Source organism: Lepisosteus oculatus, chromosome 2 (assembly GCF_040954835.1).
Source record: "Lepisosteus oculatus isolate fLepOcu1 chromosome 2, fLepOcu1.hap2, whole genome shotgun sequence".
Classification (NCBI taxonomy): domain Eukaryota; kingdom Metazoa; phylum Chordata; class Actinopteri; order Semionotiformes; family Lepisosteidae; genus Lepisosteus; species Lepisosteus oculatus.
Window position 1 is genome coordinate 34706339 of NC_090697.1, and position 60948 is coordinate 34767286.

A 60948-nucleotide genomic window follows, 5' to 3' on the forward strand; every position below is an offset into this window, starting at 1 on the left:
TTTTGTTGTTTCCTCGAAAAGCAAATTTTGACCAATTTTCACGTTTTTGCTAAGCCGCGCGGCTGTCAAAAATGACGGAAAATCCAAATTCTGAAAACACACTTTCTACGTGCTAAACTTCTTCGTTTCTATCTTTAAAACTAAAGGAAATAACAAGTTTAGCCAAACTTTACTGGTAATTGTCATGCTCACATGAAAACTAGTCAATAATTGCATATGTTATACGTCATTTCAAAAGCAGGTTGAAAAAAAGCATTGCCACAAAATTGAAACCCATTCACACTAGATGCATTGAAAATACCTGTTAACTGGTACATGACATGATTCTGACTGACTGGGAGTGTTTTGTGGACTTGTTTGAACACAGTTCTCTAAAGCAGGGATTTGGAAATTTCTTCCAAAAGTGTCCCGGGTAGGGTTAGGGTTAGTGTTGCAACAACACTCAGACATTTTCTAATGCATCTGCCATGCTTTAGGATGTATTTGCAGTGCAGGAAAGGTGTTGTTTTGTTGTTTCCTCGAAAAGCAAATTTTGACCAATTTTCACGTTTTTGCTAAGCCGCGCGGCTGTCAAAAATGACGGAAAATCCAAATTCTGAAAACACACTTTCTACGTGCTAAACTTCTTCGTTTCTATCTTTAAAACTAAAGGAAATAACAAGTTTAGCCAAACTTTACTGGTAATTGTCATGCTCACATGAAAACGAGTCAATAATTGCATATGTTATACGTCATTTCAAAAGCAGGTTGAAAAAAAGCATTGCCACAAAATTGAAACCCATTCACACTAGATGCATTGAAAATACCTGTTAACTGGTACATGACATGATTCTGACTGACTGGGAGTGTTTTGTGGACTTGTTTGAACACAGTTCTCTAAAACAGGGATTTGGAAATTTCTTCCAAAAGTGTCCCGGGTAGGGTTAGGGTTAGGGTTGCAACAACACTCAGACATTTTCTAATGCATCTGCCATGCTTTAGGATGTATTTGCAGTGCAGGAAAGGTGTTGTTTTGTTGTTTCCTCGAAAAGCAAATTTCGACCAATTTTCACGTTTTTGCTAAGCCGCGCGGCTGTCAAAAATGACGGAAAATCCAAAGTCTGAAAACACACTTTCTACGTGCTAAACTTCTTCGTTTCTATCTTTAAAACTAAAGGAAATAACAAGTTTAGCCAAACTTTACTGGTAATTGTCATGCTCACATGAAAACTAGTCAATAATTGCATATGTTATACGTCATTTTAAAAGCAGGTTGAAAAAAAGCATTGCCACAAAATTGAAACCCATTCACACTAGATGCATTGAAAATACCTTTTAACTGGTACATGACATGATTCTGACTGACTGGGAGTGTTTTGTGGACTTGTTTGAACACAGTTCTCTAAAACAGGGATTTGGAAATTTCTTCCAAAAGTGTCCTGGGTAGGGTTAGGGTTAGGGTTGCAACAACACTCAGACATTTTCTAATGCATCTGCCATGCTTTAGGATGCATTTGCAGTGCAGGAAAGGTGTTGTTTTGTTGTTTCCTCGAAAAGCAAATTTCGACCAATTTTCACGTTTTTGCTAAGCCGCGCGGCTGTCAAAAATGACGGAAAATCCAAAGTCTGAAACCACACTTTCTACGTGCTAATCTTCTTCGTTTCTATCTTTAAAACTAAAGGAAATAACAAGTTTAGCCAAACTTTACTGGTAATTGTCATGCTCACATGAAAACGAGTCAATAATTGCATATGTTATACGTCATTTCAAAAGCAGGTTGAAAAAAAGCATTACCACAAAATTGAAACCCATTCACACTAGATGCATTGAAAATACCTGTTAACTGGTACATGACATGATTCTGACTGACTGGGAGTGTTTTGTGGACTTGTTTGAACACAGTTCTTTAAAGCAGCGATTTGGAAATTTCTTCCAAAAGTGTCCCGGGTAGGGTTAGGGTTAGGGTTGCAACAACACTCAGACATTTTCTAATGCATCTGCCATGCTTTAGGATGTATTTGCAGTGCAGGAAAGGTGTTGTTTTGTTGTTTCCTCGAAAAGCAAATTTCGACCAATTTTCACGTTTTTGCTAAGCCGCGCGGCTGTCAAAAATGACGGAAAATCCAAATTCTGAAACCACACTTTCTATGTGCTAAACTTCTTCGTTTCTATCTTTAAAATGAAAGGAAATAACAAGTTTAACCAAACATTACTGGTAATTGTCATGCTCACATCAAAACTAGTCAATAATTGCATATGTTATACGTCATTTCAAAAGCAGGTTGAAAAAAATCATTGCCACAAAATTGAAACCCATTCACACTAGATGCATTGAAAATACCTTTTAATGGTACATGACATGATTCTGACTGACTGGGAGTGTTTTGTGGACTTGTTTGAACACAGTTCTCTAAAGCAGGGATTTGGAAATTTCTTCCAAAAGTGTCCCGGGTAGGGTTAGGGTTAGTGTTGCAACAACACTCAGACATTTTCTAATGCATCTGCCATGCTTTAGGATGTATTTGCAGTGCAGGAAAGGTGTTGTTTTGTTGTTTCCTCGAAAAGCAAATTTTGACCAATTTTCACGTTTTTGCTAAGCCGCGCGGCTGTCAAAAATGACGGAAAATCCAAATTCTGAAAACACACTTTCTATGCGCTAAACTTCTTCGTTTCTATCTTTAAAATGAAAGGAAATAACAAGTTTAGCCAAACTTTACTGGTAATTGTCATGCTCACATGAAACTAGTCAATAATTGCATATCTTATACGTCATTTCAAAAGCAGGTTGAAAAAAAGCATTGCCACAAAATTGAAACCCATTCACACTAGATGCATTGAAAATACCTTTTAACTGGTACATGACATGATTCTGACTGACTGGGAGTCTTTTGTGGACTTGTTTGAACACAGTTCTCTAAAGCAGGGATTTGGAAATTTCTTCCAAAAGTGTCCGAGGTAGGGTTAGGGTTAGTGTTGCAACAACACTCAGACATTTTCTAATGCATCTGCCATGCTTTAGGATGTATTTGCAGTGCAGGAAAGGTGTTGTTTTGTTGTTTCCTCGAAAAGCAAATTTTGACCAATTTTCACGTTTTTGCTAAGCGCGCGGCTGTCAAAAATGACGGAAAATCCAAATTCTGAAAACACACTTTCTATGTGCTAAACTTCTTCGTTTCTATCTTTAAAATGAAAGAAAATAACAAGTTTAGCCAAACTTTACTGGTAATTGTCATGCTCACATGAAAACTAGTCAATAATTGCATATGTTATACGTCATGTCAAAAGCAGGTTGAAAAAAAGCATTGCCACAAAATTGAAACCCATTCACACTAGATGCATTGAAAATACCTGTTAACTGGTACATGACATGATTCTGACTGACTGGGAGTGTTTTGTGGACTTGTTTGAACACAGTTCTCTGAGGCAGGGATTTGGAAATTTCTTCCAAAAGTGTCCCGGGTAGGTTTAGGGTTAGGGTTGCAACAACACTCAGACATTTTCTAATGCATCTGCCATGCTTTAGGATGCATTTGCAGTGCAGGAAAGGTGTTGTTTTGTTGTTTCCTAGAAAAGCAAATTTCGACCAATTTTCACGTTTTTGCTAAGCCGCGCGGCTGTCAAAAATGACGGAAAATCCAAATTCTGAAAACACACTTTCTACGTGCTAAACTTCTTCGTTTCTATCTTTAAAACTAAAGGAAATAACAAGTTTAGCCAAACTTTACTGGTAATTGTCATGCTCACATGAAAACTTGTCAATAATTGCATATCTTATACGTCATTTCAAAAGCAGGTTGAAAAAAAGCCTGCCACAAAATTGAAACCCATTCACACTAGATGCATTGAAAATACCTGTTAACTGGTACATGACATCATTCTGACTGACTGGGAGTGTTTTGTGGACTTGTTTGAACACAGTTCTCTAAAGCAGGGATTTGGAAATTTCTTCCAAAAGTGTCCGAGGTAGGGTTAAGGATAGTGTTGCAACAACACTCAGACATTTTCTAATGCATCTGCCATGCTTTAGGATGTATTTGCAGTGCAGGAAAGGTGTTGTTTTGTTGTTTCCTCGAAAAGCAAATTTCGACCAATTTTCACATTTTTGCTAAGCCGCGCGGCTGTCAAAAATGACGGAAAATCCAAATTCTGAAACCACACTTTCTACGTGCTAAACTTCTTCGTTTCTATCTTTAAAATGAAAGGAAATAACAAGTTTAGCCAAACTTTACTGGTAATTGTCATGCTCACATGAAAACTAGTCAATAATTGCATATGTTATACGTCATTTCAAAAGCAGGTTGAAAAAAAGCATTGCCACAAAATTGAAACCCATTCACACTAGATGCATTGAAAATACCTTTTAACTGGTACATGACATGATTCTGACTGACTGGGAGTGTTTTGTGGACTTGTTTGAACACAGTTCTCTAAAGCAGGGATTTGGAAATTTCTTCCAAAAGTGTCCCGGGTAGGGTTAGGGTTAGGGTTGCAACAACACTCAGACATTTTCTAATGCATCTGCCATGCTTTAGGATGTATTTGCAGTGCAGGAAAGGTGTTGTTTTGTTGTTTCCCCGAAAAGCAAATTTTGACCAATTTTCACGTTTTTGCTAAGCCGCGCGGCTGTCAAAAATGACGGAAAATCCAAATTCTGAAACCACACTTTCTACGTGCTAAACTTCTTCGTTTCTATCTTTAAAACTAAAGGAAATAACAAGTTAAGCCAAACTTTACTGGTAATTGTCATGCTCACATGAAAACTAGTCAATAATTGCATATGTTATACGTCATTTCAAAAGCAGGTTGAAAAAAAGCAATGCCACAAAATTGAAACCCATTCACACTAGATGCATTGAAAATACCTTTTAACTGGTACATGACATGATTCTGACTGACTGGGAGTGTTTTGTGGACTTGTTTGAACACAGTTCTCTAAAGCAGGTATTTGGAAATTTCTTCCAAAAGTGTCCCGGGTAGGGTTAGGGTTAGGGTTGCAACAACACTCAGACATTTTCTAATGCATCTGCCATGCTTTAGGATGTATTTGCAGTGCAGGAAAGGTGTTGTTTTGTTGTTTCCTCTAAAAGCAAATTTCGACCAATTTTCACGTTTTTGCTAAGCCGCGCGGCTGTCAAAAATGACGGAAAACCCAAATTCTGAAACCACACTTTCTATGTGCTAAACTTCTTCGTTTCTATCTTTAAAATGAAAGGAAATAACAAGTTTAGCCAAACTTTACTGGTAATTGTCATGCTCACATGAAAACTAGTCAATAATTGCATATGTTATACGTCATTTCAAAAGCAGGTTGAAAAAAAGCATTGCCACAAAATTGAAACCCATTCACACCAGATGCATTGAAAATACCTTTTAATGGTACATGACATGATTCTGACTGACTGGGAGTGTTTTGTGGACTTGTTTGAACACAGTTCTCTAAAGCAGGGATTTGGAAATTTCTTCCAAAAGTGTCCCGGGTAGGGTTAGGGTTAGTGTTGCAACAACACTCAGACATTTTCTAATGCATCTGCCATGCTTTAGGATGTATTTGCAGTGCAGGAAAGGTGTTGTTTTGTTGTTTCCTCGAAAAGCAAATTTTGACCAATTTTCACGTTTTTGCTAAGCCGCGCGGCTGTCAAAAATGACGGAAAATCCAAATTCTGAAAACACACTTTCTATGCGCTAAACTTCTTCGTTTCTATCTTTAAAATGAAAGGAAATAACAAGTTTAGCCAAACTTTACTGGTAATTGTCATGCTCACATGAAACTAGTCAATAATTGCATATCTTATACGTCATTTCAAAAGCAGGTTGAAAAAAAGCATTGCCACAAAATTGAAACCCATTCACACTAGATGCATTGAAAATACCTTTTAACTGGTACATGACATGATTCTGACTGACTGGGAGTCTTTTGTGGACTTGTTTGAACACAGTTCTCTAAAGCAGGGATTTGGAAATTTCTTCCAAAAGTGTCCGAGGTAGGGTTAGGGTTAGTGTTGCAACAACACTCAGACATTTTCTAATGCATCTGCCATGCTTTAGGATGTATTTGCAGTGCAGGAAAGGTGTTGTTTTGTTGTTTCCTCGAAAAGCAAATTTTGACCAATTTTCACGTTTTTGCTAAGCGCGCGGCTGTCAAAAATGACGGAAAATCCAAATTCTGAAAACACACTTTCTATGTGCTAAACTTCTTCGTTTCTATCTTTAAAATGAAAGAAAATAACAAGTTTAGCCAAACTTTACTGGTAATTGTCATGCTCACATGAAAACTAGTCAATAATTGCATATGTTATACGTCATGTCAAAAGCAGGTTGAAAAAAAGCATTGCAACAAAATTGAAACCCATTCACACTAGATGCATTGAAAATACCTGTTAACTGGTACATGACATGATTCTGACTGACTGGGAGTGTTTTGTGGACTTGTTTGAACACAGTTCTCTGAGGCAGGGATTTGGAAATTTCTTCCAAAAGTGTCCCGGGTAGGTTTAGGGTTAGGGTTGCAACAACACTCAGACATTTTCTAATGCATCTGCCATGCTTTAGGATGCATTTGCAGTGCAGGAAAGGTGTTGTTTTGTTGTTTCCTAGAAAAGCAAATTTCGACCAATTTTCACGTTTTTGCTAAGCCGCGCGGCTGTCAAAAATGACGGAAAATCCAAATTCTGAAAACACACTTTCTACGTGCTAAACTTCTTCGTTTCTATCTTTAAAACTAAAGGAAATAACAAGTTTAGCCAAACTTTACTGGTAATTGTCATGCTCACATGAAAACTTGTCAATAATTGCATATCTTATACGTCATTTCAAAAGCAGGTTGAAAAAAAGCCTGCCACAAAATTGAAACCCATTCACACTAGATGCATTGAAAATACCTGTTAACTGGTACATGACATCATTCTGACTGACTGGGAGTGTTTTGTGGACTTGTTTGAACACAGTTCTCTAAAGCAGGGATTTGGAAATTTCTTCCAAAAGTGTCCGAGGTAGGGTTAAGGATAGTGTTGCAACAACACTCAGACATTTTCTAATGCATCTGCCATGCTTTAGGATGTATTTGCAGTGCAGGAAAGGTGTTGTTTTGTTGTTTCCTCGAAAAGCAAATTTCGACCAATTTTCACATTTTTGCTAAGCCGCGCGGCTGTCAAAAATGACGGAAAATCCAAATTCTGAAACCACACTTTCTACGTGCTAAACTTCTTCGTTTCTATCTTTAAAATGAAAGGAAATAACAAGTTTAGCCAAACTTTACTGGTAATTGTCATGCTCACATGAAAACTAGTCAATAATTGCATATGTTATACGTCATTTCAAAAGCAGGTTGAAAAAAAGCATTGCCACAAAATTGAAACCCATTCACACTAGATGCATTGAAAATACCTTTTAACTGGTACATGACATGATTCTGACTGACTGGGAGTGTTTTGTGGACTTGTTTGAACACAGTTCTCTAAAGCAGGGATTTGGAAATTTCTTCCAAAAGTGTCCCGGGTAGGGTTAGGGTTAGGGTTGCAACAACACTCAGACATTTTCTAATGCATCTGCCATGCTTTAGGATGTATTTGCAGTGCAGGAAAGGTGTTGTTTTGTTGTTTCCCCGAAAAGCAAATTTTGACCAATTTTCACGTTTTTGCTAAGCCGCGCGGCTGTCAAAAATGACGGAAAATCCAAATTCTGAAACCACACTTTCTACGTGCTAAACTTCTTCGTTTCTATCTTTAAAACTAAAGGAAATAACAAGTTAAGCCAAACTTTACTGGTAATTGTCATGCTCACATGAAAACTAGTCAATAATTGCATATGTTATACGTCATTTCAAAAGCAGGTTGAAAAAAAGCAATGCCACAAAATTGAAACCCATTCACACTAGATGCATTGAAAATACCTTTTAACTGGTACATGACATGATTCTGACTGACTGGGAGTGTTTTGTGGACTTGTTTGAACACAGTTCTCTAAAGCAGGTATTTGGAAATTTCTTCCAAAAGTGTCCCGGGTAGGGTTAGGGTTAGGGTTGCAACAACACTCAGACATTTTCTAATGCATCTGCCATGCTTTAGGATGTATTTGCAGTGCAGGAAAGGTGTTGTTTTGTTGTTTCCTCTAAAAGCAAATTTCGACCAATTTTCACGTTTTTGCTAAGCCGCGCGGCTGTCAAAAATGACGGAAAACCCAAATTCTGAAACCACACTTTCTATGTGCTAAACTTCTTCGTTTCTATCTTTAAAATGAAAGGAAATAACAAGTTTAGCCAAACTTTACTGGTAATTGTCATGCTCACATGAAAACTAGTCAATAATTGCATATGTTATACGTCATTTCAAAAGCAGGTTGAAAAAAAGCATTGCCACAAAATTGAAACCCATTCACACCAGATGCATTGAAAATACCTTTTAATGGTACATGACATGATTCTGACTGACTGGGAGTGTTTTGTGGACTTGTTTGAACACAGTTCTCTAAAGCAGGGATTTGGAAATTTCTTCCAAAAGTGTCCCGGGTAGGGTTAGGGTTAGTGTTGCAACAACACTCAGACATTTTCTAATGCATCTGCCATGCTTTAGGATGTATTTGCAGTGCAGGAAAGGTGTTGTTTTGTTGTTTCCTCGAAAAGCAAATTTTGACCAAATTTCACGTTTTTGCTAAGCCGCGCGGCTGTCAAAAATGACGGAAAATCCAAAGTCTGAAACCACACTTTCTACGTGCTAAACTTCTTCGTTTCTATCTTTAAAACTAAAGGAAATAACAAGTTTAGCCAAACTTTACTGGTTATTGTCATGCTCACATGAAAACTAGTCAATAATTGCATATGTTATACGTCATTTCAAAAGCAGGTTGAAAAAAAGCATTGCCACAAAATTGAAACCCATTCACACTAGATGCATTGAAAATACCTGTTAACTGGTACATGACATGATTCTGACTGACTGGGAGTGTTTTGTGGACTTGTTTGAACACAGTTCTTTAAAGCAGGTATTTGGAAATTTCTTCCAAAAGTGTCCCGGGTAGGGTTAGGGTTAGGGTTGCAACAACACTCAGACCTTTTCTAATGCATCTGCCATGCTTTAGGATGTATTTGCAGTGCAGGAAAGGTGTTGTTTTGTTGTTTCCTCGAAAAGCAAATTTCGACCAATTTTCACGTTTTTGCTAAGCCGCGCGGCTGTCAAAAATGACGGAAAATCCAAAGTCTGAAACCACACTTTCTACGTGCTAAACTTCTTCGTTTCTATCTTTAAAACTAAAGGAAATAAAAAGTTTAGCCAAACTTTACTGGTAATTGTCATGCTCACATGAAAACTAGTCAATAATTGCATATGTTATACGTCATTTCAAAAGCAGGTTGAAAAAAAGCATTGCCACAAAATTGAAACCCATTCACACTAGATGCATTGAAAATACCTGTTAACTGGTACATGACATGATTCTGACTGACTGGGAGTGTTTTGTGGACTTGTTTGAACACAGTTCTCTAAAGCAGGGATTTGGAAATTTCTTCCAAAAGTGTCCCGGGTAGGGTTAGGGTTAGTGTTGCAACAACACTCAGACATTTTCTAATGCATCTGCCATGCTTTAGGATGTATTTGCAGTGCAGGAAAGGTGTTGTTTTGTTGTTTCCTCGAAAAGCAAATTTTGACCAATTTTCACGTTTTTGCTAAGCCGCGCGGCTGTCAAAAATGACGGAAAATCCAAATTCTGAAACCACACTTTCTACGTGCTAAACTTCTTCGTTTCTATCTTTAAAACTAAAGGAAATAACAAGTTTAGCCAAACTTTACTGGTAATTGTCATGCTCACATGAAAACTAGTCAATAATTGCACATATTATACGTCAATTCAAAAGCAGGTTGAAAAAAAGCATTGCCACAAAATTGAAACCCATTCACACTAGATGCATTGAAAATACCTGTTAACTGGTACATGACATGATTCTGACTGACTGGGAGTGTTTTGTGGACTTGTTTGAACACAGTTCTCTAAAGCAGGGATTTGGAAATTTCTTCCAAAAGTGTCCCGGGTAGGGTTAGGGTTAGGGTTGCAACAACACTCAGACATTTTCTAATGCATCTGCCATGCTTTAGGATGTATTTGCAGTGCAGGAAAGGTGTTGTTTTGTTGTTTCCTCGAAAAACAAATTTTGACCAATTTTCACGTTTTTGCTAAGCCCCGCGGCTGTCAAAAATGACGGAAAATCCAAAGTCTGAAACCACACTTTCTACGTGCTTAACTTCTTCGTTTCTATCTTTAAAACTAAAGGAAATAACAAGTTTAGCCAAACTTTACTGGTAATTGTCATGCTCACATGAAAACTAGTCAATCATTGCATATGTTATACGTCATTTCAAAAGCAGGTTGAAAAAAAGCATTGCCACAAAATTGAAACCCATTCACACTAGATGCATTGAAAATACCTGTTAACTGGTACATGACATGATTCTGACTGACTGGGAGTGTTTTGTGGACTTGTTTGAACACAGTTCTCTAAAACAGGGATTTGGAAATTTCTTCCAAAAGTGTCCCGGGTAGGGTTAGGGTTAGGGTTGCAACAACACTCAGACATTTTCTAATGCATCTGCCATGCTTTAGGATGTATTTGCAGTGCAGGAAAGGTGTTGTTTTGTTGTTTCCTCGAAAAACAAATTTTGACCAATTTTCACGTTTTTGCTAAGCCGCGCGGCTGTCAAAAATGACGGAAAATCCAAAGTCTGAAACCACACTTTCTACGTGCTTAACTTCTTCGTTTCTATCTTTAAAACTAAAGGAAATAACAAGTTTAGCCAAACTTTACTGGTAATTGTCATGCTCACATGAAAACTAGTCAATAATTGCATATGTTATACGTCATTTCAAAAGCAGGTTGAAAAAAAGCATTGCCACAAAATTGAAACCCATTCACACTAGATGCATTGAAAATACCTGTTAACTGGTACATGACATGATTCTGACTGACTGGGAGTGTTTTGTGGACTTGTTTGAACACAGTTCTCTAAAACAGGGATTTGGAAATTTCTTCCAAAAGTGTCCTGGGTAGGGTTAGGGTTAGGGTTGCAACAACACTCAGACATTTTCTAATGCATCTGCCATGCTTTAGGATGTATTTGCAGTGCAGGAAAGGTGTTGTTTTGTTGTTTCCTCGAAAAGCAAATTTTGACCAATTTTCACGTTTTTGCTAAGCCGCGCGGCTGTCAAAAATGACAGAAAATCCAAATTCTGAAAACACACTTTCTACGTGCTAAACTTCTTCGTTTCTATCTTTAAAATGAAAGGAAATAACAAGTTTAGCCAAACTTTACTGGTAATTGTCATGCTCACATGAAAACTAGTCAATAATTGCATATGTTATACGTCATTTCAAAAGCAGGTTGAAAAAAAGCATTGCCACAAAATTGAAACCCATTCACACTAGATGCATTGAAAATACCTGTTAACTGGTACATGACATGATTCTGACTGACTGGGAGTGTTTTGTGGACTTGTTTGAACACAGTTCTCTAAAGCAGGGATTTGGAAATTTCTTCCAAAAGTGTCCCGGGTAGGGTTAGGGTTAGTGTTGCAACAACACTCAGACATTTTCTAATGCATCTGCCATGCTTTAGGATGTATTTGCAGTGCAGGAAAGGTGTTGTTTTGTTGTTTCCTCGAAAAGCAAATTTCGACCAATTTTCACGTTTTTGCTAAGCCGCGCGGCTGTCAAAAATGACGGAAAATCCAAAGTCTGAAACCACACTTTCTACGTGCTAAACTTCTTCGTTTTTATCTTTAAAACTAAAGGAAATAACAAGTTTAGCCAAACTTTACTGGTAATTGTCATGCTCACATGAAAACTAGTCAATAATTGCATATGTTATACGTCATTTCAAAAGCAGGTTGAAAAAAAGCATTGCCACAAAATTGAAACCCATTCACACTAGATGCATTGAAAATACCTGTTAACTGGTACATGACATGATTCTGACTGACTGGGAGTGTTTTGTGGACTTGTTTGAACACAGTTCTCTAAAGCAGGGATTTGGAAATTTCTTCCAAAAGTGTCCCGGGTAGGGTTAGGGTTAGTGTTGCAACAACACTCAGACATTTTCTAATGCATCTGCCATGCTTTAGGATGTATTTGCAGTGCAGGAAAGGTGTTGTTTTGTTGTTTCCTCGAAAAGCAAATTTCGACCAATTTTCACGTTTTTGCTAAGCCGCGCGGCTGTCAAAAATGACGGAAAATCCAAAGTCTGAAACCACACTTTCTACGTGCTAAACTTCTTCGTTTTTATCTTTAAAATGAAAGGAAATAACAAGTTTAGCCAAACTTTACTGGTAATTGTCATGCTCACATGAAAACTAGTCAATAATTGCATATCTTATACGTCATTTCAAAAGCAGGTTGAAAAAAAGCATTGCCACAAAATTGAAACCCATTCACACTAGATGCATTGAAAATACCTGTTAACTGGTACATGACATGATTCTGACTGACTGGGAGTGTTTTGTGGACTTGTTTGAACACAGTTCTCTAAAGCAGGGATTTGGAAATTTCTTCCAAAAGTGTCCCGGGTAGGGTTAGGGTTAGGGTTGCAACAACACTCAGACATTTTCTAATGCATCTGCCATGCTTTAGGATGTATTTGCAGTGCAGGAAAGGTGTTGTTTTGTTGTTTCCTCGAAAAACAAATTTTGACCAATTTTCACGTTTTTGCTAAGCCCCGCGGCTGTCAAAAATGACGGAAAATCCAAAGTCTGAAACCACACTTTCTACGTGCTTAACTTCTTCGTTTCTATCTTTAAAACTAAAGGAAATAACAAGTTTAGCCAAACTTTACTGGTAATTGTCATGCTCACATGAAAACTAGTCAATAATTGCATATGTTATACGTCATTTCAAAAGCAGGTTGAAAAAAAGCATTGCCACAAAATTGAAACCCATTCACACTAGATGCATTGAAAATACCTGTTAACTGGTACATGACATGATTCTGACTGACTGGGAGTGTTTTGTGGACTTGTTTGAACACAGTTCTCTAAAGCAGGGATTTGGAAATTTCTTCCAAAAGTGTCCCGGGTAGGGTTAGGGTTAGTGTTGCAACAACACTCAGACATTTTCTAATGCATCTGCCATGCTTTAGGATGTATTTGCAGTGCAGGAAAGGTGTTGTTTTGTTGTTTCCTCGAAAAGCAAATTTCGACCAATTTTCACGTTTTTGCTAAGCCGCGCGGCTGTCAAAAATGACGGAAAATCCAAAGTCTGAAACCACACTTTCTACGTGCTAAACTTCTTCGTTTTTATCTTTAAAATGAAAGGAAATAACAAGTTTAGCCAAACTTTACTGGTAATTGTCATGCTCACATGAAAACTAGTCAATAATTGCATATCTTATACGTCATTTCAAAAGCAGGTTGAAAAAAAGCATTGCCACAAAATTGAAACCCATTCACACTAGATGCATTGAAAATACCTGTTAACTGGTACATGACATGATTCTGACTGACTGGGAGTGTTTTGTGGACTTGTTTGAACACAGTTCTCTAAAGCAGGGATTTGGAAATTTCTTCCAAAAGTGTCCCGGGTAGGGTTAGGGTTAGGGTTGCAACAACACTCAGACATTTTCTAATGCATCTGCCATGCTTTAGGATGTATTTGCAGTGCAGGAAAGGTGTTGTTTTGTTGTTTCCTCGAAAAACAAATTTTGACCAATTTTCACGTTTTTGCTAAGCCCCGCGGCTGTCAAAAATGACGGAAAATCCAAAGTCTGAAACCACACTTTCTACGTGCTTAACTTCTTCGTTTCTATCTTTAAAACTAAAGGAAATAACAAGTTTAGCCAAACTTTACTGGTAATTGTCATGCTCACATGAAAACTAGTCAATCATTGCATATGTTATACGTCATTTCAAAAGCAGGTTGAAAAAAAGCATTGCCACAAAATTGAAACCCATTCACACTAGATGCATTGAAAATACCTGTTAACTGGTACATGACATGATTCTGACTGACTGGGAGTGTTTTGTGGACTTGTTTGAACACAGTTCTCTAAAACAGGGATTTGGAAATTTCTTCCAAAAGTGTCCTGGGTAGGGTTAGGGTTAGGGTTGCAACAACACTCAGACATTTTCTAATGCATCTGCCATGCTTTAGGATGTATTTGCAGTGCAGGAAAGGTGTTGTTTTGTTGTTTCCTCGAAAGACAAATTTTGACCAATTTTCACGTTTTTGCTAAGCCGCGCGGCTGTCAAAAATGACGGAAAATCCAAAGTCTGAAACCACACTTTCTACGTGCTTAACTTCTTCGTTTCTATCTTTAAAATGAAAGGAAATAACAAGTTTAGCCAAACTTTACTGGTAATTGTCATGCTCACATGAAAACTAGTCAATAATTGCATATCTTATACGTCATTTCAAAAGCAGGTTGAAAAAAAGCAATGCCACAAAATTGAAACCCATTCACACTAGATGCATTGAAAATACCTGTTAACTGGTACATGACATGATTCTGACTGACTGGGAGTGTTTTGTGGACTTGTTTGAACACAGTTCTCTAAAACAGGGATTTGGAAATTTCTTCCAAAAGTGTCCTGGGTAGGGTTAGGGTTAGGGTTGCAACAACACTCAGACATTTTCTAATGCATCTGCCATGCTTTAGGATGTATTTGCAGTGCAGGAAAGGTGTTGTTTTGTTGTTTCCTCGAAAAGCAAATTTTGACCAATTTTCACGTTTTTGCTAAGCCGCGCGGCTGTCAAAAATGACAGAAAATCCAAATTCTGAAAACACACTTTCTACGTGCTAAACTTCTTCGTTTCTATCTTTAAAATGAAAGGAAATAACAAGTTTAGCCAAACTTTACTGGTAATTGTCATGCTCACATGAAAACTAGTCAATAATTGCATATCTTATACGTCATTTCAAAAGCAGGTTGAAAAAAAGCAATGCCACAAAATTGAAACCCATTCACACTAGATGCATTGAAAATACCTGTTAACTGGTACATGACATGATTCTGACTGACTGGGAGTGTTTTGTGGACTTGTTTGAACACAGTTCTCTAAAGCAGGGATTTGGAAATTTCTTCCAAAAGTGTCCCGGGTAGGGTTAGGGTTAGGGTTGCAACAACACTCAGACATTTTCTAATGCATCTGCCATGCTTTAGGATGTATTTGCAGTGCAGGAAAGGTGTTGTTTTGTTGTTTCCTCGAAAAGCAAATTTTGACCAATTTTCACGTTTTTGCTAAGCCGCGCGGCTGTCAAAAATGACGGAAAATCCAAATTCTGAAACCACACTTTCTAAGTGCTAAACTTCTTCGTTTCTATCTTTAAAACTAAAGGAAATAACAAGTTTAGCCAAACTTTACTGGTAATTGTCATGCTCACATGAAAACTAGTCAATAATTGCATATGTTATTCGTCATTTCAAAAGCAGGTTGAAAAAAAGCAATGCCACAAAATTGAAACCCATTCACACTAGATGCATTGAAAATACCTGTTAACTGGTACATGACATGATTCTGACTGACTGGGAGTGTTTTGTGGACTTGTTTGAACACAGTTCTCTAAAGCAGGGATTTGGAAAGTTCTTCCAAAAGTGTCCCGGGTAGGGTTAGGGTTAGTGTTGCAACAACACTCAGACATTTTCTAATGCATCTGCCATGCTTTAGGATGTATTTGCAGTGCAGGAAAGGTGTTGTTTTGTTGTTTCCTCGAAAAGCAAATTTTGACCAATTTTCACGTTTTTGCTAAGCCGCGCGGCTGTCAAAAATGACGGAAAATCCAAATTCTGAAAACACACTTTCTATGTGCTAAACTTCTTCGTTTCTATCTTTAAAATGAAAGGAAATAACAAGTTTAGCCAAACTTTACTGGTAATTGTCATGCTCACATGAAAACTAGTCAATAATTGCATATGTTATACGTCATGTCAAAAGCAGGTTGAAAAAAAGCATTGCCACAAAATTGAAACCCATTCACACTAGATGCATTGAAAATACCTTTTAACTGGTACATGACATGATTCTGACTGACTGGGAGTGTTTTGTGGACTTGTTTGAACACAGTTCTCTAAAGCAGGGATTTGGAAATTTCTTCCAAAAGTGTCCGAGGTAGGGTTAGGGTTAGTGTTGCAACAACACTCAGACATTTTCTAATGCATCTGCCATGCTTTAGGATGTATTTGCAGTGCAGGAAAGGTGTTGTTTTGTTGTTTCCTCGAAAAGCAAATTTCGACCAATTTTCACGTTTTTGCTAAGCCACGCGGCTGTCAAAAATGACGGAAAATCCAAATTCTGAAAACACACTTTCTATGTGCTAAACTTCTTCGTTTCTATCTTTAAAATGAAAGGAAATAACAAGTTTAGACAAACTTTACTGGTAATTGTCATGCTCACATGAAAACTAGTCAATAATTGTATATCTTATACGTCATTTCAAAAGCAGGTTGAAAAAAAGCATTGCCACAAAATTGAAACCCATTCACACTAGATGCATTGAAAATACCTTTTAACTGGTACATGACATGATTCAGCCAAAAGAATGTGAATTTAATAGTGACAGTACGGCAGTGTATTACTTGTTTCCAGCAGAAGGTTATTAAGGACAACAGTCTCATTTGTTACCAGAACTGCATGCAGACTTGAATGAGCTCTATAAAGGAAAATCAATTACTTCACTAATCAATCATTCACTGGGTTATGTGGAAAGGTTCAAAATATAGAAAACAAACATGGGCACACTGTGTATGATGCAGAGAGCTGTCTGTTTTCTTCAATTCCTTAATTACTTTTGCGGGGCATGAAGCCCTTTAAAAGCCTTGTTCTCACCAGCCACCGTCACTAAGTTACCATAGTTACAAGATGGGGAGAAGATATAGCAATGTCCCTCAAACTGCACACCTCAGATTGTATTACCAGCGATAAGCTTCAAATCCAATATGTGCATCCAGAAATGTCAAAAAAATAGAGAAGCATAAACCTGAAATCTATGCCCCCACTCACCACATCAAAAGTTCTACCAAAAGTACAGTAGCATTTTATTCCTCACAAAGGCTCAGTGTTTAGATGCGATGATTCTTTCCCTTCTTGTCTTTAAACTTTCCCAAAACTCACGTCTGACTCTGAATTTGCTCAATGTGCCATACTGAATTAATGTTCCTATGAACTACCTGTGAATCCTATGGTTCCAATGATTTGCCAGTCTGAAGAATATGTAAGGTATAACTAAAAAGGGAATAAGAGCAAAGGATGCAACAAACTGCTGAATGAGGAGAAAAACAGACAATTACACTTCACTGATTTATTAAATGAAAGTACTAAATCAAATTCAATCAATCAATATCTATCATATGCTAATCCTTCTCTTTTTGTCATTTTAATTCATGGATCTTTCTTCCACCCCATCTCCAACTTTGCTTTTACTCCTTGATTGCTCCTTACTCTGCATGGTGGTCCAAGCTTTCTAGTCCTACGGGCAGGTGGGTGGCCATCAGCCCAGAGTGTTAAGACGAATTTCAATACACCTGAATATTCAATGAACATCTTTAAGCACTGATATTGAATGTTATTCCTTATGGAAACAGATTGTTGTACAACAAAATACTTGAAATCAGTAGTAATTTGGTGCTAGACCTGTTGCTGCCTCCTCATTTCATTTATTTTTGTAAATTAAATTAATAAATCATTTTGCCAAACATGCCTGCTCTTTATGTTTAAGAAGGCAAGAAATGGATGTTGCTATAATACAGTTTCATTTGTCTGTACATTTGCTAACAAGTATTGCTACTGTATGTGATAGGCTTTCTCTTCTGAAGAGAACAAGACAGAGGTGTTTTAATTGTTAAAAACAGAATTTTTATATTGGGCATAAGGGTTGAAGATCTAGGGAGGCAGGTATATTGGCAAACTGATATTGCAGGTAAAAATGCCCCTATACTGACGTTTTCACTTTTTTCTTGGACAAATCACTGCTGAAGCGTCTGGTGTGATACTGTGTGCAGATAGAAATACTGTCATGAAACAATGTTTGATAGATTAATATCAAAGTAAATAAAAACCTCAGCACTACATGACTCCCATCTTCATAAAGTGTCTTAATTTGAAACCAAACTGTCTTTTCTACAACATGATAAACATCTCATTGTATGCTATTGCATTAGAAATCATTGTAAATCCCATTTGTTGCTTAGACATTGTACAGAAGTTCTTACACATACAGTAGGTCCAGGTAGTAGCATTAGTTAAAAAATGTTAATCATCCCAGCTCTTACTGGCTTTGAGGCTCTAAAACACTGATTTCCCTGCCATGAGATTGGCATAGGGATACTTCTGTCAGATTTAACTCAAGATGATCAAAAAAGGTTAAGTTTTTTCAAATCTCTTGATTTACAGAGACTTCTTTCCTAAATGTACTGTGGTACCTATATCCCTTAGCTAGGAGGTGGTCCAGGAAGTGACAATGGGGAAATTCTCTGCCATTAATACCCTGATTCATTGCTCTTCCTCCTGAAGTGATATTGAAATGATAAATAGTGCCATTGGTGAAGGGCTCATTTTGGAACTCTAATTTTGGAGCCCACACTTTCCTGTTCAACATTTATCTGTTATGGTTACAAAAAATAAACTCTAATCTTCCCATCCGCATCATTGCTTATTACTAAGAAGTGAGTTTCCCTTACAGTTCAAAGTACAGATGCAGCCATTCAAAGTGCGCGGTACAGACACGTACCGCAGGTAATTGGCTGCGGTGTCGCGTATCATGACGCAAGATGACGCGGTACGTGATTGGTTGACCGACAGGGGCACTCGTGGTCCGTTGGTCTGTCGTAGAAAGACTTACTGTGCCCGTTGTCGATATTGAATTTTACCACTGAAGGGAAATCTTAGTAGCTGAGCATAAAAAGAATAGGAGCATACTGTAACGTGTGTGAAGGCCATAAACGATATTAATTTTGGAACATAAACATACAGTATATAGCTGGTCTTGGTACTTTAAAGAAAAAAATACACAGCAGTATTCCATTTCTCCCTAAACATTTTAAGCTTCGAAGTCTTTAACTAACGTGATACCGGAGTCAACAAGCATACTTTTAGAATTTGATTAATAGGGAATATAATATGGAATCGCGTATCTATGAGGGAAAATCGATGAGCAAACTCAGAGAATACAGCGTCAGATCCAGCGCTTCTTTCTCTTAAAGAAAGGTTTCTCAGTTTTATTTTGTTGGTTCTGCACTGCAAAATAAATACATCTATTTATTTGATGTGGATTTAAACTTTGCATTGCAGAAAACTGGCTTACTTCTGATTGTGCCACTGATGGAACACTCCACTTGCCTTGATATTTGCTCTTTGTTTCATGCCTTCAGCATCAACCAAGATAATATTTTCACAAGCTTGCACTGCTGCAACTGATGCGGTCCAATCCCTATTGCTCAGCGCTCCTGTCTCCCTAGTCAGATTTTTGCGTGTCGGTCCATCAGTTGGAAACTTGGAGAGGAGGATATAACCCATGGGTGGTGTGGCATTGAGGAATGTTGCTGTGTTATTCTGTTTTACGTCTATTTTTCAACATTTAAAAAAGTAAAAACGAGTTCACAATGTATTAAATGAGATCATATATGTTGTTTTCTTTTTTGTGCCATTCCTTGAAGATGAAGCCTCTTGGTTTCAACACTGCAGCACTGTTGCCGTATTTTTGTTATAGGCAAATATAATACCCATTTTATTTGGCTGACACTTTTAACAAAGGCAACATATAATTAATTCTGTAAAATATGAACAGTGCAAAATACCTAATGCATAAAGTGGTAGAAAGAAAAAGTTGAATGCAATATTACATAATACAATAACCTAACAAATACAATAATTAATAGTAGCATCTAAAAATAGACTACAGAAACTTGACCAAAAGCAATAAAATGCAAAGTGCTAGAATTACAACAGTAAGTAATAAAACTGACATAGTCCAAAATGGTTGGTGCAGAGGTCTTAATTGGATGCAAGCAGAGAGAGGTACCCAGTGAAGGGAGCACAGAAACCAGCCACAGAGCTTTGAATGAATAAGAAAAGGGAGGTGTTGATGCAGAGGTCAACTAGTTGAGAGAGCTGCAGTATGCCGGCCTAGAGCGGAGAAGGACCTGGGTAAGGAGCTAGGGGAATGTGTTTTTTAAAGGTGGATATCAGGAGTATTTTAGTCAAGAAGTATGATGTGACCAAGAAGAGGAGGGATTGAGGGGAAAAAATAATTTCAGGAGGAGGAGAGGTTTAGTAGGGCAGTGGGGATGAGACAGCAAGGAGCCTGGACAAGGTGGGAGAAGCTATTGGAGAAGAGAGTCACGTGGGCTGATCTCTGGCAGGCAGATCCTCAGCGGATTAAGTTCCTGGTCCAGTCTGTGTGTGACGTCCTTCCTAGCCCTGCAAATCTGCACAGCTGGAGGAAAGTGGAGTCAACAGATTGTTGGCTTTGCTCCGAGAGAGGACCTCCGAGCATATCCGGAGCAGCTGTAAGAAGGCAGTTAGGGAGGGCAGGTACCGTTTGGTGTCACGATCAGGTGAAGATAATTGCGGAAGTGATCAGCATAGAAATCAGCAGCAGGAAAAAGGTACGGCCCATGTCTCAGAAGATTCTGGAGCCTGCATGGGACTGGCAACTCATGACCGACCTGGAAAAACAACTGGGGTTCCCACAGTACATTGTCAAGACCACTTTGAGGCCAGATATTGTTCTAGTCTCCAAGTCAACCAAAAATATCATACTTTTGGAATTGACAGTGCCATCGGAGGATTATCCGGAGGAGGCCTGCGAGAGGAAAATGGCCAAGTACGAGGGGCTGGTAAATGACTGCCGGACACAGGGTTGGAGAGCTAGGTGTATGCCTATTGAAGTTGGCTGTAGGGAGTTTGCTGGTCAATCCCTCTACAAAGCCTTCAGTGTATTGGGCATCACTGGAGAGAGAAGGAGGAGAGCCATTTGTAATATCACTGAGGCAGCAGAGAAAGCTTCAGGATGGCTCTGGTTAAGAAGAGAAGGTCCATGGGGTTCTGCGGCTTAATGCCACTTGAACACAGGTCGTGGCCCAATTTAACCACGGCTGGGTCACCTGGGCGAGCGTGTCTGATGTTGAAAGACCTGAAACATGCAATGAGCCTGGAAACATCACTGAGTGTGTTCATCGGAGAATGCATCTTGTAAATGAGTCACAGAAAAAAAACTACTCAGTTACTTGCACAATCCTGGTAGAAATTATGAAAACTTACTGCTATTTTATAAAATTCACAAACTTTAAATTTGATTAAATTGAAATGTGAAAATTTTACTCATTAAACAATAAGTAAAGCATTGTTCTGTATTTTACCTTATTTTAAAAATAAATTAAATCTCAAAAAACGCCATTTCATGGTTTATTTCTGAGGGTAATAGTTTTACAAGTGGCAGATAATTATTGAAATAAATTGTTGATCTAATTAAGGGTACCACTATCCACACACTAGGAGGGGACAACTATTCCATCACTTTAAACCAGCACACCTGGGCCTGACCTGTGAATCAGGCTGAAAGACCATTCTTTTTTGTAGAAGAGGGAGAGGTGTATATAGAATTAGTGTGAAACTAAGGAAAGAAAGAAGAAAGGATGGATGATAATGCTAAATCTCAAAAGGATATTTCTTTTCATATAGAAGTTTCACAATTTAGACCAAGCTATTTTAAATGTTTTGACTTAAATAGGAGATACAGGTCCAGAGGACTGAAAGGTGTCTGTCAGCAAAGAACCAGATCTGCTATAGGGCCATGTCAGTATCAAAGAATTAAGACTGTATTAATTACAAAGCTGGGCATAAGTTAATAGCAATCAATCTATTATCTGAATGAGTAAGTGATAAGTCAGCTGTACAAAGGTTATCTAAAGGTGGGTTCTGCCCAATGAAAGTGTTTTCTGGCACTACAGCATACTTTGTCATGCATGCATGCAGGTGGATAGATACATTCCTGTCTATCAAATATGATAGTGATTCATTCTTTGTAGTAGCCTGCTTTTTCGCTTCCAGAATGAGAACCCTTTCATATATTGGAAAGAAAGTGAATGGGGGACAGCACAATATTATAGATGAGACCAGTACCTCGTGATAACAGGATTGGTGGGTAATTAGGCACAGCATCCAGTAACAGAAGTTCTTACGATTAAAAGAACTGGCTGCCAGACTCTGACTAATGCCTGATGTTATGAGTGGATTCATTCAAAGTAGGATGGATTGAAGAAAAATTCCTATTCTTATCCTCTTTCAGACATACTGTAGGTATTCTTACATAACAAAGTATGAAGTGCAGTTGTGTTACAATACTAAAAGTATAATTTACTTTAGTGAAATTTTCTTTAACTCTATATTATTGAACATTTTCTTCAAAAGAAGGTGCTCAATTTCAGGTATTTTTTATGTATAGATTTATACTTGTGCAAATCCTATGGGAGTATTGGTAACCAAATCACCCTCTGACTACTGGTGCTCTGTTAAGCAGAAGGAAATGTAGAGAATCAAAGAATCAGAACTCTAAAAGATTAATGTTCAAGACAGATTTTCATCTCCTGTTTTATAATTGGATTTGTTAGATTTATATTACAACTAAGAAAGCTATACAAGAGCAATATGTTTGATCCACTTTTCTGTCAAGTCTAGGTCTGGAAGGAGTATAGTTTCCCATTCATAGTAATTCCCTGAGGACACTATTCCTTTTCTTGGAGATGAAAAATGAGGTAATGAATCTTTTAGATTCGGCTTTACAAAGTAATACATTTCTCATATCAATATTCACAAAGTGTGCACTAAAACAATGTAAAAACCACTCATAACCTATCCTAAATAGTAATTCTCCAGTTTTAACAATTAACCATTTTGAATTTGACATTATAAGAGGTTGTGATAAGCTTGCAAAAAACCATTGACCTCAAATTTCATTTAGAAATGTTCCTTATCTTCCATGTGTGGTACAAAAAGCATATTTGCCAGTTTTTAGGTGCAAAGATGACTTGAAAATACCCCCCTGGTGTGCCACTTATGAACACCGTTCAACGAGGCCAGTAAAATTGAGAGAACAAGCTCTGGAAATGTTGGAACATTACATCACTGAGGCAATTAGGGGCTCATCTGTGTACCAGCAGTCAACACAAGCAAGGCTACCAGTGTGGGAAACACACATCTGTCCATTATCTAGTCACCCCATTAATTAAACCCAAAACAGGATCATTAGAGTAAAGGGACCTTACGCAAAATTCCTTACAGAGAAGATGTTTAAATTGTAATACAATTGGAAGGACCACTATAATTCTAATGGTAAAATTAGAGCTCAATTACACATGGTGGTACAACATGTCTAGAAACTGAAACCAATGAAAGTTCAAATTAATCCTATTAATGGTTATTAATGGTTCAATTCTATAACTGATTTCGAAGATGGAGCATGAGTCCACAAGCTTACCATAAACACCAAAGTATTTTTCAGGGGCATTTTCAAGCTCAGTATTTTCAATTTAACATTTGGGTTATGTCCTCTCAGATTTTAATACAATAATTCACAATGGTATTAAATATGGAGTTAAAAAAATAGTATTTCATTTAAAAAAAGAACACCTTTGGTTTGACAAAGTAAAAATAAAAGCTGCCTGAAGAAATTAACCTGGCCGGTTACTAAACTTGTAAGGCTTGTATTCAAATGTAATTGAGCTTTCACCGCTTCTTCTTTCTGCTAACAGTGACCAGACCATTTTAGTTATTTTCACATTCTTTCCGTCTAACTTAGACAACCAGGCCAAGATTTAGAGCCAAGATGATGACTCTCTCACACAGTCAACTCTTATTACCTCAAAGTGTGCTAACACTAGTCATTGCTTATACCTGAATGGTTCTAAACATACTGTATATGTGAAAAGTGTGGAATGTGTTTTCAAACTTACAGGCAGTCAAAAAACATTCAAATTTGAATCTTAACTTTTATTATCACGAGATAATAAAAATACTTTTTTATGAGAGAAATTTCAAGAAATGTCAAAGTGCTTCAAGGTAGCACAAGCAATGTAATACACAATAGAATCAAAAATAAAAGAAAGTGATAGCAAATTGAAAACAAGACTACAATTTAAAAGCTTAACAAAAGAAGATCAGTCTTTAAGTGAGGTTCTGAAAACTTTTACAGTTGCAAAGTCCTTCTTCAAAAGATTTAGTGATGAATACAAAAAAACGTTGTATGGAGTTTTGTCTTTTGAAGAACAAGAAGGCCAAGACCAGCAGTTCTACTGTAAAGAGCTGGACTGTACTCATATAATAAGTATTTAACATTAAGTGGAGCTGGGAGCTGTAATTTACAGAGGATGAGATTTATATGCTGATGCAGTGTAATTTGGGCTAGTACACTTGTTGTTGAAGTCTGGGTATACAGAAGCCTACTTAGTACCTTAGAAGACTTCCCGACAGGTAAGGAGCTTCATTAGCCTAATCTTGATGAAATAAGGAATGTACAATATTTCACCATCAGACAGACTGGGCAAGTGTTTTAACCTAGCTATGTTATGCAGTTAGAAGAAAGTTGCCCTTGTGACATTTCTAACATGTGCTCCAAATGGCAACACAGGGTCAAAAGTAACACTAAGGTTTCTAACTTAATAATAATAATAATAATAATAATTGCTTACACTTATATAGCGCTTTTTCTGGACACTCCACTCAAAGCGCTTTACAGGTAATGGGGGTCTCCCCTCCACCACCACCAATGTGCAGCATCCACCTGGATGATGCGACGGCAGCCATAGTGCGCCAGAACGCTCACCACACATCAGCTATTAGTGGGGAGGAGAGCAGAGAGTAATGAAGCCAATTCATAGAGGGGGATTATTAGGAGGCCATGATTGGTAAGGGCCAATGGGAAATTTGGCCAGGACGCCGGGGTTACACCCCTACTCTTTTCGAGAAACGCCCTGGGATTTTTAATGACCACAGAGAGTCAGGACCTCGGTTTTACGTCTCATCCGAAGGACGGCACCTGTTTACAGTATAGTGTCCCCATCACTATACTGGGGCATTAGGACCCACGTGGACCACAGGGTGAGCGCCCCCTGCTGGCCCCACTAACACCTCTTCCAGCAGCAACCTTAGTTTTTCCCAGGAGGTCTCCCATCCAGGTACTGACCAGGCTCACACCTGCTTAGCTTCAGTGGGTTGCCAGTTGTGAGTTGCAGGGTGACTAACTTCCTACTGTCAACACCATCAACAAACAACACTGATGTCAGCAACTTTGCAAACCTGTTGTTCAGAGCCTATAAGCATAACCTCAATCTTGTCACATTTTAGCTAATGAAGGCTCTGTTGCTTTCATGTAAATATCACAGATAGAATACACGTGCAAATTGCGTAAACTGCAACAATATGATCTGATTTGGTCTGCAAAAAGACCTGCGGTGTCATCAGGATAGCGATGAAACCTCCAAGTCAGTCCATGATGAAAAATAATCTGACCAAGAGGCAACATGTCACTACTAAATAGTAAAGGTCCCAGCAAAATCAAAATCAGAGCAATTGAAAAAAAAAATAGATTTAAAACAACTAAGAGTACACAATATTACAGTATTTGGCTTCTGGCAGTGAATAGGAATCAGCTCATGAAAGGAAAAGATCCCCGGATAATTTTTCCTCCAATTCAGAAGGATGCCATGATTGACAGGATCAAAGTCTGCAGAGATTTAACAAAGTAAGCAAGATCAAGTTTTTCTAAGTTCATGTTCACTGGTCCCTTGACTCTTAGGGCATTACAGATGCTTCTCTGTTTTGGTTTTATTTGTTTCCAAAATCTTGCAATAAAAGAATTTATAATATTACTTTGTCAATATCAGTCCTTTTACAGATGGGTGCTATAGTTTTCCAGTCAATGGCTGTTGGAAACCAGTGTTGACTGATGGACAAGTTTTGTTACAAATCCATAACATTTTATACAGTAGCCAGCAGCCTTATTACCCTGCAACTCACAACTGGCAGCCCACTGAAGCTACGCAGGTGTGAGCCTGGTCAGTACCTGGATGGGAGACCTCCTGGGAAAAACTAAGGTTGCTGCTGGAAGAGGTGTTAGTGGGGTCAGCAGGGGGCGCTCACCCTATGGTCCACGTGGGTCCTAATGCCCCAGTATTGTGACAGGGACACTATACTGTAAAACAGACGCCGTCCTTCGGATGAGATGTAAAACCGAGGTCCTGACTCTCTGTGGTCATTAAAAATCCCAGGGCGTTTCTCAAAAAGAGTAGGGGTGTAACCAAATTTCCCATTGGCCCTTACCAGTCATGCCCTCCTGATAATCCCATTTAGCTACATTTAGCTACATTACTCTGCTCCTTACCACTGATAGCTGATGTGTGGTGAGCGTTCTGGCGCACTATGGCTGCCGTCACATCATCCAGGTGGATGCTGCACATTGGTGGTGGTGGTGGAGGGGAGTCCCCATTACCTGTAAAGCGATTTGAGTGGAGTGCTCAGAAAAGCGCTATATAAGTGTAAGCTATTATTATTATTATTATTATTACTATTATCACCCACAGATTTACGTATCTGAAGAGTTAACAGTTAAAAGGGTAATGCTTCTCTTTTTTCTATGCTGCTCGATGTTAAATAATACTGTTGAATATCAAACTTTCCTAAGCCTGCTTCTTCTTTGGCAAACACATAAGAGATTTCATCAATCTAAATTAATTTCTCTGACACTCCATCCTTTAGTGTTTTGTTGTAATATTAAAAATATTATTTTAGCCTGAATTGCAAATTAATTTCTTTCTATCTCTCTGTTAGCCTTTCTAATAATCATTTATACCGGTGCTTAAAATTTATTGTGCGGTACTCAGTTTCTTTATCCTTATCTTTTTCTTTTTGCTGTTTCTTTAAAAAAATCTGAAGTGATTTTGCTTCTTGTGTTTTTAATTGCTTTATTAAACCATTTGGGCACTCTTTTCTTGACTTTGACAGAATGTGACAGTATGGCAAGCTCAGACAAAATGACAGCCCATACCTGACATGCATATGATCCCCAGAAAGCTGTGGGGGTTGACCTGCCACTCTTGGTCTCCTGACTAATTCATCAAAGTCGAACAGTCAAGTGGCATTTTAAAAGAGAGCTGCTCCTAGCCCGGGTGTGGAAGCTCTGGAGTTTAATTACCAACCACATATTCCTGTTTTTCTTCACTAATCAGGTCACCCAAGGCTGAACATTCACCCCTGGCCCACACCTTTTTCTTTTCCATTCATCAGCTCTCAGGCCAAAAACACATTACCTTGCCTACCACCAGCAGATTGAGAATTCTTTAATGAGGAACTTCATCAAAATCCAAATGTATATAGTATATTCTCTGTGTAGTACGGATGCAGCCATTCAAAGTTCACGGTACAAACCCGTACAGCACACTACGCACGAGCCATCGCGCTGTACCACGGTACATGATTAGCTGGCCAAAATGACCGACAAGGGCACTCATGGTGCATTGGTTGGTAGTGAAAAGATTTAATCATTTAATCTCTTTACTATGCACATTTTATTCTGCTTAGTATTGACTATTTATATGGAATTTTTATTCTGCTTAGTATTGAATATTTATATGGAATTCTAAAGGGAAATTTTAGTAGCTGAGCATAAAAAGAATAGGTGCGTAACGCATCTGAAGGTCGAAAACGATATTAATTTAGGAACATAAACATATTATGTAAACTGTACTGTATATGGCTGGTATTGGTAGTTTAAAGAAAAAATACACACCAGTATTCCATTTCTCCCTAAACATTTTAAGCATCAAAGGCTTACATGTGGTTATTTCGGAAACGTTTTTACGTGCTCCTTCTGACCATATTACTGTATGTTCATATAATTTGTGAAAATTTATAATTTTAACCTTTTCTGCGAATACGCTCGTTATTGGAGTAAACAAAAGCATACTTTTAGAATTTGATTAATAGGAAATATAATATGGAATCGCATTATCTAAAGAGCATGCTTGCCAGTGCGGTGATGTCACCGCATTCCCCTCTGAATAGCTACTAAATAGGCAGTGAAAACATTTGTCTGTCTGTCCGTGGGGGGAAGATACGCCTATTCTACTCTGGGAATGTAGTGGGGAGGAAAAGTGCCCGTGCCCGTTTCTTTTCACTGAAACTTGTGTTAACAGAAACTACAGTATGCTTAAAAGTTGTTAAACCGTTTTTATTTATTTAGAGCTAGAGCACCACAATTCACACTCAACAACATCACAGATCACAGATCAGTCCCATTGTGAGATATTGCTGTTTGATCTGTGCTTGATCTTTGATCTGAGCTTTAATACAGAGCTGATCCCTATTAAGATAACTATCGAGCGGTATTAAATGCAACTTTTTTGTATAGATGACACTTTTCTAAAATTTATTTTAAAATAAAAATGATTACAATTGGCACGCCTGTAGCTTTTTCACGAAACCTCCTACAGTTACGAAAACAATTGCTATGTGTACAAAGTACATTGTGACTGTTTTCACAGCCTTCACTATGTCGTTTTTAAGCCATTTTTTTACCACGCTCTAATATTCTTCTATCCATATCTTTGGAAGGGAAACACATAGTACAGTATCTTATCTTTCTAGTTTAGAGTTTTGCGTGCATAATTTAATTTTGAAAGACACTGAGACATCTGGTACTACTGTTGTATTTTTAAAAAACATACAAAAAGCATACTAACAACTTTGCCATCCTATTCCTTAGTTAGTACATTTTTTTATAAACAGTTAACATTGTTAGCAAAATATTTTGAATGATATTTTTCCCTATTTTTTCTTTAGTTGTGTGTTTAACTTATTTTCTGATAGTCAGATTTAATGTATATTTGAACAATGAAAATACATTTTTACAAGATGCGGGGAAAAGTGCCACAATTTAATATTATTGATTACTAATAGTTTATGCTAACACCTAACTTTCTTAATTAGATGTATTTAAAACAATGAACTAAGTGTAACATAGCATTCAGAAATACAATCGAGAATAGTTTTGTGGTGTATGTATAGATTAAATTTTTCTTAAATCTATAACAAAATTAAAGACGATTAAAATCTGTAAATTTCCATCTGTAATGTCATTAGAAAGTACAATAAGTTCCTGCTTTGTCTAACTATGGTATCAAAAAGTAGTCTAAGTGGTGAGAAACCTGTGGTTAATGATAATGAAGGGACTTAGAAGTCAAAGAAAATGATTTACGTTGTTTAATTTTAAACACTAAGTTAAGAATGTAGACGCAATTGGCGCTTTATGGCCATTGTGCAATACTGAGCTCAGCGCTTCCTCCCTCTCTCGGTGCCACCTCCCCCTCTGACGCACACAGTGGGCAGCACGCTGTTTTCAGAGCTGTTTTTCTGATTGGGGAAAAAAGACCTGCTGGTTCTACATACCAGGAAGACAACAGAAGATGATTTTTTCTATCCGAAACGTGTGTTGTTTTTATGAAATTTGTGTATTTTAAACGTTTAATTAAGAAGTAAAAACCTTACAGCGTACACACAGATTCTAAGCTGATCACGAGGAAGAAAAATCGCCCGTTTTTCACGCATAAAAAGTGGTTATTAACTAAACATTTTTTATAGCTTTTTAAGTCGTGCAATGTCTAAGCAGGAACACATCATTATATCTCGTTTTTTATTTATTTTTTAAGAATTAAAAAAATCGTTTGCCCAGCCTAATTTTAAAGACCCCTACTTGTGAAACTTTTCGTGGCCTGTACTTACAATTATATACTGTAACGCTTTCGGCCGACAGGTACTGTGTAAGAGCCGGCGTACCAGAGCAGGTGACGTCACCGCCCTTCCCTGTGATACCAGGACCACAACTACTGGGCTGTGGAGAGATCTCTCTTTAGCTCACCGGGCTGGGTCCCTGCAGAGTGACGCGGGAGTCCCGGGTTCGGGCCCCCGACAGTGGGGGACCGACCTAATGCGACAAGGGCGCCCGCCTGAGCCCCCATTGCGTTACAATACACAATAATACTCAAAGCAGGAAAATTCTTATTCTTTAATCAGCAGCTTATTAAAAACAGCACCCATGTTGTTCAAACCGGTTCTTATTTACAAAGAAGAATGACACACTTTTGTGTTGTGAATCTGTTTTTCTAAGAAAATATTTGTCAGTCTGTCCCTGGGGGGAAGGTGGACTGTCTTTAATTGGAAGACTTGCCCTGTTCTACTTTGAAAATGAAGAAACTGAGAAAATACCTGTGAAACTGATTTGTTTACAATGTAGACAAATTTGGCACAGCCAGCACTCCAGGCGAGAGAGAGAGAGAGACCGCTGTGTACATACAGTATGAACATGTTGTGATATTTAGAAATCTCAAAAATGTCAATATAACGACAATAGTATTTGCTATTTTAGTTTTTCAAAGAAATGTTTATTTGTTAAAAGGACACTCATGGCAACAGCTGGATTTGAACACCCACCCTTAGCTTTATAAGTCAGTCACTTGAGCATCACACCACAGAAACAGTCACATATCAAGCACTGAAACAGCAATACACATATCAATGGAAAGTCGTATACTACTGTTGTGCAACAGTACGTTAATATAATCATATATATGATCAATTTTCACAAATTATTGTAACGCAACGGGGGCTCAGGCGGGCGCCCTTGCCGCATCTGGTCGGCCCCATCCCGACTGGAGGCTCGAACCCGGGACTTCCGCGTCTCTCTGCAGCGACCTAGTGAGCTAAAGAGAGATCTCTCTACAGCCCAGTAGCTGTGGTCCTGCTATCACAGGGAAGGGCGGTGACGTCACCCGCTCTGGTACGCCGGCTCTTACACACAGTGCTTGTCGGCCGTAAGCGTTACAGTATATAAACGTACAGTAATATGGTCAGAAGGAGCACGTAAAAACATTTCTGAAATAACCACATGTAAAACTTTGATGCTTAAAATGTTTAGGGAGAAATGGAATACTGGTGTGTATTTTTTCTTTAAACTACCAAGACCAGCCATATACAGTACAGTTTACATAATGTTTATGTTCCTAAATTAATATAGTTTATGAGCATGTGAAAGGCATGGTGAATAGAAGATTCTCAAGACTTACTTTGTATGATTGGAAACGAATATGTGATCAGATCAACGAAATGCTGTGGTGTTACTTTTTGTCAATGAAAAATAAATACGATGTATTTTTGTTTACAAAGACGATTACAAAGAATGTGGACCAGGGTAATACATAATCAAAAAGTCATATTGATTATCCCCTAGAACCCTCTGATCTACAACGCCTCCTCTAGCGTGTGGACTTTCTTATATTCTAGATGATCCTCTTGTGTAGATCTGATTATTTTCTGTTGTCTTACATGTAACAGAACTATGGCTTACTGCTGTACAATAACATGGTTCATTTTTGTCAAGCTTTTTTTGTACGGGGGTCGTCCATTGGTAATTTTCAGCAGACATTACCCCTGACTTGAAAAAACGCTGGAAAGTTTTATTTAAGGTTTATAATAAGTAACAATCTGATATGATTAATATATAATGACTCAGGCCATGCGGCACACTGCTGGCTGCTAGCTCCTTGGTCCTGGGGTTCAGTTATGAACTGGAGTGTCTTCTGTGTGAGTCTGCACATTCTCACCATACCATTTTTGCAGAGTGCCGTAGTTTCCTCCCACTATCCTTAGGCGAATCGGCTAGGTCTCCAAGTAGTCAATGTGTTTGTGCCTTGCTATGGATTCCCTGACAAGGCATATCGACCTTATCTCGACCTGCAGTTCTAGGATAGAAGGTGGGTTGTAATGAGCCAAGTCATGACTCAACATGTTTCTGGTAATGGCTGGAACCTGATCATCTCTTTGTGCCTGTAAAATTGTTACTATAGTCAACAGTATGAAGATTAGCCATATTATGAGCACAGTATTTTATGACTAGTCTAAAATCTGAAGGTAAATTTCTTTAATCAATGTAATTCTCCGTCAATTGAAGCATCCGATTGCAGCAAAACTGTAAAGTAACTTTAATCTTTGTCCTAAAAATACAGTCTGCAAAGAATACTTTGCCAGAGACAGGATGTCTGAGTTAATTCAAATTAGAATCACTTCCGTTTTCTTGTCTTGGCAGCACAAAGATGGATAATCTTTTTAACCAACCTATTGACTGAAATGTAATGTACAAATGAAATGTACAAAGCCAGGATTAGAAGAATGGTTTTCAATATGGAGCAGACTAAAGATTCTGCATCAACACAATGTTTCCTCATCCGCAGAGATGAGGAAGGAGAACATTTTCAAATGAACTCTAATTCTCAAGGGCTCAGGATCACACTCTGTCTGGATAAGTTTCCCTACTGGGAAGCTAACACTTCCTTCTCTGTACTGTTTTATATTGGCTTTACAAAATGGGTCAATAGGTTCCTTCCTCTTCATGCCATGATTTTACTGAGTTGGCATCTCCCCATTTTCTGACTGTTTCTTCCAATTTAGGGTCAGGACGCAGTCTATCTCAACAAGCAACAAGCACGAGGCCGGGTACACCCTGGACTGAAAGCAAAAAACACATTTTGTGGGTCATTCTTTTGTCTGTGTGCCTCTTTCAATCATCAGTGTAGTATGTTACTGCAAGAAACAAAAAACATCTCAACCACCAAGAACACTGTACATAGTCCCTCCTTGTATTTGAATATTCATGTTCAACTCTGTAATCTTTCTTACTTTAACAGAAACTCAGATAATTAAAAATTATTGATTGTAGAAGAATCCAATTCTTACTGAATACACTCCAAGGAAACTACAATTCTCTTCACGAATGCTAGAAGGATCTGCATGTTTGTAGCAAACACAAAGAAATATTCAAGCATATTCTGTTGAATAATTCACTTTTATTCTTGCACTGCATATAAAACTAGGTAAAGTGCATTTTTGTGGTAGAATAAAGAGGCTGAATAGCTGAATATCTCTTTTCTGTAATATATAGTTCTTAATATTCACTCAGACAAGTTTAAAAATAAACTTCAACAACTACTGTTTAAACACTCTTACTTTATGGCAAATGAATGTTGCAGGATGTGGGCCATTGAGGCAGTAGCACATTGTGATTGATTAGGTTATGTTGATTTCCAGGATGTTTTTAATGTTGCCTCTCACTCAAGGGTGGCAACTGCATTTGTTCTAATGAATACAGTCTAGCAGGAACAGTCAGTAACAACGGTCACACCCAAATCATTCAGGAATTAGGTATCAATACTTGGTGCTGTGAGGAGTCGCTGAGCCAGTTTTAGCCAGACCAAGGGAGGAAGATGGAGAGCTGGAAAGTGAACAAAGAAGTGATAAGGGCCCATAACACCTAGCTTGGCACTCCCACACCCCTCAAACAACACAAGCGTCCTCCTGGAAACATACTGGGCAAACCCGATTCTGAAGGAACAGTGGAAACCCCCCTGAGAGGGACTGGCTATGGAGAGGGATAAAAACACCTGAGACAGAACAGAGGGGGCTCCCAATTTCCCACTGGACCCTGGAGACGACACAGGCAGCAGGCTACGGAGGTGCTGTGCAGAGACTTCTAATACAGTACCTGGAGGCAAGGAACTACTGGTTCAGTAACTGACGGCCACGGGAGACATTGGAATTTTAACACCTGAAGGCAAGGAACAAAGAAACTGGCCCAGCTAGCCAATTAAAACTGAGGGGAATGTAATACAGCCCGTAGAGGATTTCTATTGTTACCTGAACAGAGACTGGGGAAATAGGACTGGATGGTACCCCTCTCCTTCAAGTGGGCCATCAGAGACTACAGGTACTAAGAAGAAACGTTCGAGTGGCCTCTCTTTAGTACTTTACAGGAAAGACTGCTGTCCCTCTGGATTCATTATGTCCCTGGGTGTAACGAACAGTTCTTTCAGACCCTATGCGGACCACACAATCCGGAAAAGTGAGGAAACACTGGGGAAAAGTCATGCAGGAATACGGGGATGATAACCGGGGGGCGTGTCCAAAGTGCGCTGGTGCACGGGGGAGGTGTGGCCAAGGCAAACAATCCAAAGGTAATCAGTCCATAGGCAAATTCAAAAACACGAGCATAGGTCCATGGCCAGGCGATCCATCCAGGAGATTAAAACCAGGAACCGGGTCGGAATCGGCAGGGGGAACAGGAACAGAGACCTAAAAACATGATGGAGCCAGACTCATCAGCACCCGGGCTCGCACGATATGGAAATCAGATGCAGAGCCCGGAACTGACTGAGTGTCTGGCTTTTAAGGGGAACGGGAAGGAGGCTGGAACAAGGGGCAGGTGCACAGAATTAAGTCCACAGTGAAAAGAGCCAGAGCGTCCTTAAGGAGGGTGGACTACAATCCTGACACTGGGAAGGACCTTTTGTTGCTGCAAATGCTGTTTTTGTTGCATCTTTGGGTGATAGTGAATGTGAATGTAGTTAGAAAATAAAAGGGCACTTATACAATACAAATGCTTGTCGCTGGTCTGTGTGCGCATTGGTGATTCTGGGAGATAAACAGAACCTGTGGCAATTTAGTGGGGCCCTAGCACCCCGTTTGTATTGCTAGGTGGCGTAGTCATACACGAGGCAGGAACATTCCTCGCCCAAAGGGTTCACCTTACTGTGACATGAAGATGTTACAAATATCTCATAAATGAGGTAAATGGGTTTTACCTGTATTCAGATCTGTGGTAGGAGGATGAAATAGTTTATGTGTGCTGAGGAGTAGATAAATGTGGTGCTGAATATATTCCATGCACAGTAGCTTAAGATTTAGAGGTGCATAGGATTCTAAGTTGGTAGAAAGTCTTCTGCAGTGGTTATTTAATGCAGACTAAAAATCATTATAGAGATGTGTTGATTTACTTTTTGCCATGATTCTGGTGATGGGTGCCTAATGAAGATAAACTGCATCCAACTGAAGAGGAGTTTCCAAATGTGGTCCTGTGGACCTACTGTACTCGCCTGCTGATTCTCTTCTTAGCTGAGCTCCTCCTGCCATAATTATACCCTTAATTGACCAAATAAAAGGACTGATTATTAAAAATGATCAATTAATTGCTTTTAGTTCCTAAACATCTTGGTCATTTGCCTTTTTATAATTGCTTTTTCAGAAATAATGCAAAACCTCCAAGTTTTGAGTAAAAGGATAACTTCCAAAAGCTTCAGGCAAGAAACCTATTAGGTCAGGTAATGATTCAATTTAGTAAAGCGCTCAGCTGGAATGAAGACCAGCAGGTGTGTTGACCCCCCAGGAGCATCAATGGGAATATACTGTAACTGAAATTGGATAAGGTGTGATCTGTAAAAGCAGATTAAACTCGGGTTTTATAGTAAAAACAGAGCAATGCCATCTACCATAACAGAGGGATGGGCTCACTTTTATAAAACCATCAAAGACGGTATTGAGGAGTACAATCCTGTGGGACTGTTAGGTCAACAGGAAATTCACCTTCTATTTTTGCTTACTAGGTATCTTTGATCTCAGTTTCATTTGCTGTGGAGCTCATTGTCAGATAAGTTCTTCATCCCCATTTACATGTGATATTTTACAGCCTGGTGCAGATAAAACACTTTCCTCTCTGCCTGGTTCACTGGAGGACATCAGGTCCTTTTTCCTTAATAGAACAGAGTCTTAGAGGTGTATTATTATGCAGTGATTACTCATTATGCTGAGTGATTATATCCAAAAGGCCACAGAAATACTGTCAAGCTAGTGTAAGATCCTTTTTACAAGCAAAATGGGAGTTATATGTTCTCCCTTTTAGAAAATTACAACCGTGTATTCCTCCAGCTTGATTTTCATTTACAAGAAAGTCTGTAAATGAGAGAAGGCTATCTGGCCAATCTATTCTATTTGGAAGTAAGCTCATCAATCTAAAGATAACATTGTTTTTTAACCTTTAGGGTACTGGCAGAGCTCTGATTGAGCAATGTTGTTGAAGGTGTTTTGTATCATGGTATTGTTGTATTTTATTATGGTCAGAAGTGTTATATGTTTAAGAGATTTGTGCAGGACAAATCCCCTTAGGGACAACAAAGGTTAATTCCATTCAATTAATTCAATAGCTGTTTCTTGAAAGAAGTCAACGTAATGGCTTCAACATTGTAGGTAGGTAACCTCCCATAACACTTTATGTAAAGAAGTGCCTACTGTTCTTTGAAAAGCACTTCCATGTAGTTTCCATTTGTGCCCCCTGGTTCATGCTTCACTGTTTATTCAAATGAAATCTGCTGGACTGACTTTGATAAATGCCCTGGAGCATCTTGAATACTTGAATCAAGTCCCCTCCTAGTCTGCTGTTTTAGACTAAACAGATTCAGTTCTTTTGCCCTTGTCAGTGTAGTGCTGGTAGCTCTTTTCTGGACTGAGAAAATATTTTTCGTAAGGTGGAGACCAAAACTGTACAGGGTATTTGAAATGAGGCCTTACCAGTGCATTATACAATTTTAACAAAACATCCCTCTCTTTAAATTCTACATTCCTGACTTTATATCGTATCATTTATTTCCTTTTTTAATTGCTTTCCTACATTCTAGAAAGTAAAAATAGTGTCATTATAAACATTGTTTGGCCTTTAGAATTGCTTTACTACATTATCTATTCTAGAAGTTGAAAATAATAAACCGATATAAAAGTATTTCTCATAGAGTCTTAAAGTTCTCTGCGCTTTGATTTATTGAATTGTCCTCCAGCTTCAGCATCTACGGTGTCTGCTACAAGTGTTTTTGTTTTCTATCATCCATTCTGAATAGCAGGTAAAAACCTGTGACCATATGACCATTAAGCATGCAGGGAAAACAAGAACCATAAATATAGAGTAAATGGTTATCAAATATTATGATGACAAGCAGAGCCAGTGCTAGGATTTGTTGATTTTCGGTGATCAGCTGTCACAACACCTGAACCACCAATACACACAGTATATAAGGAGTTGCGAATATTAGTGATACTATCCACATGGCCTTTTTTATTATCTTAAAAATATCTTTTGTTCTGTGATATAAATCCTGTATCATGTCAAACGAAAGGAATGGAGGCTGTATACCGAACTGTGATGCTTTTTAAAGTAAACTGATGCCAAACGGCTTAGAAGCCTGCAAGTCAAACTGGCACATGCATATCCAAAGTGAAAGCCTGAGAGCCCGGTTCAGCCCAGCTACAGGCATGTCTCTCGGCAACCCGACGACGTGCGCCTTGTCCTGTCCGGCTCCAGGTGCAGACCGACCAGCTCTGCCTTGTCTCTGATACTCCTCTCCAAAGAGGCTGACTGTCACGAAGGCATTCTTTCCGGACCCTATGCAGATGACACAATCCGGGGTAGCCTGAGGAAAACGCAGGGAAAAAAGCATGCAGAGGTAAGGAATGAAAACAGGGGGCCTGTCCATGGTGTGCTGGTGTTCAGGGGAGGTGTGGCCGAGGCAAACTGTCCAAAACTGAGTCCAATGGGGAATCTGAGAGGAGACAAAAGTCCAGAGCCAGGCGGTCCATCCAAGACAAACAGCATTAAAACTGGAACCGGATCGGAACCGGCAGGAACAGAAACTTAAAACCTTGATGTAATCAGGTGCTCCAGGTCCTGGACTTGCCTGGTACAGGAACCAAAGAGGAGCCCGGAACAGAATGAGCTCCTGGCTTTTATAGGACGGGGGGCAGGAACCGGAGGCAGGTGCGGGGAATGAGTACCGAACCAGGAAGGGCTGGAGCGTCCTTAAGAAGAGGGGTTTATGATCGCGACACTGAGTCCATCCTGGAGCTCACCAGCCACTACCCCTGGGCTGAGACGCCCTTGCTCTTGGGTCCGTATCTCTTCTTGGCCCACCCTGGCGATCTAGCTGTGTGGCGCAGACCCTGTATTTTGGAGAATATGAGGGTTTCCCGTTATAAGCTATCATGTTTGAAAGATGTCTCCAGCCGCTTACATACTTTGTGCTGTTCTGTATCAAATCTAGATTCAGGACACTTTCCTATAGTCTGGTGATGATAGAAAAAAGTTTTCATTGAAACTGAACTAAACATTCTCATGAATGAACGAGCTTTTACATATACAAGGATGATGAGTTGATTAATGACTGAGGATGCTGCCTCGGGCACAGTGAGCTTCTATTTTGCAGTTGACTTATTTACTTGCATTATTTACGAAACAAATTTTAAGTACAAAGCAGTGTCACACAGGGACAAATCAAATGAACTGATTGCTATAAATATCACTATTTCTCTTTGCTCTTTTTAAAATACAAATTGAAAAAGTTAGTTACACACAGGTGTTTTTTCTAAGAATTTTTTATACAGAGCTGAAATACAGTATGTGCTGAGGAGTCTGCAGTTGCCTGTTATTTCATTAACACATTTTCTTCCCTGTCACTCGGCAGAATAGAGATGTGACAGTTCTATAATGAATTTGCTTTTAAAGAGTTCTGGGTCACAGCTTAATGAAGAGCCTAGGCTCCAAACGTAAGCTTACAGAGGAACAGAATTTCACACATCCACCTTAGAAAATGCCAAAGACTGCTGTAGCTGAGCAAGGCATTATAAATCTCCTCAACTTGGAATAAGCAGTGCTGCAGTAGGATTCAGTCATGGATGTGAAGCAGTATGTCCAGCATATACTTCTAACAGCAGACATAGAAGGAAATTTAATGGATTTAGAGTTCTAACAAACAGCTTAAAAGAGTATTTGTTGAAACCTTTCTCTTGGAAAAGGGGAAAATAAAGGAATGTTTGTGTATTTTCTATACGTGCTGGATAACTGTAATGCACCTTTAAGTGTTTTGCAGGTTCCTTCAACTGAGACCTTTTCTCAGTTTAACTCATAAGGTACAATTTAAACATTCAACAGAATATTGAGACATAATCAAGGTTATTTCATTGTATTTACAGCAAAGGAAAGATGTAGACATGATGTTATAATACTACAGCTTCACTGCATTGCAACCTCAAGATTTTCCCCCCATTCGTGTGCACAACAAAATGCACAGATGAATAGTTGAGTGAACAGTTAATTTAGGAAATATTTTGAAATCTCGTGTCGTCAACTCAAAGTATGGCCACTCTGTGAAAGAGAGGGGCAGAGGTAAACGTACTGGAATAAAAATAAACTCTGGTGCACCAGGTTTGATGCTTTGAGGTAAGTATTAAGCTGTTTTGGAAAAGAACAAGTTGAGCTGAAAGTTGAAAATGTAACTTCTCTGTCTTGTTTCATCCCAAGTGTTTCCTGTCTTCATGTTGGCTACTTATGTGTAAATGTATGGGTATTTATGTTACATTTGAAAAGCGGCAACTTTGTACAATATAGTATTGTTTTAACTGACAGATTACAAGATTTAACTTGTTTATGAATGTTTTTGTTAGACTTAAAGTAAACCTTAATGTTTCTCTTCTGGTTGCAATGATTGTTTTATGATGCCATTTTGAAAAGTGGCTGCAGGGCTACAAGCACTAGAATGCAGTTTTGTAAACACTACTTTTTCTGACAATGCAAATAACATTAGTCATTGAAAGTGTATTTGTCTTGTGAGAAACAATGCTACATTTATTCTTATATTTTGACAACCTTTAGTTTAAGGGCTCAAAATGACAGTTAGGATAATAAAATGAAAACAGGAGAGGAAGCACAAACTATTTTCTTAAAGCACCCATTAGATTGATATCATAGAAATGTATGGTTTTTAAACACCACTCATGAGTTCTATTGTTAAAAAGACTGGTGAAAAACCCGAATGCCTGGAAGTAGGAAATTCTTCACGTTGCATTAGTAGACAGTATTATCCTCTCCTGTGCAGCACAATGAAATAAAATAATCAGTTTATTACTTTTGTATCACCTGTTTGCATATTTGTACAATACAGAAAATATCTCAGTGTATAAAAATGTGTTTATAGGTATTTCCATGCTTATAAAGCATGCAAACATCCAACATTATCTAAGTCAGGCAATAACTGGTACCACTTTATAGGGTTACCTATAAATTCGTATTTATTACTACTGACAACAAACTCAATTTTTCCATTTCTATGTCAGAATGACTGCTGTACTCTATAGACCTCACTGAGGACTAAGCAAATTAATAGTGTAGTCTCACTGAAGTCGCACTCTGGATCGAACTGACCTGAACTATAACTTGCAATTTATTAACACAGGGATGAAAATCAATACAAATATAAAACTGTAAGCAAGTCTTAATGAACATTTTAATGAATTAGATACTAAGAACATTTTAATATTTGTTGGTTTTCAGTTACTGTACATACTGTATGCATATATGATTAGTTTCAGTGATTGTATTGATTTTTTAATTGCTGTTGATGTAGTTGACTTTGCAATCAATAACTCCCCGACGGCAGATCCTTTTAGCTTTTTCCAAAGTAGAGCTGCTTGCCATGTCCAGGGTTATTCTGGGACCTACTGTAATTGTTTAAACACATAAAAATAATAGGTTTACATAAGCTCTAGAAATGTATGACCACAGTAAACCTCTTTGCAGAAGAGGAAACAGCTACTCAGTAGGCTAGTGCTTTTACCCAGTACCTGCCTCAGTCAGCCAATCATTTCTGTATGACTAAACAAAGCCTTTGCGAGAGACATGACCAAACACAGTCATCTTTCACTAAGAGAGGAAAGAAATGGCTGTTTCCTAGCAACCCTTTTAAGTTCCCTGAACTGTATGAAGAACCAGTGAAATATGGCGATATATGAGTGTAATGGAGAAGTCAGCATTCTCTCAATTAACGTCGGTTAACATTGGTTACTTTTGACACTTAACTTCTTAACTTTGCCCATCATCTCAGGAAATATCCTTGGTAAATGGTAACAACCTGTTCACTGCCATTATGTTCCAAAATGATCTTTAAAAATGTAAATGTTCATTCTTACTTCTTCAGAAATCTTTCTATTTACACCTGCCAATAATACAGAAGTGAGAGGTGGGGGAAGAACTGAAAGCTAGGAAATGCACAGCGACATTAGTGCTGAAATTCTCAATCTCTCTACCCTTCTTTCACCCTTCAACAGTCTCGCCTCATATAAGATATGGTCTCAATTGACATGACTCAAAAGGCATGGATAACTTTCAATCCAAAACGATCAATATCTAAAAACAGAATGTTGCAGTCAGAAGCCTGAAGGACATATTACCTGGGGGACCTGAAGAATTAAAGGTCAGTATTATTCTGGAACCTAAATGAAGTTGTTCTTACGTTTTGCTGAATTCCCAAGTTAGCCTGAGGTCTTGATTCCACAATCGAAAAAGACAAAATGAATAATCAGTCCAGTAAAGGCACCGTGGTTGCCGAAGTTGTTATTCACGTTCACAAAGTTTCCAGTTAAGTCGTCCTGACCCAGTGCGAAGAGCTCCTGCTGGGTGTCCTCAGAGCTCCACCTGCAGGAGGAGGGCTGGGGGATGGCATGGCACAGGCAGACCTTCCCCAGAGTCCCATGCACGCTGTGTGAGTAATGTTGTGAAGATAAAAGTTCTTAAAAAGACCCTGAAATCAAGTTTCCATTTCAATCTTTTAAATAAAGATGTAAAAATCTGTGAAAGTCAAAGCTTACTTTGACCTGACATGTAGTTTGTTGCCTCCACTATGATTCCATGAAAATGAATAGTGCTTTGTTAACTTAAATGTTAAATACCATTAGTTGTCGCCACATATTCTACCTTTTCATTTTTCTTTTTTGTAATTGTCTATTTTTATAAATTGTCAGGTGCTTTTTCAAGTATCTCCCCTTATTGTGTTTAAATATGCTTTTTGGGATTTCTTTGTGTCTCTGCATCATCTCAGTTGGCGGTCCAGAATCTGTCCACTCTTCTGCACTCTTTTGGGGTCTAAAAATTTGGTCCTTTGGTATTGCAACCAAAAAATGTTCCATGTGCAACATCAATTGGACTGGGAAACATCTCTCTCTGCCCTCCACTAATGGCATCCTGCCATTCAGGTCAGAGATGTACAGATCCATGTTTTCTAGCATTTTTAAAACCAGCAACACCAGAAGAGCTGGTAGAAGTAGTTAAATTGGTCAGTTAACCCAATGATGAGCGGAGGCAGGTAATGAAGAACAGAGTAGGAATGAAACCTGCAGGCACAGCAACCCTCCACAATTAGCTGTGTTCTAGGTCACAATTTTTTCAAATTGTTTGTATTACTTTATTACTGTGTAATAAATAGTTATATTACTTTATTACTGTGATGCATTGCCTTCCCTGTATTTTCTCAAGATACCATGTAGCTTGTGGGGTCCCATAGCCCCATTAGCAACCCCAATCCAGCTCTGGGAAGGACCCCTGTTACAGCAGCCATCAATTTGATTGTGTCTTCCTGATTCAAGCTGCTGACTGATTCTCTTTTTTCAAGCTGCTCTTATAAATTCCTTCATGTCTTCATTCAAGACAATTGAAGCTTATCCCAATATTCTACGTGCCATAAACATACAGCCATTGTCTTCCAGTGGACGTTCACATATTTGGGGCACAGCTATGTTCTGCCTGCCTGACATCTCGTCCTTTTTCATTGTAGGGAGAGTGGCACTCCTTCTTGTACAGTGCATAAGAAATAGAAATAGTTCAATTCCTTAATTTAGAAAAAAAAGTAAAAACTATGAGGCTTTACAAATCAATTTCATAGGACATGGACTCTGTTTAACACTTTGCCCAGCTGGAGGTGTCCTGTTAGGTGTCCCATGCTCACACTTCACCCTCATTGAAGAATTTGTTTCAATTCAAAATACTTTATTCATCCCCCATGGGGGAGCAATTTAAGGGACAGGAAGAGCAAGGGGCCAATGGGTTAATTGTCATAGCCCTAGTGTTGCAACAATAAAAACACTATTTGAAATGCAGATCTAATCTTGTGCCAGAGCTAAAATGCTGTCGTTAATTGGTGGAAAAAGGTGACTGGCAAAACTGTGATAAGATCCTGAGGATTTGTCTGACAAAAAGCTTCTGTACTAAACCTTGTGGTGGATAACGGGAGGGAGTAGGATCAAGGAGCCAGAAGAGAGGAAGGTGGACAAGCTACTGTGACTCTAGTGGATTTAGAGATGAGACTTCAACCTGTGCATGATATTGCTATTTTTCCAGATCTGTGGATGCACATTGTTACAAATAAAGAAATAGTCATTTGACACTCATGCTTTCATTAAATACAATACATATGCACTTGTGTATTTACAAAATACAATTAAAATGCACTTAATCTGATTCGGAAATACAAACTGACTTGGTACCGGCGGCTGGCAATGTAACCTAAAACTTTGTGCCACTAACAAACTGCAGATATTTTAAACAAAAATAGAATACCTCCACAACAAAAAGATGAACAGAGAGCCAACTTTTATTCTTACTTCATAAGGAACTTTTTATTGTTCACATTTTATAAAAGTATATATATATACACGTATTTAGGAATCTGAAAGTCAGATACAGCACTTTTTTGTCACATGGTTTAGATGTGTTCAGCAGCAGCCCTTTGATTTCCAGTGAGAACTAAGGGCTTCAAACAGCCAGGGAGGATGAGCTCTTTTCAGTGTTCTCATGCATGTCTGGCAATTCGATCAGTGGAAATTTCACTTGCTGCTCTAACCAGTTGGCAACAGTGAGAAGCTTCTGCTCTTGAAATGCCTGTCCAATGAGCTGGAGGCTGATGGGTAGCCTTGTGCTTGCCAGTGCAACAGGCACAGTCACAGCTGGAAGACCTGAAAGAACAGAAATCAGTGATGAACAACAGGCCTTTAAATTAAGAATATTTAATTCTTAAAACATTATAAAATACCAGCAAGTAAGAGTTTCACCAATGCAAATCTAGTGTAGATTTCATCCTCTGTATGTTTCTACTGTCTTGGGTCTTTTTTACTAGTTATAGGTGTTCAGATGTTATTTCTTTAATATTTTGTATTGGTCATGTTAATTAAGCAAAATAAATGAGACAAGTTTTCAGTTTATTATATTTGTTTTACTGCTTCACCTTCATATAATAAATAATCATGTAAAAATGCATTTTAGACAAAAATAATTAGTGTTGTTTGATACCTTTTGATTATAAAGGACTATACGAAAACAGCAAACTCCTTAAAAATCCTTTTCTTTTGTCATTTAAGATAAATGATTACTTCAGTAGCAGTAGAGATCAGGGAATTGACTACTGACTTGAGTTAAACTTGAACTTCAGCCATATGGTTCATACAGCTTTCTTTTCACTCCATGAGATCACATCTACTATTTGAGCCACTCCCGAAGCAGCTTAATAAACCATTTACAATCCATGCTTGTGGCACAGCATTTAATCATAAAACACACCAAGTGGTGTGGACAGACCCAGTCATGGGTCTGTTAAAGTATGTGGATCCACATCTTCAAAAATTGTATTCAGATGTATTACACACCATTTTTGTAAACACTTACTGTATCCAGTGTTAACATTTCTATTACTTTAAAATTAACAAGGTTGTGCATTGTAATCCACAGATTACAGTACCACCCATTTAACAAATGACTCCACTGAAACAGCAAGTGTAGGATTTTAAATGTATGAATAATTCCCCACACTCCTTTCTGCTGCACTGAATAATGTATTTAAATCTGTACCATAAAAACAGCCATTATCATCTGTAATACTTCGGAGTTGAATGTAAAGATGGAAACACCTAGCACTGGAGTACAGCAGGAGGGTGTGTGTCTTTGGGCTTTCCCTGTGCATCAGCAGAGTCAAGCACTGTACAGTACACGCAGACTGTTCGTATTGTATCCCATGCTGCACGCTTTGAGAAAAGCTCCGGTACCCACCTGCCATGTTAACAGGCTGAGTGAAGATGTCCTCCTGTGCACTGCGGGTCCTGTTGTCTTCTTTGGTAAAATCAGTGTAGCGTATAGCTTCTGTCAGAGTAGTGGGGGTCAGCAGCAGGTCCACCCCTGAGGAGAAGACCTTGGCAAAGTCATTCGCTATGAGGCGTCTCACCTTCTGTGCTTTCACAAAGTAGCGATCGTAGTTCCTGCAAAAAGATCATGCAAGACGCCGTGGGAGCAAGGAATAACACTAAACGAACTGAGAAATCATCTAGCAGATTGGATGAGACTAAACATCCTGAAACAAAAAAGCAACAAACATCTGCTTCTTATTTTCATCATCAGCAATCCCACCTGTGCATGAAGTAAGAGCACATCGGCATTCGGTAACATTCATGTTTTGTATATTGTTTAGAAAATATTTGCAATTGAATCATTGTCTTCATAGATAATATAGACAATGTTGAAGTTAGCAATATTTGATAATAAAGGGGCACAGCAAAACATGAAATACCTAAAGCAAACACAACAAACATTAAGACAAAATTGTATCCAAGGTGCCCAATTCTGAATTTTATTTAGAATTTATACCAAACAGAATTTTAAATTCCTGATTTGTTTTACTACAAAAAGTTTACAATGGGTACAAAAATGGAATGTACAGAACACAAGACTTGAAGGCATAAGTTCTCTTAAATGGCAAAAACAGCTTCTCAAAAATCACCCGCTGGTTCGAAAGTTTAAGAGTGTATGCATCAAGGTAAACATGTCTGAGTTTAATTTGTGACCTCTCATTTTCCACAGTGACCACACAAAAAAATCAAATCCCTTACTGCTTTAAAAGAAAGTAGTTTCCCGAGAGAACTCTTCTTCTCACAACATCATTGAAACCTTCATGTCTGGTTGCTGCGTACATGGCCTCTGTTGAGCTGTCAACGGCACCACGGTAACCTGGACAACGTTAATACAATCTTGGTGAAGTGAAAGGATAATGGCACATTAAAGCTGACATTTATATTACATTTGTATATCAGAAGGCCATTCTTTTACCTGCCTAATGGTAAAACAGTACTACTAGAAAAGCACAGTCATCTTACAAGTCTAACAATTTGTCTTATTGGAGATATTTTGTAAGAAAAGAGTAATTGTTTTTCTTAAGTATATTATGTACACACTTCAAATGCCACAACACTAGATTGGCCCTGAGCATCACTGAAAAGGAAATGGCAATATTTACATTAATTTGTTTCTAAAATTGAACATACCATTCTTACTGAAAAAACATGTATTTGTATAAAAATATCATCTCAGCCAAGTGCCAAACAGCCAACAACACAGTACGCCTTGTGCTGCTGGCAATGTCATGACCTCGATCCATACCAGAGCTTGAATGAACCGTATAAAGGACATGCGTAATGGGAAAAAAACAAGCCAACACTCTTGCAGAGCACAATAAGTGCTGCAAGTTGTTGCACTTTCTATCTGTTCTTGTTAGCAGTGTGTATTAAAGATGATGAAGTTCAGAATCACATCCTGTAGGTAGTTAATGATGGTGTTACTGTGAACATGCAGTAGTACGATACCCGTGAGAGTGCTGAGCCTGGACATGAAAGTTAAATGAAGGAATCAGATACCGTACTCCAGTCCATCAAACCGGGCCATGTTGGACGCAACTTCTGCCACGCAAAGCACATGGTAGCACACAATGGAGTGCTGAGTGTGAGGGAGGGACACCTCAACGACTCGAGCTCCCGCCTTCTCAAACAGCTCTGCCGTTCTGCTCCAGTGGGACAGCGTCTCACTGGACAAGCCGGGAGCATGGTATTCCTGAGGAAAACAACGCAGCACATTGCTATTCAATCTCAGCTTACAAAATCCAAGCAAGGCCCAGCCTCTAATCTAAATGTCTTTTTACACTAGAAGGAAAAATCCCTTTGGTCTGAAGAAACATCTTTGATGTTTTTTAATCTAAATTCTGAATCCTTTGTTTTCTCGTGACGTGAGAGTAAAACAAATGAAATCTACATTATATGGATGCCATTCTACACAACCTCTTCTCTTTGAAAGCTTGTGTAACAGAATGACATTTCTGAATGCTGTTCAAGGACAACAAAGGAAAAGAGAATATGGAACATAAAAAGGTACAAAAAGAAAACAAAAACAAAATCCCTCTAATTAAATACTGTTCGACAGTAGGTTTTCGCTTTTTACACAACTTTAGTAATATGCCTACTGCCAATTTATTTAATTACCCTTTATTCTAGACGCACTCATGAGACAGAGCAGACATGAAAATTCAGTTCATTCACCTAAAAGCTCTAAAACCATCCGGAAACAAGTGAAATGGAGCCACTGGGTCACTGTCATCATTACATCAGTTTGTATAAAATTCACTGTTTGTGATTTGAATTAACTAAATGTTTTTCCCTTTTGTACTTCATTCAACTCTCTGCTCATATGGATAGAGTCATACCAGGGTACAAGACAGAAACATTTCTAATGATAATGGGCAGTCTAGAGGAAACTGACCAGCAAAAGTTGCTTCGGGTGGACAATGAGTCTGTGATTTCCTAACTAGCTCCACCCAGCTCTTCTGGTATTTAAGTCAACCATGTGCCATGTCCTGGGATGTCCCAGTCATAGTGGGCTACCCCAATACAGAGAACATCCCACACTCTAAGCAGAGACTTCCATAGGCCTGTTTCCTTTTCAATTAATTTAATATAATAATTAATTGACACACATAATACAAAGACCCACTACATAGAATAAGAACACGCACTATAATCAGTGCTTTTTTAAATAGAAACAAGTAAACACTGTATATAATCTGTCAACTTTAACAAAGTCATAGATTTGGTTTAGCCACTGTACACACAAAGGCAGAGAAAGAGCAACAGGAGAATTAAAGATGTCTTACCCTTGGAATACCAATACAGATACTGCTGACATCTATGTCATCAGGCAGGTTGATTGGCGTGACTGGGTAGTCTACTGTTGTGGAATCTTTTGGATCATGACCTTGGAGAACACCTGCTAACACAAAGCACTATCAGCATAAGATGAACCATGGAAAACCATACAAATCATGCCAAAATCTCTTTCTTATTTACATAAGTGATCTTTCAACACGCACTAAAGCACTAGAGATTTAGGATCAAGTAGATGTTTGAAAGATCCTACAACACATTTGAAGCATTTAGCCAGGAATCAAAATTCCCCAATGCAACAGTCATAATTGGAGCCTGGAGTTTTTCTTTCTCAATTTTAAAATCTGTTTTTTAGTTCTCCCTCAAGAAACGGTTGATATAGTCACTTCTAAAATCATGAAATAATCATCCCCTTGTGATACCTTAACCATCACAATTAGTCATTTAATTATCACAATTGATACACATAAATTACATAAGCATGTAGATTAACAGTGATGTATACTTCTTCCTTAGTCATAACAAACCAGGCACAGGGATGCCTGGAATATAATGACTGAACTATAGGTTAGCATCCCTGAAGATCACATGATCAAGGAAAACTCAAAGCCCTAGTCACAGTATAGAAAAATATATACCTTTTTGCAAGAGTTATGCATTTTTAGGATGGTATTTGTTCCTGGTTGTCAAATGATGTAAATGTGTATCTCATACCTAGAACAGTGGCAGCATCATGAACACTCCTAGTCATTATGCCTGGTACATCCAAGGAGTTCACCAGTGGGATCAGTCCATGGCGTGAAAGTAGACCATATGTAGGTTTCAAGCCAACTATCCCACAGTTTGCTGCAGGATTCCTTGTGGATCCTCCCGTATCTGAGCCTAGGGACCTGCAAATCCACTGGAGTTTTGTAGCAATTGTTCAGGCTTAAAACAGTACGTTCTTTTGTTCACACTGTGAGGGCTAAACTATATAAACTACGTCAAGCTGAAAACAATGGTCTTTAGTGGCCTTTAGTGTAGGACAGAAATCTAGTTCAAAATACAGAAAGGCAGGGAATCTGTGATGCACAACTACTTGAGGAGCAAAGTGGTGAAGATTCAGAAGGTTAAGAATCCTACAACATACTAGTCTGAATATCTGCAGCTCATGAGGCAGAACAATGGCAAGTACTTACGCAAAGCATGTTAAAGAGGCCACGGCAGCCGCACTCCCCCCCGAGCTACCCCCTGTCACAGCCCAGTCAGAGTCTCCACCTCCTGGGGTCTGCCCACTCCTGTCTCTGCAATGTGTGGAGTAACTCCAGGGGTTCCTCACGGGCCCAAATATACTGTCGGTGCTCCCAGACCTGCAGAAACAAGCAGGCAATGACACCAGCAGTGCTACCATGTCTTTACAACCAATTCCTCTCAGAATGTGACCAAAGAAGACTTAAGCTTTTTGAGACATCCCTCACAGTGCATCTTTTTTTGGCTCCATTCTTCGAAAGGTTCCCTTAATATTATGGTAAAGAAAAAGGCTTTGTCAAAGTACATAAAAAAATAAACCTACAAAAGCTTATTAGAAGACCTAAATGGCTCCTTGTGAGAGTCACATAAAAAAGGTGTAAATCTTTTTTTTCCAACAATTACTCATCTCCTAAACTGTCATGCAGTGACTGGAATGTAAATGAATACAGTATGTGCGGTGAAACAGGATCCAAGTTCTTACCCCATTGCAAATTCATCTAAATTTGTTTTGCCCATGAGAACAGCACCTTGGTCCAACAGCTTCTGAACTACTGTTGCATTAAAAGGAGGAATGTAACCTAAACAAAAGACGGAGGTGATATTAAGATTAATTGTTTCTTAATAATGTGCATAAGGTTTACATACTAAACGTTATTAAAAAGGCACTGAGAAGCACATTTCTAAAGTATTTTCTTATTAATTTCCCAATAAAATATTGTTGTAAAAAAATACTACTTTGTCTCAGTTCTAAAAACACATTACCCCTAGGAACTATCAATGGATCTTCAACACAGAGAAAACAGTACTATGAGAAAACAGTAGGTTCAAGCAAAAATGTCAGCTTTTCCCTAAATTGAGGGCAAAGTTCTGCGGCCCTTGTTCACCTGACCAGTGAAGAGCAACAAATTTGATCAGGTTACAATCCAAAAACCTGGATACAAAGACATCAAAGTGTTATTCATTATCTGCTTTCTGGTGAAGGAGGGCAGAAAGTCTGCTATGTGCTGCACCAAGGAAGGAGACTACCATGGTACACTGCAACACACAGAGCCTTGGGAATGCAACCGTGGGGGAAGAGACCTGGAACTGTGTGAACTTTTAACTGTGTAGTTTTGGAAGAGTTTGTTTTATGGAAAACTTTGTTGCTATGAAGGGAGAAGGAAAACATTCAATTCAAAGAAGAACTTAAGACTTGTTAAGTAAGAACAGTGAATTTGTGAATCCACCAAACACACTTCAAAGATGTGGAAGTCCACTCCACAAGGTCATGGCTGAGCCATTCCTCCACTGCTGCTTGTTATCTGCACTTGGGACCTAAATTCAAAGAGCTTCCTTCATCAGCCCACAGAAATGAAAATAACTGTTCACACTCTCTCAAAAATCCAACTGTCCTGAAAGACAACATTCTTAGGCCAGAAGTGTGTTCATGTTACCCATTTCAATGTAGATCATAAAAAGTTAAATGTGTGACAGACCCTGCACTGGCACGAATAAATCTGGAGCCAGCAATACATAGTGTTGTAGGGCTTTCACCTCAAGCGTGATTCTGTAATCGGACAATAGAGGCCCACAACCCAGAGGATTTTGAAATCACTTTATACCACCTGTCGGGCCTGATGGAGGAATAGAAAAGGGAGGGGAAACCATCAAGACAGAAATAAACGCCGAATTGCAAACAAGGTAAACAGTGTATTCTTTTGGCGGGTCAAATTATTTTATGTAAGTAATATAGTATACTTTAATCATCAAGTAATACAATACAATCCTTACAGTACCGTACAGTATGTGCAAATCCAAAAGCTACAGGAATACAAACCATTTGGTGGTGTTACAGAAAAACTTTAAATTATCTGAATGCAATTTACAATATTTGCATCATAATGTCTTACCTTTTAACATCACAGATGCACAAGTGGTTTCGATATTAGCAGTAGAGAAGTTGTCTTTCACTGCTACTGGAATCCCATCCAGAGGACCCAAGGGTTTACCTGCAGGAGAGATACACAGCTTTAATAAACAGGGGGATTATTCGCACCATTCAAATCCAGATGGGAAGAAAGGAGATAATTTATGTAAACTAATAATACAAATGTTCTATTATATGATCTATTATATGATAAAGGTATACGGAAATATAAGAGATTAGGTGGCGGCGGGAGATCTGACTCTGTAGGCAAATGCCAACTTTTTTTTAATCCAAATAAAAAGATGACTGTCATGATCTTGGTGATAATTAAATGTTTTGGCTTAAAGCAACTCAAGAACATGGTGTGAAGACCTAAAGCCTTTTTTCAAAGGAAAGAGCAACAGACTTTCAAGTATACTTTAGTGAGCTAGAGTGTCTTGTTCTTTTTAGAACACATCAAGAGCACTTGACTCCTGTTTTTTCACATTTCAGACACAAAAGTCTTTTGACAGTCGTGCTGTTACCTGGTGTAAACACTCAGAGAAGGGTGTACATTTATCTTTTAAATATAATACTATGTGTTGTACAGTTCTGTATGTGTGACCAATGCAGCAAACGAAAAGCTCCAAACTGTACAGTACCTCTCTGAAATCTTATCTCTGCTTCCTCAGCTTGTTCCAGGGCCAGGTCTTCAGTTACAGTGATGTAGCTGTTCAAGAACTTTGTTTTCTTTATAAGCTTCAGGCATTTTTGGCAGAGCTCTTTGGGAGATATTCTACCTTCACGGAGAGCCAAGGACACCTGTAAAATACATATTAATTATGTGAAATCTTATTAGGCACTTATATAAAAATGTTAGGGCAGCTTGGAGGTTCAGTGCTTAGCATTGCTGCCTCACAGCGCTGGGGCCCTGAATTCAATTTCTGGGGTGTTATCTGCGTGGAATTTGCATTTTCTCCTCAGGTTTGTGTCAGTTTCCTCCAAGTGCTCCTGTTTCCTCTCACAGTCCAAAGATATACTGATAGGTTAATTGACTTCTGGGGAAATTTGTGTATTCTTATTCAGAATGTGCAGCCTTTCTGTGTTTCTTTGTCAATTCAATTTACACTTAAGCACTGTTTTTGACATGAATAAATATAATGAAATTGAAACTACATCACAGTATTGTAAACACAAAATCAATTATTAAGCTAATGTTATTTTATTAATTTAAAATATGAAATGTAGGAAAATAAAGACATGTAGGTCTACATTCAGTTGCTCCCTACCTGGTCTTGCACAAACTATGGCTCTGCATTCTCTTAGTACCAAGTGGAGATATACAGTGGTGTGAAAAAGTGTTTGCCCTTCCTGATTTCTTTTTTTTTTGCATGTTTGTCACACTGAAATGTTTCAGATCAAACAAATTGAAATATTAGACAAAGATAACACAAGTAAACACAAAAGGCAGTTTTTAAATGAAGGTTTTTATCATTAAGGGGGAAAAAAATCCAAACCTACACGGCCCTTTTTCACACCACTGTAATTAGAATAGAAGGTACAATTCCAGATATCAAATATCCCACAAAAAGTGGTTACTGTAATGCTTCTGACAGTAGTTAAAGATTAGACAAACATGCAGTTGGTCTATAATATTAATATAAAACACTTTATTTATAATAACAACACTGTGTAAAATTTGTCCGTTGATTGTTATGCACATATCGACGGGAAGACTGGGTGACGAAAAACTATGCTGTTCTCGGCTTAAACCTCGAATTCAAAGGTATTTAACTCTCAAAGTTAACATTTACGTTAAACCTCAGAATCTTCCATAATATTTTAAAGAATATGTAGTTTCAATTCTGCAGGAATTTTCAGGTTTTCCGCTCACAGATGGTAAGATACATGTAACTCAGAATGTACATTAAGCTCAACTGGTTGCCACTTACCTCTCTTATCGTTAAGCCCAACATGTTTTAAACATCTCCTTTTATTATGCTTCTTATTAAATGCAATTTAACTTTCTGCTTTAAATGGCAGCGTGAAGCAAGCAACGCTAACTTGGGTGTCCCTTTCAAAATAAAAGTCCTCTAAAACCTGCCTCAGGGGGAAAAAACCTGGACAAGGTGAAGTCACATTTATAGCACAACAATTTTTAAATCCTCAAAACTGGGTGGGATATAATAAAGAGACCCACAGCTAATAGGACATTTTTGGAAATTGACACAGTGTTGTGCACAACTGGACATGAAAAAAGACTCCTGACCAAACAAAAATGTGTGCCTCTCCAAAAGTAGCTCAGATCTATTCTACAGACCCTCAGCTAATAGAAAACCACCGTAGTTTTGCCAGATAAGTGTCTTTGCCAATGTTGCTGGGGTTCATAGACCACTTCCTTTTCCCAGCCTGGGACCATGCAGTGATGGACGGGGAAAAAAGAGAAAACAACAACTGACATCCCAACCAAAGTAATGCAGACACTGAAGATCACAATATTGCGACCAAAACCATAGTTGTCACACGGAGTAACCATACAATAAAAAAAGGTTCTTAGGCACATAGTGGATGAATGTTCCGAAAAGACAGAAACTGTACCGGATCCATACATCACCCAACAGATAAAAAAACCAAAGGTGGTGTGCGATGCTTGCAACGAGTGGTTTTACTTTGGTTGTGTAACGCAACGGGGGCTCTGGCGGGCGCCCTTGCCGCATCTGGTCGGCCCAAAGTATATGTGGCTCGAATCCGGGACTTCCGCGTCTCTCTGCAGCGACCTAGCCCCGTGAGCTAAAGAGAGATCTCTCCACAGCCCAGTAGCTGTGGTCCTGCTATCACAGGGAAGGGCGGTGACGTCAACCGCTCTGGTACGCCGGCTCTTACATAGTGCCTGTTGGCCGTAAACGTTACACTCTCCCCCGCTTAAATCGCCGTCCCCGGCGAAGGGCTATCCCGCCCCGCTCTGACACCAATGTAACGCAACGGGGGCTCAGGCGGGCGCCCTTGCCGCATCTGGTCGGCCCCATCCCGACTGGAGGCTCGAACCCGGGAAATCCGCGTCTCTCTGCAGCGACCTAGCCCCGTGAGCTAAAGAGAGATCTCTCCACAGCCCAGTAGCTGTGGTCCTGCTATCACAGGGAAGGGCGGTGACGTCACCCGCTCTGGTACGCCGGCTCTTACACACACTGCTTGTTGGCCGTAAGCGTTACAGTTGTGTAGGTATTACACAGAGTGACATGAATATTGAATCTGTAGGGTTTCTGTGTTGCATAAAATAATGTGATGTTAAAGTATAGCGTTAAAAACTGGGTTTCCATTTCATGAACAAATGTGACGCAATTAGCAGTGTAATACTTAATAGGTTTAGTGGTGTCATGGAAATATAACTATCAAGGAAGCCACAAGAGAGAGTTCTCACCTGAGTAAGGTCTTTATTTCAATATTGCAATATTGGGAGCCCTGCTGCCACTTCGCAAAGTGCAACCAGAGACTCAATTTGTTACAAGCAGTACAGGGTTTTTATAAGACATTGCGCTGTAAAAAAAGCTCAGCGCTTTGTCCCTTCTAAAACTTCCCCTTTCCCTAAGAGAAAACAGATTACATCATAAAGCGAGAGAAGAAGCACCACTAGATTTGTTATTCAAAGCTTATCAGTTACTTTCGGCTAATTCTAACGACCCAGACAGCACATATTGTTTTGGTACATTGTCTTCTAAAGTAACCTAAACAGTGTACTTTGTTGATGCACTGTTTTCTAAAATTCTACATGTACTGTAGCAAAGCAATTACATCCTTGAAATATATTTTCTAAAAGCACCAATATATTTTTTGCAAAGCTCTCTACATTTTAAGAATCAATTTACTTATTAGATTTCAATTTCAGTGGCTCCAGGTTTTCTTGTGTTTCATGAGTATTGGCATTTTCAACTGTGAGTACATGGTTTGACCAACATAAAAACACAACATGTTTTTATAGCTGCTTTAATTCTACATTTCTGTCTAATGTACAAAAGTATCTCCCAATAATGTCCACTTCTGCTTACAGACTTTATATATAGTTGATTTGATGGTATATTCAGACCTTATAAGGTCCAGCAACCTTATTTGCTGTATCTCTTGCAGTAAATGCCCAGCCATCTACATTGGAGAAACAGGAAGGAGACTCGGAGACCGCTTCAGAGAACACGTCAGGGCTGTGAAGATTAAAGATCTCTCCAAGCCCATTGTTTCTCATTTCACCTCTGACGGCCATGACCACTTTAATCTCTTCGTCTGTGTTCTCAAAGACGGTTTTCCGAACTCATACATCAGAAAGACCACCGAAACTAAAATTATTCTGCAGCTAGGATCACACATTCTCCCTTCTCTTAACGACAGACTACTGTTCTTTTAAATTTTCTCCATTCATTGGAAGTTTCATTTCACACCTCTCTGCACCCATTCTGACTTCACACCTCTTGATTGGCCTCTCTTTCTGTCCCCTGCTCCCGCCTCTCACTCCTCCTCCTCCCAACCTTTCTTCTCCCGCTACTTTACCTTTGCCTACTGCCCTGTCTCTCTCACAACTGAAGAAGGCTCCACGGCCGAAACATTGTGTTCTCTTTCTTCTTTTTTTCAGCATGGAATAAACCTATTATTTGATGGTATATCGCACTTTACCAACAGCTTCCAATTCCAATTGCATTTCACTGCTGGTGAAAATGGAGTGTGCATCATACCTGTGGAACGTGGTCTGGGAATATGAATCACAATATGTTCTGGACAAGAGCTAAATCATTACTTCTGGACAACTTGTGTATGAGGGTCGATAAACTCATCGATAACTCTCCTATTTTACTTGACTGCAAACAAGCCAGGACATTAGGGGAATTATTAAATCAGATAGGGTCATTCTCTTTCTTGAAATCAAATAAAGGTATCGCTTTGCACGTCTCTACTTTAACTCTGGCTCTACCTGGGACATTGAAAAGTAGCTCCCAGGATTATTGATGGCAGTTTTGACAAAATTTAGTAAACAGTCAGGCATAATCTTTAAACCTTCAGAATAGAATTTTGGTCTGTATTGCATTCATATTAATAAAACACTACATGAAAGAATTGAACCAGCACTTGTTGAGGGTGTTCTCAAATCTGCATGTTTTATTGGCCCAATCAAGATTGCCAATTTGACATGTTTTTGAGAATTTAATTATAAGTGGCTTGTTATGATCATTTGGATGACCAACGATTTTGCATTTATCATTTAGACTAAACATTTTTGATTGTCCTGATAGGGTTTTTTTGGAATGAATGCCTGAGCTGTTACGGAATTTTCTTTTTTTTTGTTCCATTCCTTCTCTTCCACGAGGGCAGGAGACTTACTTATTCTAGACAAATTCAGTCTTATTTGATCACAAAATTCCCTTTCATGTGCTTTGTAAAGATTTCCTAACCTTTCCACACATTCATCGATTCTGATTTTTTTCATTATTAAAAAGGGTTTTTTAGCCAGCAGCCATATCACCCTGCAACTCAAAATTGGCAGCCCACTGAAGCTAAGCAGGTGTGAGCCTGGTCAGTACCTGGATGGAAGACCTCCTGGGAAAAACTAAGGTTGCTGCTGGAAGAGGTGTTAGTGGGGCGTTCACCTTGCGGTCCATGTGGGTCCTAATGCCCCAGTATAGTGATGAGGACATTATTCTGTAAACAGGCACCGTCCTTTGGATGAGATGTAAAACCGAGGTCCTTACTCTCTGTGGTCATTAAAAAAATCCCAGGGCGTTTCTCGAAATGAGTAGTAACCCCGGCGTCCTGGCCAAATTTCCCAGTGGCCCTTACCAATCATGGCCTCCTAATAATCCCCCTCTATGAATAGGCTTCATTACTCTGCTCTCCTCCCCACTGATAGCTGATGTGTGGTGAGCGTTCTGGCGCACTATGGCTGCTGTCGCATCATCCAGGTGGATGTTGCACATTGGTGGTGGTGGAGGGGAGTCCCCATTACCTGTAAAGCGCTTTGAGTGGAGTGTCCAGAAAAAGCGCTATATAAGTGTAAGCAATTATTATTATTATTATTATTATTATTATTATACTCCTATAAAAATGGTCAATTTTTTTTCTATTCAATGACCTGTAAAGCGCTTTGAGTGGAGTGTCCAGAAAAAGCGCTATGTAAGTAAGTATTTATAATGTAAGTAATTATAAATGTAAAGTATTATAATGTAAGTAATTATTATTATTATTATTATTATTATTATTATTATTATTAGTAGTAGTAGTAGTAGTAGTAGTAGTAGTAGTAGTAGTAGAATTTTTTAAATTTACCTCAGGGATTGATGTAGATGGATGTAGTCCTGTCAATATATTTTCTCTCCGTTTTTTGGTTTTGCTGTAATCTGCCCATTAGTATGTCCAATCATATTGGGATTGACAACAAGAAATTAAAAAAAAAATCCAACAGATTTGAACCAAAATAGGCATTGGGTCCTTTGTTCTCCTGCCTGTTTATATCTGACATTGCCTTAATGTGTATTTTTTTTAATAATCAAGAAAGGCGATTTCACATTCTCTGTGCTTTCAAAATCAACATCTGAGTCCTCACCACCTGTAACAGTGGGGACACCACTAGTGTTCAGTTGTGACACTCGACTTTTGAGAATAGAAATAGACGGTGTGACAAGTGTGTTACTGTATCTACTACCCAAGATAATGGAAGTGTCATAAATATGAGCAGACAGGCCTTCCAACCCCGTGGAATTAACTATGACACTGAAGATATATACTGATGGACAAAAAAAACACAACACTTGCTGTTGGACTGAAATTTTAACCTTTATTGCTGAAATAATAATAAACAAATGAGAATAACAGGAAAACAAAACAGTACAACAAAACAGGAAAACAACAGGAAAACAAGAACAACTGTGAACTTTAACAACAGTGGTCTTGCAGTCCTTCGGTATCTTGTGTGACTGCCTCTTGCAGCCAGCACTGCTTGACACCTCTTGCACACAGAGTCGATGAGCCTCTGAACCTGCAGTTGTGGGATGTTATTCCATTCCTGCAGAGGGGCCTGATGAAGTTGCTGGCCATTGGCAGGCAGAGGGTCATGTCTCAGGATGGTGCAATTCAGGGCATCCCAAAGGTTATCTATGAGGTTAACATCAGGAGAGACCTGCACACCAGCATTCCTTAGGGCAGTTGTGACAACAGTAGCTGTGTGTGGCCTGGCTGTAGAACAGGTCATGTTGCCTCACATAGGAAATGATGATTTGCTGCACAATCTCATCCCTATACTGCACCCCGTTCAGCCTGTCCTCAATGAAGTGGAGCTGCATCCAGCCTGTATGGGGAATGCCAGCCCACACCATTACTCTGGTTCCACCCCGGGGGTCAGTTTCCTGGACACAGGCATCAGCATACCTCTCTCCTCTCCTCCTCCACACTCTAGTCCTCACATCTGCGTGGAACAGGCTGAAGAGCGACTCATCCATGAAAAGGACCTGATGGCACTGCTGACGAGTCCATCGCAGCCTCTGTTTGGCCCAAGCCAATTGGGTGTGACATCTAGGAGCTGTGAGCAGAGGGCTTCTGAGGGGTCAACTTGCTGTAAGGCCAGCAGCATGGAGCCTGTCCCTCACTGGCATTGTGTCGGCCAGCAGTTTCAGCAGCAGTATGGGTGGCAGATCTGAAATGATCTCTCAGATGGACCAGTCTGATGTGTTGGTCCTGCTCTGGTGTGGTTACTCGAGGGTGACCGGATCTTGGACAGTCATCTGTCCTGCCGGTCTGCTGAAACCTTCTCTGCAGTCTGGACACAGTGGAGCGGCTTACTCCATAGTGTCTGTCAAGGTTGGCACATAACATGCCGGCCTGCAGCATGCCAATGGCCCTCTCTCTTGCTTCTGGTGATATTTGAGGTATTACGGAATGCACAGAAAACTGACTGAAGTGGCGTTACTGAAGTGTGGCCTTTTTCTTGCAGTGACCTAAGCTTTGAATTAAGGCCTTTTTAAAGGTGATCTGATCAGGCATTGTTCCACCTGGACCTCGTTGGGTAAAAGTGCACCTAACGAGCTTTCGTGTGATTGGCAGGTTGCAGTGCCTTACTGCACAAACTGTATTGCTGGACAGAGGGCTTAAAACAAATTGACAACTTTTTATGAAAGTACATAAGCTATAACTATAGTATTCTTGTTCCAGAAAATGTTGCGTTTCTTTTTTCCATCAATATACATGCCGACATGGTATCTTTGACACTTTCCATTATACTGCTTTTTACAGAGTTCACTAGCTTGTCTCATAACATGGGTTTTACAGGCTCTAATTAAAGTAAACCTTAATTCATGGTCCTGTACAATCCCACTGACAATTTTCCAACACCTTTTGAGATAGCTTTCCATAGTGTCCCTGTTGAAAATAGTTAGTGAGGCTCTGAGCAACACTATGGAGCGATCACTATTTATTTGAAAAGGTAGTATGTAATGCCTGCAAATTCTCTTTTCTTGGTCTCCAATGGCTGTTAAAAGTTGCTCGACGGCACTTTGAGTGTGTTCCTCACTTATCATAAAAGCTATGGGCACAGCCATATATGATGGGACAGGACTCCATACAATCACCTCATAATACAATTTTGTTTTCTTGGCCAAATCCGATTGAACAATTCCCTGTGTTGCATCCCAAAAAGCTGGACTGCTGCTGTGCATCAAGTCATGCCACAATCAGTGAAACTTACCACCTTTAATGGTGCAGCTGGTATAAATTTAATTAATCCCTTCACATATTTGGTAGTTTTATCTTCACTTTCAAGTGTCTGTTTCAAAATTCGAAGTGCAGCTAGTTCATCACTATCAAGTAGCTTACTGGCTCGATGTTCAGATTTTATTTTTCTCAGAGTGGATGAGCTGTACCCAACCCCAGTTCGATTGAAAGCAGCTAAAGACGTTATTTCTGCCTTTCCTAACAGCTCATTATATAATTTATATGGCCTGACATTTGTCATTTCCTCTCCTAATTTCTGCCTTTGGGATTTTCTAAATGGTCTTGCTTTTAAAGTCTCACAAGGATGCTCTATCAGTCCTCTGTAAACTACCTAAAACATTAGATTTTGCAGGGTTGCAGGGGTAATAACAAAATTAATCTTACAGGACTTATGACTACAGTATACATGTATTTTCAGATGGGGGTTCCTAGAACATCTTAAGTACAGTTGTTAAAACCGTGGGACTTAAACAGTACAACACAATATGGGTTCGTCTCAAACACGTTCCCATGTATACTTCCTGAAGTACTTTCTATTGCAATGCTGCAAGGCCAGCCACTGTGCCTGAGAATGCAAAAAGTGTGATTTCGTTTCTATTGTACTTCTGAAAAACATCACTTTGGCTGTTTCTGATAAAATACTCTGCAAAGTTTGCTGGGTTATTATAGCTGGTTTTGGAAAATTACATTTGTGCTTGCAATCTAGCGTCAAGTCCTCAGTGCTATCTGGGTGCCTTATCTTTTGTGTTTTATTATATACATTATTATTTGATATTTAAAAAAATATCAGATACAGCTACTTTAAAAGCATGCATCTCAAAACCTTTTTTCATTGAATAGAAAAAAAATTGACCATTTTTATAGGAGTATAATAATAATAATAATTGCTTACACTTATATAGCGCTTTTTCTGGACACTCCACTCAAAGCGCTTTACAGGTAATGGGGACTCCCCTCCACCACCACCAATGTGCAGCATCCACCTGGATGATGCGACGGCAGCCATAGTGCACCAGAACGCTCACCACACATCAGCTATCAGTGGGGAGGAGAGCAGAGTAATGAAGCCAATTCACAGAGGGGGATTGTTAGGAGGCCATGATTGATAACAGCCGATGGGGAAATTTGGCCAGGATGCCGGGGTTACACCCCTACTCTTTTCGAGAAACACCCTGGGATTTTTTATGACCACAGAGAGTCAGGACCTCGGTTTTACATCTCATCCGAAGGACGGCGCCTGTTTACAGTATAGTGTCCCCGTCACTACACTGGGGCATTAGGACCCACATGAGCTGCAGGGTGAGCGCCCCCTGCTGGCCCCCCTAACGCCTCTTCCAGCAGCAACCTTAGTTTTTCCCCGGAGGTCTCCCATCCAGGTACTGACCAGGCTCACACCTGCTTAGCTTCAGTGGGTTGCCAGTTGTGAGTTGCAGGGTG

General features: G+C 38.9%; 1 protein-coding gene across 1 annotated transcript; it reads right to left on the reverse strand.

Annotated features, from left to right (window-relative positions):
* Window positions 1-43277: 43277 nt before the first annotated feature.
* On the reverse strand, window positions 43278-52853 carry qrsl1 (glutaminyl-tRNA amidotransferase subunit QRSL1). The gene is made up of 11 exons (XM_069178636.1): window positions 52725-52853; window positions 51435-51594; window positions 50777-50875; window positions 49369-49465; window positions 48836-49006; window positions 48372-48547; window positions 47648-47760; window positions 46362-46554; window positions 45561-45678; window positions 44728-44933; window positions 43278-43640 (listed from the first exon to the last, which is right to left on the reverse strand). The coding sequence occupies exons 1-11, from the start codon at window positions 52746-52748 to the stop codon at window positions 43441-43443; spliced, it is 1557 nt and encodes a 518-aa protein (XP_069034737.1). The 5' UTR covers window positions 52749-52853; the 3' UTR covers window positions 43278-43440.
* Window positions 52854-60948: the final 8095 nt, after the last annotated feature.

Excerpts from the sequence above, each read along its gene's own strand:
- qrsl1 (XM_069178636.1), bottom strand. The coding sequence starts at position 52,748 with ATGTTGGGCTTAACGATAAGAGAG. Across the intron at positions 49,466-50,776 it reads TGCATCTGTGATGTTAAAAG|GTTACATTCCTCCTTTTAAT; the intron begins GTAAGACATTAT and ends TCTTTTGTTTAG. Across the intron at positions 43,641-44,727 it reads TCAGCCTGTTAACATGGCAG|GTCTTCCAGCTGTGACTGTG; the intron begins GTGGGTACCGGA and ends CTGTTCTTTCAG.